The sequence below is a fragment of the Bacillus rossius genome, chromosome 10 (genome assembly GCF_032445375.1).
Source record: "Bacillus rossius redtenbacheri isolate Brsri chromosome 10, Brsri_v3, whole genome shotgun sequence".
In the NCBI taxonomy this organism is placed as follows: Eukaryota; Metazoa; Arthropoda; class Insecta; order Phasmatodea; family Bacillidae; genus Bacillus; species Bacillus rossius.
This window is the reverse complement of record NC_086337.1, coordinates 5,878,523-5,950,611: the sequence shown is the minus strand read 5'-3', so window position 1 is coordinate 5,950,611 and position 72,089 is coordinate 5,878,523. Positions and strand designations below refer to the sequence as shown.

Sequence of the window (72,089 nt, the reverse complement as noted above, 5' to 3'; positions counted from 1 at the left end):
TCAGTGAGGAGTCGTGCCTCGAGACGGTCACTGAGGAGTCTTGCCTAGAGACGGTCAGTCAGGAGTCGTGCCTCGAGACGGTCAGTCAGGAGTCGTGCCTCGAGACGGTCAGTGAGGAGTCGTGCCTCGAGACGGTCACTGAGGAGTCGTGCCTAGAGACGGTCAGTGAGGAGTCATGCCTCGAGACGGTCAGTGAGGAGTCGTGCCTCGAGACGGTCAGTCAGGAGTCGTGCTTCGAGACGGTCAGTGAGGAGTCGTGCCTCGAGACGGTCAGTGAGGAGTCGTGACTCGAGACGGTCAGTGAGGAGTCATGCCTCGAGACGGTCAGTCAGGAGTCGTGCCTCGAGACGGTCAGTCAGGAGTCGTGCCTCGAGACGGTCAGTGAGGAGTCATGCCTCGTGACGGTCAGTCAGGAGTCGTGCCTCGAGACGGTCACTGAGGAGTCGTGCCTCGAGACGGTCAGTCAGGAGTCGTGCCTCGAGACGGTCAGTGAGGAGTCGTGCCTCGAGATGGTCGCTGAGCTGTAAGCCAACCAGGAGTAAGTGCATCGCCACGCATTCATAGGGGCATCTAGGCGTCAGCTTCCTAAATATAGCTTGCTCTTTTATGTGGCGAGGAGTAGTAGCTTCTACAGTGCATATAATATCTCGCGGGACATTTAGTTTTTCATACAGTACCTCGTGGCGTAGTGTGTTAGTGTTGCGCCACCTTTCCGGGTGCCTCTGAACTACCGGACATAGTATGGTGCATGTTAGCCAGAGCGTCACGTGGAGTATCCAGTCAGGGGATAAATCCTCGCGTCGTCGCGCGCCAACCAGACTTTCGCAGGCGGGGTGGAGACAGCTCCATGTACAGGGCCTTGTATCAATAACTCGGGTTTTTTGTCGCGGACTAGTGGATATTAATTCTACGTCTTAGCTTGTCCTTCCCGGGCCACACTGGCCGAACCCCACTCTACCTAGTACAACTGAGCAACCGGGCGTCGAGCGACGAGGGAGGGCGAGCAGAGCGACGACATGTTTATAGGTTAAGGCCCTGAAGCTTTGTCCACAAACTGCGTGGCGTAAATAACGTGACTTAAATTACACAAGAAAAATAGTCTATCCTTAATCAGTGCATAAGTTAACACAGGTAGCCATTTTCTAGCCAATCACGTACAATTCACATAGGTACAGAAATTATTCTGGAAAAACAAAAATTTATCATCTGTTGTTTATTGTAAAGTACATGCAAGGTACAGGAGGACAGGAGGGGTGGAAATAAAGGCAGTGATGAGGGAAATGGGGAGAAAAACAAGGGAGGTAAGGGATGGGTACATGGTAAGGCTAATAGGGGAAAGGTGGAATGGAAAGAGTAATGGGGAAAGGGGGAATGGAAATGGGGCGGATCTCTTCAGCTATGTAAGGAGGGTTAAGGGAAAAAAGGGAATAGCGGTGCTCAAGGGTAAAGAGGGGCAGGAATGTACGGAGGACAAGGAGAAGGCAAATTTGCTACAGGAGCAGTACCTATTGGTATTTGTAAAGGGAGAGATATGGGAGGGACGGAAAGTAAAAAAAAAGTAAAAAGGAAGATTTTTTGATAAGGGAGGAAGAGGTGCGAAAAGAGGGCAGGTGTTTTTGAAGGGGAGGAAGGCATCCGGCCGGAGGGGATTGGAAACTCACCTTTGGTTGGGGGGAGGGGGTATTTTCATCTATTTTGAAAAAGCGTTTGACAGGCTTCCACCTAAGAGGGTGATGGAGAAGGTAGACATGATTGTATATGATGAGGTCTGGTCCAGCCGGCAATGCAATCGTGCTTTCTTGTGTATGAAAGCTTCGACACTTTCATCCCTGTGGATGTTTCAAGATGGTCACCAGTGTCAATGGATAGCACCACTGCCAGATAGTGATTAAGTGAGTACCAAATCGTAACACTATCATATTGTTGTCTTACGTTACAGTGCTATTTTATCGATTATTCAAAAAATAAACATTGTTTGCTTTTGTGTCCTGAACGGAAATGGCACCATTTTCCTGTTAACTTACTTCTCCGTTATTTTATTAGCACCGACTGTACTGAAGTGTGTGTGTTGCAACTAGTGCTTGGCATGCAAGATGAATTCAGCCTATCACTTGCTGATGCGGCACAGTGATACGATGGTGTTTGTTTATTTCAAAACTCAGCTAAGATTGAACGGAGAATAGTCCTGTTGAAAGTGAATGTCGAAACTGCCCGAGATCCTAGGAGAAGGCTTCGCGCAGGTACCAACATGCTTTGTGCGAAGGAGTAGGCCAAGCCGTGTTTTTTTTTTGTTTGTTCGCGCCATTTCAAGAAAGCTGTTATAGTTTAATACATAATTAATGCCGTACCCAACAATGTCTAACATTCCTTGATTGCATGGCACGATAATAAACAAGTACAGTTATAGTTCTAGTCGATTACAGCTCGGGGCGGCAATCGATCCCTCGGCGGTGTCGGCCGATCGTGGCATTGCACCAAGCTGCACTTGTGCCGCACTGAACCCGTTTACCAAATCACTCCGTGCACACACCATTGCGAGGCAGCGAGATACAATAACGGCATGTGCACCAAATGGTGTCGTCAAATTTTCGGTGAAATTTTTAAACACAGTATTAATCATTACAGATCTAGTCAGGAAAACATATCTGGGAATTGAAGATACCCGGATATATATATATATATATATATATATATATATATATATATATATATACATTCAGCTGTGTTATGTGCTGTTACATAACTGTCCCACACACAGGAAGTGTTTTGTTTTTATTATAAATAACATTTTTTAATTATTATTATTATTTGTTGACATTTTTATGTTTTGTTCTATTGTTGTGTATTTTGACGTATCTACGACTACCATACTCTATGGCGTAGCCCAAGTGACTTTGAAGCTCAATTAGCAAGACCTCTCTAGGGAGCAATTGACTTAAACGGCAAATTGAACTTTTTATACATAATTTGCATAACAAAACTTTCATTGTTGAAAAATCCAGTTTTAAATTTAAGACATTTTAGCATATTAAGTTGTATTGTTAAGTGTCTGTATTTTGTTTTGATGTGATAATAAAGTCAACAATCGGTGTGTCTCGGCCAATGAGAGGCCATGTTACTTAAGATAAGCGTCATTACTGAATTAACGGAAAGAAGTCTTGGAATAACGACGGCGTTGGCTAGATAGCCCGGGTTTCAATCCCCTAAAAAATCAGAAATATCTACGAGCTAAGTAGATCATCCTATTACTAGGATGTTTTAAATCGTCGTCTTAACATAAATTACATATTGTTTAATTAGGGCACTTCCTGTATGACGTGTAATTAGGAGTGAATTACCGTGAGTAAAATACCGACTCATGATGCTATCCTGAGTGAATTGTTTTCTACATACACGTAATTTAATATTGCCGACGAACATATAAACATTGAATTTTATGCTGAACACGTTAAAGACTTATTGAAATAAACATTTGTTAAAGCCAATTACATATCCTGATCTATACTTTAATTAGTTCTACACCCAGAGGTGAACTGAGACGGAGCTCTCACGATGCTCTACCGTAATTTACACATTGAATTCAGCCGCGGTACATGGAAATTAACTTAAATTACGAACATAATATATAAACATTATTATTTTATTTCACACTAATATACGATTCTAGATTGAGAGCAACAGACATAATTAATTTGAACTGTATGAACTTTTGTTGTGTCTTATCATGTGTGCAACATACCTCCAGTTATTTAAGAAAACATGATGGTATACCACTGGTCCAACCAATAAGCATATATATTTTATTTGATTAAAGATTATTTGTTTTAATCTTATGTTACCTTGTTGTTATTTTACAGTGTATATGTACGTTTTTCCTTAATGACCTTAATTTACATGTTGCCAATCTCATGCTAACCCTAGATTTGGAGTGTGAAAGTATTTTTTTTCTCTTATGTACCACACTACATAAGGGTGGCGCCCAGAAACATATTTAAATTTTACCAAAGAGTCTATACTCGACGGAGTAATTAATATCCAGAGAGAACTACTGTTAATAATATCTATTATTTAAGATATAATTATTTCTGACAACAGTTTAGTTCAGAGAATAAGTCAGAGAGTTTATGAACTATACACTGCACCTAGTAGTATCAGTATTTGTATTAATTATAATATTATTATTGCTGACTACACTTCGTATTAGCAAGCAACAAGGAAAGTGCTAGTATAGTTCAGTTATATTCATATACTGGCTGGCATTTCCAGGTGAATAAGTTATCACAGCTTACATTGTCCATCCGAAGGCCACCCCAAAGCCCGACCTGCAACCACCACCAGTATACGAACTTGCTAACGGAACGCACCCCTAGCCATGGACCACCCGAGTCAGGCGAGCCTTCGATGCCAAGGTAGAATCAATGGCCATGTCTAATTACTCAAACACCTCGACCCCAGTTCATAAACAATCAAACATAAATTAATAGTAGCTCCACTATTAATTAAAACTCCCGTCTAAGGAAAGAGCGACATAGGAGTGCCCGAGTCACTCTCGTGTGAACTTACATTAATACGTTTGTGAGTGCCCCCTTTGCAGCCTTCAGCCTTAATTAATTATAGTTTTGTGTTAACATAAATATTACCTCCCTGTTTTTTATGTTAGACTAGCCACTAGAGCAGTCAGTAAGTGACGAACAGTCTCTGGTGTGACTCTTAATATTTAAACTTAATTTACGAAAATTTGCTAACCATAATTCTTAAAGAGTATCTGCCAATCAGATTAATTAATAATAATTATTGTGTGAATTGAGAGCTGCTCTCAGATTCTTATTATTAAAATAATTTCCGAATAAAGGAACTTTAGCAACTTAGGCGCGAGAGAACGCTGAGGCCTTCCCTCGTGCCAAGGGCAAATGCTAGTACCGAGCGACTCGCAGACCGGGGCGTACGTGTGTTCGACAGGGAGCCATCATCCTTAGTCCACATCGAACAGTACTTCTGGTAAACATAGTCATTCAAACCAAATATCTTTTATTCGCTACGTTAAATCCCCTTGCGTCCCTGGTCCTTTTATGGTGTAGGGCCTAACCCAGCCGCTTAATTTTTAAACTCCCCGCAAGAGACATTAGGCGGAGTAGTCCACTTTACAGCACAGGCTGACTCCCGCTAACAGTGAACTTTCATTAACGTCGAGTGCATAGACACCGACGACAACCACGTGTGAACTTTGTTTCTAATTTAACTGCGGACCGCGATTCCCACCAGTGAATCCGGACACCGCCCAATTAACAATTTTCGGGAATGGCCGCCTCCAATCAACCTCCCCCTTAACCTCGACTGGTGTGAGGGTTTAACTAGTGACAGTGCGTCAGAGCACTCATATTGAACTAATTGTAACTTTGTAGGGTAATTCTGTGTGTGATGTGCAAGTGTAGTGTAAGTGTAATTTGCGACTGTAATAATTCATATAATTATATGGCCACTCCGCACCCCCCGTGCGCGACATGCCAACAACCATATAAATCTCGAGTTCGTGTCTATTATTGAATTCAGCATCCCTACATCAGCTAGAGCCCCCTCCAACCACGAACACCGCCGACGGACCTAGAGGGCTACGCAGGGGCATCGCACCCACAAGACCCACATTTGGTTAGCTGCTGAGCTAACCTGGCACCCTCCCGGAACATAATTTCATTAAGAGCCAATTTCCCACTAGGATACACGCCCGGTCTCAAACACGAGAACCCGGGCGACTGCATTTGGCGCCCACTGCATGGCGCGAAGAGAGGAAATCCATGATTTCTTCACGTTTATTTTCCGAAAATTATCACGTAAAAAGAAACATTTTTTCTCCCCATTTCTCCGTGCATTTACGTCCACACCAAGCCACAGTACGGACACGGGATGGCCATCTTGCGCAGGAAAAGAGGTTTAGGGTCAGACAGGCCAGCGTGACGAAGCGAGCAAACAAAGGGGCTCCAAAATCCAACACCCCTACCCCCCACCGAACACTCCGGCGCAGCGCGCGACACAGGCCAACTACGTCACCATCCGCACCCCTCCTTCGCACCAGCCATTCTCGGCCTCTGCTTTGTGCGGCTGTCCGGGCGCTCTCGGATTGCCGCTACCGCGCCTATCCGCAACCCCGCCTTCGCAGCGGCCATTCTCGGCCTCAGCTTTGTACGGCTGTCCGGGCACCTGTCCTGCCGCCGGCCGCAACCTCTCGTAAGCAGTAAACGCTAACCCGGAAAAAAACATAACAATATGCAGGCACCACCTACGGGCGTCGTGTGCGTGCACTGTCTACTGCCCAAAAATGTAGATCTGCTGATGGGATCACTGCCATGGTACAGGACGTGTCAGTGTACAGCCCACCTGAACGAGGCCCCCGACCACACCTGGGTCAGGCCATGGGACGAGACATCACCGGGAAAATATCATGTACCATTACCAGGGAAATGGGTACCACTCAAACAGAAACAACGAACAGTGCCACATTAGTAGACGTGCTACCAACTACGTGCAAGATGAGTACACACGCCAACCCGACCGCTACTTATGCCCGAAAACCAACACCACTCACCGGGCATGACACCTGCGCATACAGCCACAGCCCATGCTACTCAAGGAAACTAGTGCTACCAGAATTCAGCGGTGTGGGGCACAAGGATCCGAAGGAGTTCCTAGCACATTGCGAAGCGAGACTTACGAGGTCCGGTATACCGGCAGACGAGTGGTCGGGACGCGTCAATGAACAACTGAAGGCGACTGCCCGCCAGTGTTGGAGCCTCTGGGGATGGTTCGGCATGCCCTGGGAGGAATTCGAGACATCACTCAACCGCCGGTTCGACACTGACCAGGCGCTGGTCCAGTGCACCTCCCGATTTTACAGCTAACACAAACGCAATGCGAAACCGCCGAACACTTTGTAGCCCAGAAGATACAACTGTTCAAGCGAGTGGTGCCCACCGCCGAACCGAACGCCACCCTCACCACAGTGACGGCCCTAATGCGAAATGAACTGCAACCCTTCATGAGGTGTTATCGACCCGAATCGATAAAGGACTATGTACAACAGGCCATAGAAATTGAGCGTAACCTCCAAGGACTGTGGCGCCGTGCCACATATATATATGACACAGGGGTTTCCCCCCCTTTTCTTTATTAACCCGGCGCTTTTAGCCTAACGGTCCTGCTGCCCTGGGGCCCCCATGGGCGTGGATGCAGACCATGCTGCATATGCAACCAGGAAGGGTGTTAGAGCATTGGCTATACACAGGGGCTGAGGAACCCATTCCGGCATATGTACCACCACCGGCCCCCTACCCCACTCGGCTAACCAGAAAGTTGGATGCTCCCTTAAACCTCTGGAGTTGTCATCACTTCTGGCGCCTGCCCTGATCTCCCGCCTCATGCTGGGACTCCTCAAATCACCCAGTGAACCCGCGGTCTGGTGGAGGCCTAACCAACCTCTCCCGGCTATCCAGGCCGGTAACCAGAGCTGTCTCCGTCGCTCACTGCATCAGCATGTCTCAGTGCTAGGGAACCCCCGTGTTTGCCCCTAAAGCACACAGGGCACCACTGCCTAGTGCGAGGCCGACACCAATTGTGGTCCTGGGCAGACAAAGGAAACATCAGCAGGGACCTATTCCACAAACTGGACCACCCAGCGCCACTACCAATTTCGGTGATGTCTGGTCCTTCATCTCGAACCGATTGGGAGAGTGGAGGACCTAGAAGTTATCATGGTCTCTCCCCCGACCTGGAGCAATAGCACAGGATTACAGGCCGTGGCCCCGGGTACCCCCTCACAGTCCACTAAACACTCCCAGAAGCAGGATAGCCTTGATGCTATCGCGGCTTCTCCACCGACCTTTGAGCAAGCTCATCAGTTTACAGCCATTTCTGGCCTGGTCGCCACCTAGGAATGTCGACAGCTTACAGCACTCCGTTCCATGGGCATGAATTTCTTCAAGGTGAAATCTGCCTTTGGGATACATCACCATGGCTCGGTAGTCGAACCACCCATAAAGGTTTCAATCACTGTCTGCTGCTGCCCGCAGATACAGCCTTTTCACCATTTCTGGTTCCCAGCCAGACAATTGAAGATGCCTGAGACAGGGGTATTCCTGGCAGAGCCACCTTCAGTTAACAGGGTTTCCACTATGACTGGAGGTAGGGGCTACCCATCCCTACACAGTCACCACTTTCACCTTCATCAGCGGTGCCATGAAGAGGCAGGTCGTTGCCATAAGTGCAGGAGAGGCTAAATATTCGCATCCGCGCACCCTTTCCGTGGGCCTGTTCGATCATGTCTCGAATACTAGAACTGGCAACAGTTCCGACACCTCAAAAGAGCAATCCCCTTCCCCCGAAGGGGTCAGACTGTGGCACCGCGACTCAACGACTACAGGATGGGGGCATACAAGCCTCACGCTGGGGAAAAGGTCGCTAATAGTGCATAACCTCGGGACAGGCGGATACCCGCCACCCACATGGCGACGCGCCATCGAGGGCGCACCACCACACCACGAACGAGCGACGCCAGGACGGTACGAAGGGACACCACCACGAGGTGACCCCCAACTACCACAGTGTGGACTGGGGTTCCCTGCTGGCACACGCCATTGCCACAATGACTGCCCCTCTCACCAGCAAATGCCCCCACCCACCACCACGATGGGAAAATGTGACCCCAGGGATGTGGCGCTAAACACCATGCCCCTAAACACCACGATCCATCCTGCGCAAGATGCAGAGGAGACACCGCCCCAGTTGAACCAGCTTACCCGCCTTAGAGACGGCCTGTTTCGCATCCCAATGGAAGTCAATGGAAACCCAGCGGTGGCCCACGTGGACACAGGCGCGAGCCACATCTTCGTGACCCCTCACCTAGTACTGCCCGGCACGCTGCAGCCACGCCAGGCCGAGCTGAGGTTAGCAACCAGCACCCAACCAGGAGTGACGGTGGGACAAGCAGAGCTCAAGGTAAGCCTTTGTGACTTCACCACCACAGTGACTGACCTTGTTGTTGAGAACCTACACGAGGAGATCATGCTAGGCCAACAGTGGTTAGCGGAGCAGAAGGCGGTGATAGAAATGAAACCCACACGAGTCTACATTGGTACCCGAAAGCGCTCCACAGTGTATGCTATCAGGGCCACCCCTGAAGCACCTGCGGAGAGCTTACTCTTAGAGTAGTTATGCCACACAATGTCCTCCTTGAGTACCAGACAGCTATCAACCGCGTATCAGCAGAGAGGCGGGACGTATTCGCCGTAACCGACCACTTCAGGCGCACCACCGCCATGGAGCATCATATCCTGACAACACACAACAACCCTGTGCACGAGCCCCCACACCCCGACGAGACCAAGGAAGGAAACGACCAATGGCGGATAGCTTTCCACAATATAAAGGCAATATTTACGCTTTATTGAAAGTAAATATTTAATTTCATTCCTTTGATATTTATTTAGTTTCTTTATATTTCATTTCTGATGATTATTTGGACTCTATGAACAACCCAGACTGTAAATTTCTTTCGTTATCGTTTGTCTATGTAATACTCTATGTTTATTTTATTTTTAAATATTGTCAAAGTTAGCATAGCAGTAGTATTTTTAATTAACGATTAATTTATAGATGAACACGTCAGAAATGTCAGTAATTTTATGTTTGTTTTAAAAATAAACTAAAGAAAATCGTTTACTAGTGTAGAAAAAATATTCTTTTAGAACGAATTGAGACTTGATAAAGACTGCAGCTAAAACGCAACACATTTGGAACTGATTTATAATTTAATACATTTATTCAAGAATGGGAAATGACCGCTACTGCAAATATTAGCTGAGTTTGGAAGAATACAACGATTTTAATCTACGGAAGATTATACTCAAATATCAAGATTTTAAATAATTATTTCTAAGAAGAGAAATCGTAGTAAATCCGTATTCAAGAGACTGCCGAATTCATTTGATATTCTACGACTACTACGAAGATTGAATACCATTTATAACACGAAGAAAGAAGAATCCTGCCGAAATGAGAAGTCACAGTTCGAGCCCAGGAAGGATAAACGTCGCGCTGTCCAGCCCTGTCGCTGCACATATCCGGAAGGACGGAGGTGTTACGGCGCGTATTCCTGCCGCACGCTAGAGGACGGAGGAGCAACCATAGGGGTGCCTACAGGAGGGGGGGGGGACAGGTGGGCCATGGCCCCCCTTAATGTAATCACTCAGATTGGCATTTTCTCTAATGCGTTCGTTAATATTCGTATATTCCTGGCACTGTGACACTCAAACTGTGCAAGTATTGCCAGATAAATAAAAATGCTTGCCAGTTTGTTTAACGTACAATTGCCTGGATATCATTATATTTCTGTTCATTGGAAAACAACTTAAAATTATGATAGATATTTCCAAGATGTTGAGAGAAAGTTACCTTTACATCTTTGCGTGTTCGTAACCATAACTTTAGGTTAACTTGAATGTAATTAAATACAGTAGAATGTTTCTAAAAATTAATTTTTGTAATCAAAACGGTTCTCAATTTGTTGAGTCTATTAAATTTTGTAATTGATTGAAAAAAATAGGATGCTTTGCAGGTTTTTAATATTTGTGTTTGTGATTGTAATCATAACTTTGAGATAACGTTTGCGCTAACATAATTTCGTAGAATTTATTACCATGTAAATGAAAATATTTTGCAGGTTTGTTAAAATGTGTGTATTTTTTATAAGAACTTAATGTTAATTTGAACATAATTAAGTAGAATGTATAACCATGTAAATAAGAATATTTTGCAGGTTTGTTAAAATTTGTTTTGGTAATCAGTGCTTTGAGTTAACTTGAAAATACTTGAGTAGAATTTATCACCACATAAATCAAAATATTTTTTTATGTTTTTAAAATTTGATGGATTGAACATTTATTCATTGTAAAACACGGTCAGTTGAAAATTCAAGCTATTGTGGTTTAAAAAACATGTACCTTTTGAGTGTCGTCTGTGTCATCTATAATTTTGATTTAATTTTTTTTCTCGATAATGTATGTATTTCAAAGCAAAAAAAAAATATTTTAATAGGTTTGTTAAAGTTCTGTTTTCTGAATTGCTGTGCTTGCATTCACTAAAAAAAAGTTCATTTCAAGGTAGATCTGGACCAAGCTATTGGAAAATTCGAGGGAGGAAAATGTGTAAGTAGGTAGGTACCCTTTAAACATTGTCTATGCAAAAAAAAACATACCTATTTTGAAGATTGTAAAATTATACGGATATAAATATTAACTAGTAAACATATCTCGTTGATACTGCAAAAAATATAAACAAGTCAATGAGTGAATGTATTTAGCCTATTTAACATTCTAAATTCAGCTTCTGATTTAAAAATTTAGCAGGGCCCCCCCTAATGGAAATATCTGGGCACACCTATGGGAGCAACACAACTACCACAGTCCTTGACGTGTCACCGAGTCACCAAGAACCTACACATCTCGTGGGTATCCTGCATCAAGGTTTAGTCCCTTACCCCATCAGCCGAAGACTCGCTGTATAGAAGTCCCTGAAATAATTTCAGTTTAAGCGAAACGAACATTGTTTTGGCCTATTTAGTCTCTGTAAAGAAAACATTCTTAACTTGTTCATCTTTAGATTCAGAATCAAATTCCGGAATCGCGATCTCGATCATGATAGTATAATTCAGTACAGATGGAATTTGGTAATGTAATAATGTGTTATAATCTTTTACTGACAAGTACTGTTTGAAAGTACCCAGTGGTCCTTGCTCTACAGGACTGATGTTAGTTAAGAATTGATAACTTACTAATTTTACATTTCATTTTAATGTGTGACTTTAATTGTACGAAATATTTAAAATTACACTTAAATATTTAACATTTAATAATGAAAACACTCACCCAAGTGTTAATAGAATTGCTTGATGCTTGAAGTTGATAGTCATATCAAATTCCATCTGTAGTTTAGAATAAGTTAGTTTAAGGTAATATTCATGTAAAGTGTTGATTTGTATTTGTCAAAGTGTATTGTCACTGTCATAACACGCACTACACATAATTATAGACAGTACATTCGGATTTTGATTACACATTATTCCAAGGTCTAAAGTTTCGATATTATTATTTAACATACCTTCGAAACAACTTACCTTGACTTTTACACTCAAGTATCGTAACACAATTCTTGATACTGGGAGAGTTCGGCTAGAATTGAAGAAATTACTAAATAAATTATATAATTTCATTTTAGGCACTAGCTGGCTCCACAACGACGAGGCACGACGCCGACTGGAGGGTTTTTGGCGCGCGATACTAGCGACATCTACCAGCCAACTTGAGAACCAAGATGGCGGTGCCTCTGGCAACTAATTTTTGAATTTAGCGCAATGAGTGCAAAAATGTATATTCTATGAAGCTAGTTACATTACGATTTTACGAGTAAGGCCGTTTTCCTGTTAGCATAGATTGGCATACAGATTAGCATAGATTGGCATACGGATTAGCATAGATTGGCATGGATTAGCATAGATTAGCATAGATTAGCATACGGATTAACATGGATTAGCATACGGATTAGATGGATCCTGCGCCTGTCCCAGAACCGTCTATTTCCTACTACTCCTAGCATTACCTTAACCTCTGCCTCAACGATTCTTCAAAGATTCCATGCATTCGAAATTCTTTTGGTATTATGAGTGAGGTGTGCAATTTTTTTAGAGCTTCTCCTCATAGAACACATGTACTGAAAACCAAATTAAATTCTTCACCACTGAACCACACGGGCCTAATGAAGTACTGCGAAACACGCTGGGTAGAAAGGCACGAAGCAGTTTCCCTTTTTGTAAATGCTCTGCTTCATGTGATTGAAGCTCTAGAACACATCGCCGACGAAAACAAGGAAGGAAGTGCTAAAGCACAGATCCTTCACAAAAGTGTCTGTGACTTTAGCTTCATTATTAGTCTTAAAGTTTCCGAGAAAATGCTTTCACTGACTTGTTCACTCTCCCAATGTCTACAGAGCAAATCCATAGACCTGGGTACAGCTCTTAGCCAAGTTGAGTTAGTTGGCCTAAAATTAGCTGATATGCGCAGCAACAGCGATGAAGAATTTGAAAATATTTTAAAAGATTCTTTAGAGCTTGCAGATGTTCTTGGTGTGGTTCCAGCAATCCCAAGATGTGTAGGCAGGCAGAAACATCGTGAAAACTACTCAGCAAATTCACCAAAGGAGTACTTCAGGAGGATGTCTTTCATTCCTTATATTGAAGAAATGAGTTCATCTCTCAGTGAAAGATTCTTATCTCATAAGAATATTATTGTAGAATTGCAGTGCATCATACCAGTGAATGTTGTAAAATCTAGTTTCAGTGATGTAGAGACAGCGTTTAATTTCTATGCTGATGACCTTACAAACACCAGTAAAGTCATGCTCAAAGGTGAGTAGGATTTATGTAAAATGAAATGGAAAAACTCCAAAGATGAGCTACCGAAGGACGCAATCACTGCATTGAAGAAGTGCGAAGAAATGTTGTTTCCAAATGTACACATACTTCTGGAAATTCTGGCCTCTCTGCCTGTTACCACAGCATCAGTTGAAAGAAGCTTTTCAACTCTGAAGAGACTGAAACCTATCTCAGGAACAGCACTGGTGAAGACCGTCTAAATGGACTCGCACTAATATCCATACACCGCAGCATACCATTAAACGAAGATGCATTGATTGAGAAATTCGCAAATAAGAACAGAAGAATGCTGCTTGTTTAGATGGGTTAGTAAAAGAGTGGCCTTTAAAATTATTAAGAACGTGGTTATAAATTCTTAATAGCAGTTTTAAATTTTTGTTTGGTGTTTTCAACTTTGAAATGATTTTTTGACAGTTTGTAGATGACTTTTTTTTTTTAAAAGAAGTATTGAGTTTTCATAAAATCACTATGAACATATTCGAGAAAACATGTAAATTATAGAAGTTGTTCACTTTAGGTGTCTATACTGTATATACGTGTTTTGAGATTTAGTTATCATGGAAATATTAGCACTTAATTTATTTCTTTAGTTCCTCTTTTACTTTTTCAGATACCTAGTGTTTGATGTTTTAAAAGTTTAAATGGTTGTTATTGAAATGTTAGTATACACATGGCTGAGTTTTTTAAGTCTCATAAATGAATACGAGAAAATTAATAGAGTATATTTGTTCGTGCAATGTGTTTATACAGTATGTAGCTAATGTAATATTTGTATTTCGTGATCGACTGACCAAGGAAGCATTAGCCCTTGTTTAATGTAGATTTTTATTTAATGTATGTTTGTTATTATAAGATTATAAGTTTAGAAATTTTTACTTGAAATGCCAATGTACTATGTTATTTTTTAAAAGCAGTCCCGGGTATACTTTCTAAAGATACAATAAAAAAAAATGTATATTCAGTACAAACAGTGCAGATAAAATAGTATGAGAGTATTGAGATCAATGGATTGATTAAGATTTAAGAAAACATTAGCACTTGCTTAACATATATATTAGACTATTAGAGACGTAAGTCACGTAATAATTGTCGACAGACTAAGTTGAAAGAAATTATATTTTAGTTTTAGTGTTCCTGCTTGCAAGCCGTTTGTATAAGTACTTTGAAAGTCATTTAAATAATAGTGAAATTTTTCACACAAAATTTTTTTTACAACTATATTGTATTATCTGCTAATTATATATTCTGTATTGTGGCATGATAAACGCTTAAATAGCACCATTTTGCACCTTGAAATACTAATTTTCCGGGGCAGGATTCCCGGAACCCCCCCCCCCCCCCTTTTTTTTGGGGGACGGGTGAATGACGAAATGTGGGCCCCCCCCCCCCCCCCGAACAGAAATCCTAGCTACGCTACTGGTTAACAGTGAACTTTTGCTTAGGTCGAGTGCACAGGCAGCGACGACAACTACGAGTAAACTTTGTGTCTAGTTTAACTGCGGGCCGCGTTCCCACGAGTGAATCCGGACGCCACCCAGTTAACCATTTTCGGGATTGGCCGCCTCCAATCAACCTCCCCCTCAACCTCGACTGGCGTGAGGGCGTAACATAGTGACAGTGCGTCAGAGTACTCATATTAGACTAACTGTAACTTTGTAAAGTAATTCTTTGTGCGACGTGCAAGTGTAATTTGTGACTGTAATAATTCACCTAATTAAAGGGCCGCTCCACACACCCCATGCGCGACGTGTCAACGGACATCTAAATCTCGAGTTCGTGTCTGTTATTGAACTGAGCACCCCCACAACAGCTAAGGTCCTAGCGGGCTACGCAGGGGCAATGCACCCACAAGACCCACCATTGGTTAGCCGATGAGCTAGCCTGGGGCCCTCCCGGAACGTAATTTCAATAAGAGCCAATTTCCCGCTAGGATACATGCCCGGTCTCGAACACGAGAACTCGGACGACGGCATATACACGCCTGGTCTCGAACACGAGAAGCCGGACGATGGCACAGCCAAATAATCTTTGAAGGAAAAAAATCCTGTTGTTCCTTCGAGTTTGTCCTTTGATATAAAAGAGAATATTGTTACGATCGCGCTTGGCTGCAGTGCTCGGCATCGCCGCGCTCGTTCGGCCTGTCTGCGCCCCCCTTCCACCCGCATCCTCTCCCTGGTATCTCGTGTCATACTGTCTCGCGACATCCTGACCGTCGCAGCGCGCACCTGCCTCAGATCGAGCTACTTAAAAGAGGCCGCACTGCGGAATAAAAGGACTTAGACATGTTTATCGGCGCGTTTTGTGGGAACCCGATGCTTGTTGCGTTTATCGGCGTTCTTTGAGCAGCCGCCGCGTCCTTCGAGGACTCACGACGCGTTTCTGGGCATTTCGACGGCGAAGGTCGCGCGATATCTCGGAGACATTCCCGATTGTTCTGGACGGGAACCCAAGGGCTATATAAGGAGGTTGGGCTGACCTTCGAGAGGAGTTCAGTGAGGAGTTCTCCCGCAGCGGAGTTTCCGGGCGATAGTGCCGCGGGTGCGGCAGAGTGGAGAAGTCCCTGGACGAAGGTGCCAGGGCAGGGAGTGAGTGAGTTCAGTGGAGTCGGGAGTTTCCGGGTGATAGAGTCGCGGGCGCGGCGGAGTCCCGAGTGAAGTTGCGAGCGAGTCGTCGTGTGGGATCTCGGCGAAGGGTGTGACGGCGACGGAGTCCCGCGGCGGAGACCCACGAGGGGTGCTGCGGCGAGAGTTGCACCGGAAGTGCGGCCCAGCGAGGTGTGTGAAACGAGTGACTGGGGAATAGACATTTCTTTAAGTGTAGTAAATTATTTGCCATCTTAGAATATTAATTGTAAGTGACATAAGTAGTGGAAATAAATAAAACTGTGTGTGAAATAGAATCTATTAATTAGGCTATCCTTTACGAACCCCCGCGGAAAATCGTAACAATATAAACTAAATGCAGTCTCGTAAAATTTACGATATACTAAATGCAGTCTTGAAACAGTTTCAATTAAGTGTACATTTCAACAGTGATCTAACTCCAGCACTGAGAGACAACCAATAAGATTATATGATTAAATTCGGGAACTTGAATTAAGAACATTTAGGATTATAAAATAACTCAATTAACACAGTTAAGTAGGTGCGTTAGGTAGCACAGGTTTTCATTACTGTTATATATTTACAAATATATATTCTTATTGCCGGAGGAATGTTTGTTTATTTCTAAAGCATTAGAGTACATTTTTAATAACTTCATAACAGAAATTGTACTTGCATGCAAACTGTTTTTTTGTGTGTTATTTTACAAGGAAAATCCCTGAGACTCATTTGCCAACAGCATCACTTGTAAATCAGAAAATTACAAATGTTACAAAGCTCTGCCTTTAAGTTTTACAAGTGATAACGTTGTCAACCTAATTTTCCAAGGACTATCCTTGTAAAAATACAAATATCTTTTTGCAGTTCAGAGATCAATGGTAATGCTAAAAAATCTTCGCTGCGATGATCAATGAATGTGCAAAAAAAACTGTCTTCCAAGCACAATTATCACTATATGGAGAATTTTAGCAAGCTTAAAGCCCATTTGGCATCTACACTTAAAACAAGTGTCGGCAGTTCATATTCTTCTGAGCAAAAGACCAGTTTCCATTTTTCAGACAAGAAGATGTTGTCTATTACTTGGTTCCAGTACATGTCCTCGCAAATGTCATGGCCGGTGAGGATCATGTACTGAATAAATGGATGTTCGAACCAAGAGTTTATCAGGGTGATGTTCTTCCAGCTCAGAACATTGTCTGTTCCCGGAGCACAGCCGCGAGTTCTTGGCCTGCTCATGTCCAGGACGAGAAGACCTGGCAAGTTGTGGAAATGGCGGCCCGACAGAGAGTGGACACAGCTTCTTGCTAGGTTCAGAAAGGCAAGCGTTGCAGTGTTCTTGAATGCCTCTGTGCTGAACTCGTGTACATTTGTCTGAACTATATCCAAATACACAAGCGATGGCAAATAAATTAAATAGTCTACAATAATATTCTTCAGTGGGTTATAACTGAGATAAAATCTTTCCAAACTCTTCAAATTAAGTGCACTTGAGTTGCTTATTATAATATCATTATGGTCCAGTTTGATCATTTTCACAGATATGGGCAAAGAAGTGGCATCAAAAGTTTTGAGTCTGTTATTTGAAAGGATGAGAGTCTCCAGTGCTATTAGGTCTTGAAATGTGTCTTTTTCTATAAATTCTATGCGGTTTCTATGCAATGCTAAAAATTGTAAGCGTGCTAGATTTTTAAATAGACTCGCATTTATTACAACTAGTTCATTGTGGTTCAATTCTAAAGTTCTAAGATCTCTGGTGTTATTAAAAGTGCCATTATTAATTTGATGAATTGAATTATAAGAGGCTGTGATGCGCTTTAATAATCTATTATGTTTAAACATGGAATCATCCAACAATTCTAGAGCATTGTTTGACAATTTTATTACCTCAATGCTTTGTTTTCTCTGAGGTACTGATTCAATGTCAGTAATGTTTATATTTATTGCTTGGGTGTTACCTAATACAAACGAATTGTTGCATGATATCTTGTATTCGTTTAACCAATGTTTCTCACCTACAACTGTAATATTATTATCGTTTAAAAATAAAAACAACAAATTATAAAGCATTCTAAAAAATTTTGAATCCATTACCACTATTCTGTTGTGACTAATATCAAGAGATTCCAGCAAAAATGAGTTTTGAAACATTGCAGCAAAAATACAAGATATTTTGTTATGAGAAACATTGAGAAACTTCAGTTGTTGCATGTCAGAAAACATAGAGGTATGAAGAACCTTGATCGAGTTAACCGAAAGATCAATAAATATGACCTTTGTCAAGTTTCTAAATGTATCATGACCCAGAATTCGGATGCCATTATTTGGAAAAATAATACTTGCGATGCCACTAACACCTCTGAAGATGTTGTCAGTAAGAACAGGTAAATAATTACCTTCGAGAACAATAAATTTCAAATAATTTGAACATAAAATAGAGCTATTTAAACTTTCACTTAAATTAAATCCAACCAAATGCAATGAATAGAGCACACAATTTTTTTTTAGAACTTCCGTTTTTAATATATTCTTATGAACTAATTGTTTTGTGTTTTCACGCAAGTGCAGAAATGTAAGAGTGGAAAGTTTTTGAAAAGTAGCATCATGAAGATTGTCCAAGTTAGCAAAGTCAATTGAAATCATACTTAAAAGCAGTGTTCCTGCAAACACATTCGCATCGTAAGAAGATATACTGTTACCATGGAGCGTGAGCACTTTCAGCTTACTCAAGTGTTTGAAAACACCTGGTTTTAGACTGGCTAAATTATTATTATCGAGATAAAGAGCCGTTAAACTGGTCAAAGGATTAACAACTTTATCCGACAAATCGTTTAAGCAATTATGTGACAAATCCAAATATTCTACATCGTAAAATAACTTAAAGTACTCATCTTCGATATTATTGACAGAATTGTGCGAGAACAACATGCACTTAAAATTCGACTTTAATTCTGGCAGGACTGTAAAAGAATAATACGAACAGTCTTGTATGCTGGGACAAAAATTATTCGTCGTAAATTCAATAAATTTTTTTACTTGCACTAAGCTAAACGCATAGCATTCACATTCAAAACTACAAAATCCACGTGTATTATAGGAAGAACTTTCTTCCAAACATTGTGTATTATTATCATTGTCTGTAGAATCTATAATGCCCACTCTGTTCCTTTCCTCAATACTTATCGAAATACTCGTGTTTCTTAGCATTCGTGTATTTGTATTAAAATATTCAGTCATAGGTCCATCACAAATAACATTTACACGCTTGTTAGGGTTGAATACATCGTTCAGCAACTGTTTTGTATAAAACTCACAAACACCAGAGCCTACAACACTTAGCATTTTTAAAAGAGGTAGTTCTAACATTTCATTAATGAGTGTTAAGTTCTTCCAATTCAAGTTAGTTCCATCTAGGTTTATAATTGTAAAAAACCTTTCTTTTCTGAAAAATGACACTTCAAGATTAAGGCCGTAGTTGCCTGCAAACGAAATGTTTGCAAGCTCTAATGAATGAAACATTTTAGTAACAATATATTTTATGGTTTTTATATTATTATGGGAAAAATCCAGTGAATGAAAAAAAACTTCTTTTCTCATATTTTTTTCAGAATTGACAAAGCATGGATTTTTCGTTCCTATCTTGTCCAGACATATATCTGTATCCATGTCGAATTGTACTATATTATAATGACTTATAAATGAAACAGGTAGATAGCTCAGGTACAACCACTCGAGACGATTGAAAGAGAGATTAACTTGATACATTTTAATAAATTGTAAAAATGTATATTTTGATAGTTCCCTTATCAGGTTATGACTGAAGTCAACAATTCTCAGATTTTTATTATTTGTAAATAATGCTGGGCTTAAAAAAGTTATTTGATTGTGATTTGCGGTGAATAACCTCAAGTTCGGTAGTTGATACATGACTCCCTGTGCGATGCATTCCAATCGATTGTGGGCTACTAAGAAGTATTGCAAGTTGCTAAGGTTCTTGAAGAGCTCGGGATTAAGTCTTGATATCGAGTTATTGTTCAGGAACAGTGAGTCCAAGCTCAGGAGACCGTCAAAAGTCTCGGGTTGAATGTCAACGATGTGATTATTGGATATGTAAAGTACCCGTAAATACTGCAAGTTTTTGAAAACGTCTGGGTGAACGAACTTTATATTGTTTCCTGAAACGTCAATGTAAACCAAAAACCTGTTACTGCTGAAAATGATTGATGGGAGATCCTCGATTTTATTGTTTCCGAGATCAATAGTTGACAGAAACACCATACCTGAGAAAGAATAAAGGGAAATTAATTCAATAGTGTTATAAGAGAAATCTAGGTATGTCATGTTTGGAAACCGGCTACACCACAGAGAAGTGTTGTGGGTCAGGCCACAGTCGTTTGTTATAAGTTGGCCGGTTAATCTCGTGAGCTGATTGAAGCGGAAGCTCAACATAGTGATGTTCCTGGGAAGGTCTGGTGGTACTTCCTGTAGAGACAGCCTATCACACGTTGCGACGATGTCGTCACTCCCCCTGATCACATTGCAGCCAGGCCGTATCTGAGCAACAACTTGCTGCTGAAGAAATGCAAACGATAATATGGCGAGTAGCATTTCTAAGCCTGGAACAAAAGACACAAACACAAGTACAGCGTGGTTTTAAATGACAGCCACAGTTATAACAACCTCCTGTGGCAATAAAGCCCATTCCCAGTTCCCACTGGGGGAAAACACCCTCCCATTCAGCCTGCATGAGCCAAGCACACAACTGTCCCAATATGCAAACAACCTACAAGTGCCTTATTTAATTGCCTTAGTAATACGTCTGCAAAAATTTCAGTTAGAGTGTAACTGAATTAATCTAACCCCAATAATGTCCACATGGTCAGAGTGCAGTGTGAGACAAATGAGTTGGCCCCTAAGGTCACCGTGCTTAATGAATGCCCTTAATTCCCTTTACTTGCCTTGGGCCTGAATGAAATCTTACTGTCATCTGAGTGTGCCACCAAATGTCAAAATAGCATTATATTAATAAATTGAATAGTTACGGGAAGCAACATACAATAACCAGTCTGACTTATATTTTATAACTAATTACTTTAACTTCATTTAATTAAAGCACTTTTTAGCATCCAGCCACTTGATTTGCATTAAGATATTTTATACAAGGGATTTGTATTAGTTTTCACATAAATATTAACTATTTTTCTTTTGCATTTTGGTGTAAGGTGAGGCTGTATCCCCCCTCCCCTTTTTCCCTGAAATCACCACCCTGCAGTCTTCATCGGCTCCCGAACCAGTTCTGACGTACTGTTCCTTGGGGAGCCACCATTTGTATTCGACTGATATACTAACTCTAGTAACTATAACGTATCAACCCAAAACTTTTCTCCATTAAAGGCGCAGTCTGCCCGGGCATACACATAGTGCGCAGAACTTCAGGAAAAACAATACGATTTCAAAACTACTCAAGATATCCGAGAGGGGTATGTTTACGACAAGCATTTAAGAATTCGCTGAGGGCCGGAGAGTACTTTTGATTTCGGATTAAGTTATTAAAATGTAAATGGCTAAAAGGAGTGTTTTCATGGTAAATTTTAGGTGTAAAACAACCGGTACAGATTCCTGAAAGCACTGAAGGGACTTGCATTACACCTTTACCTTCATTTCTATGCCATATAATGTTAAGGTCACCGCTCAAATGTCACAGTTGAACTATGACGACGGGAAGACTGCGCGCTTGGCCAGAGCCTGGAAGTGATGCTACTGAAACAAATCAGTCGCGGAGTGGAAGAATACCAGGTAAAGTGTAGTGGATGGATGGACACTTAGTCAAGTAGATCGATTGCGAAATAACATTTATTATTTGCTAGAATCTGTGAATTTGTAGTAGAGTAGAATGTATGTAAACAATTTGATTTGTAAAAAATATGTTATTTTTCTTGACCTCTCACTTTAATGTTAAATTGATGTGATATGTAATTAAATTGGATTATTTTGTATCGTAAGGACGGGAATCGATAATTCTTTGATGAAGTTAGGAATTTTTCCCCGACTTTCTATAATTACACAATTATCAAGATGGCGGCCAAGATCACCAACAAGATGGCGTACGTCGTGACATTTGCCTATCTGGTAATACTTTACTCTAGCGGGTAAAAAACAAACTAATATTACAGCCGCACCCTCTAATAAACGAAAAGAATATGGCGGATCCAAGATGGCAGCCATTACATAAAACTGGTTGTCATTATATCTGCCATGATAAAAGTGGTGGGAGGTCAGTCTGTTGGTGGCCTCAGTGGAGGAGGCGAAAGGTGTATTATGTCATTTGCTATGTACTAGTAATTCTATGTTGTGCGATTTTTATTAAAATATTATTTTAAAAAATATATTTTTATTGTTTTCCTGATTTTCTAGATTAATTACGGATTTTCAAAAGAGAAGTGACATTGTAACTCATAAAAGACGTAACTTACGTTTCTAGAAGCCAAGATGGCGAGGTGTGATGTAAGAAGACTAGAAGAAATAAGACCACAACGAGTTATATGTTTGTTAAAATATTTGCACACTGGACACCACAGCTCTCAGTCCAAAAATACGGATTTTTTTGCCCATCAAATTTGAGTAAAACTGCACTTATTGCTTTTTTTGCGGAAGAACTGTACTACAGACATTTTGAAAATATCCCTCGTATCCAAACGCCAGAATTGGAAACGATGGACGCCGAACCTAGTACCAGTATCTCTACAGTATACAACGAACTTGACGAGTCGTTTCAAAGTCAATGGAACAGACAAACAAAAAATCAAAGAAAATGTATTACCCGAAATTGTTGCAAAAAAAATCGAGAGCAACGTAAAAAGGAGTTGCAGTTGTTTGAAGCCACCGGAAAACGCACCGAAAGTTTGGAACACCTTTACAAAGCTTTAAACACAATAAAACCGACATCTGTTGAAAACGAAAGTATGTTCTCCTTGTCCAGTGGCATTATAACCAACATTAAAAATTCATTGTCGGACATATCTGATTTTTTTAAAAGCCTATTTTATTAAATCAGAAAGAAGTATTATTGCTAGTCATTGTATTATTTATATGATTGATGTATTGATACTAGGTGATGATTATTAATGATTAATATGAGTATGATTACTAATTGTAAGTCTATTTTACATTTAAAAAATTTTACTACCTAAAAACTGGATTTGTGATAATAAGAATTAAACTTACGAATTGTTTAGACTAAAATTAATGTTACAAATGTTAAAGTTTTATTTTATGTTCAAAAAAATTTATGTTTACTAAAATTGTAGATTTTTTTTTTTTACTGATACATCTCGACAAAAATGGACTCGATTCTAATTTTATTCTGAAAAGTCTCGAAGTCCCGGGACGTCACGTCGTGATTTGTCGGGTGCCACGGGACTTTCATCATGGTTTGTCTCGTGTCCCGGGACTTTCATCATGGTTTGTCTCGTGTCCCGGGACTTTCATCATGGTTTGTCTCGTGTCCCGGGACTTTCATCATGGTTTGTCTCGTGTCCCGGGACTTTCATCATGGTTTGTCTCGTGTCCCGGGACTTTCATCATGGTTTGTCTCGTGTCCCGGGACTTTCATCATGGTTTGTCTCGTGTCCCGGGACTTTCATCATGGTTTGTCTCGTGTCCCGGGACTTTGATCATGGTTTGTCTCGTGTCCCGGGACTTTCATCATGGTTTGTCTCGTGTCCCGGGACTTTCATCATGGTTTGTCTCGTGACCTGGGACTTTGAGACTTCCCAAACACTAGTCATGGATTTGCACTTTTTTTTGTTCAATGTACGATTTTTAAAATTGCATTGTGCCTAAAATACTTCACTAGGATTATTATTATTTTTTTAATTGCTCAATGTGCAGTAGCGTAACTACCACAAACATCTAAGTGCCTAAAACCATTACTCGAAATTCGGGTTAGTGAATTTGTTTGAACTCGATAACACGACTGAAGAATGTAGAGGATTCTAGAATAACACTTTTTAGTAAAACAGTTTAAATGGGTAGTTGAAGTAGCCCAGATTTTCATGAAGGATGTGTATTTTCAAATAATACGGATTTTTTTATTGCTAACAAATTAGTGACATTTTTTAACAATTTCAAAAGAAAACTGAAAAAATGTTTGCTTATAGATTCAAAAGCACATTATTGCTGCCTATATATATATATATATATATATATATATATATATATATAGACGCCTTCTGCCTTCTGCCGAGGTGATGTAAGGGGTTTGGAGTTGCTTTTGGGTGCCAACTAGCAATAATAACTACGTGCTAGTGCGTAGCCGAGACTCTTGACTCAGGGCGTGACGTCGCCACGTGGCCGGCAGGCAGTAAGGGTCGTTCCGTCAGAGTTACCCCCGGCTGTTTTAGCCACCAGGGACGCTATGCTACGGGCGTTGTAACAAATACACGGAGGCTCAATTCAAAGTGGTTTATTGTCAGGCACGCTATACATGCACTGCGTCGTGCATGGCCCGCTTACTGGGAGCCGCGCTCTACAGGACACGTTTCTGATGGGCTGAAAACACGCAATTCCGGTAGAGATGGCAAGGGCGGAGGTCGAGAGGCTCCGCGGACGACCCGCGACTAGTCTCCTTGGAGGGCGGTGATTAACTGGCGATGGCTTGCCGTCCGCACGACTCCCCAGCCTCGCTCCCGCGAAAACGTGTCGTGTGCAAAAGTAATCCCGGGCCATGCACGCCGCCTGATCGCGCTAAAGTCCAGAATTACAATTAATATTTAAACATAGCAATTACTCAATTAATATTGTTTTTAAGAGCGCTGAAAGTTAATTTCAAAGTCCAGATAATCAGGTCACCTAACAGTACCCCCGTGGTCGACTTTCGCGCGGGCGACAGTCGATTAGGCGGGGCAGCTTATGTTCGAGGCGTTGCACCACCCTGCACCCAGGTGCGTTCACGTCGCACACGCTCGGGGCGAGGCGGCGATGCGCCATAGCGGTCTGTGCGGATTCGAGGAGCACTAATGGTTGGCGTGTATATATATATATATATATATATATATATATATATATATATATATATATACACACACACACACACACCCATACTTATTTTGCAAAGATTGGCCCTTAACACCATCAACAAAGATAACAATATAGCATTACCAGTATTTAAAAGTCGTGCTTAAAAATACATGTCCGTCTGAACTTAAAAAATTTCCCGGCGGTTCGGCTTATTCTGAGCAAACGATGATTTTCCATGTTTCAGACAAGAAGATGTCGTCTATCACTTGGTTCCAGTCCTTGCATATGTCATGGCCGGTGAGGATCAGGTGCTGAAGATATGGATGCTCGAACCAAGAGTTTATCAGGGTGATGTTCTTCCAGCTCAGAACATTGTCTGTTCCGGAGCACAGCCGTGAGTTCTTGGCCTGCTCATGTCCAGGACGAGAAGTCTTCGCAAGTTGTGGAAATGGCGGCCCGACAGAGAGTGGACACAGCTTGCTGTCAGATTAAGAATCGTCAGGGGTGTGGTGTTCTTGAATGCATCTGCGCTGAACTCGTGTACGTTTGTGTTCTGTAACTGCAAATTATTAAGCGATGGCAAAGACAATAATTCGTTTGCAACAGCATTTGTTAGTGGATTATTACCGAAAAAAATTGTTTCCAAAAATCTGTTTTCAAGAGGACGTGAGTTGTTTATTGTAATGTAATTATTTCTCAGTGCTATCGTTTTCAAAAACCGGGGAAAAGAAGTCAGGTCAAATGTTTTGAGTCTGTTGTGTGAAAGATAAAGATACTCCAATGATTTAAGGTTAGTGAATACACCGTGTTCTATATATTCTAGACGATTCCTATGCAATGCTAAAAATTGTAAGCGAGTTAGATTTTTGAATAGACTCTTACTTATTACAACTAGTTCATTGCTGTCCAATACTAAACTTTTGAAGCTCTCTGGTATTTTTAAAAGTATCATTGTGAATTTGACGAATTCGATTATAAGATGCTCTGATGCGCTTTAAGAATCGATTATTATTAAACATGGTATCGTCAATAATTTGAAAAGCATTATTTAACATACTTATTACCTCAATGTTTTGTTTTCTCTGGGTCATATACTCAGAATCAGTGACATTAATATTTAATTTCAGGATGGTACCTAATCTATCTATGTGTAGGCATGTTTTCTTGCATTCGTTCAACGAATATGTTCCACCTCCAATCGTAATGTTATTACTGTTTAAAAATAAAACCCTTAAATGATTAAGCATACTAAAAATGTTCGGGTCAATCCCCGCAATATCATTGTAGATAAGGTCGAGAATTCTTAGCATCGATAAGTTTTGAAACATTGCCGTAGAAACACAGGATATTTTATTATGAGCTAATTTGATGTGACTGAGTTGTTGCAGGCCTGAAGACACACATCTAGGAAGAACCTTAATCGAGTTATACGAAATATCCATTAATGTGACTTTTGTCAAGTTTCTAAAAGCATAATTTCTAAGACTGAATATCGTTATTGGACAACAAAATATTTACCAAGTCACCAAGACCTCTAAAGATGACGTCAGTAAGAACAGGTAAATAATTACCCTCAAGGTACAAGTGTTTCAAAGATTTTGAACACAAGACTAATCCATTAAAACTCCCGCTTAAATTAAATCCAACAGCACTCAATGATTGGACTGCATAAAGGTTTTTTAAAAATGTGGCAGTGACAATATTCTTTGGACCTGCTTTTACCGTGTTTTCACGCATGTTCAAGAACCTTAGATAAGAAAGGTTTTGAAAAGTAACATCATGAAGATTTTCCAAGTTAGCAAAGTCAATTGACATAAAGTTTAGACGCGACGCATGACTAAATGCATGAGCATTGTAAGAAGATATACTATTACCATGGTGAGTGAGCCTTTCAAGGTTTCTTCAGATGTTTAAAAAGGACCGGGTTTAGACTAGTAAGATTGTTATTATCGAGGTAGAAAACCTCTAAACTGATCAAAGGATTTAATACTTCATCCGGTAAGTCAATTAACAAATTAAAAGACAAATCCAAAATTCTTGTCTTATAAAATAACTTCAAGTATACTCATCTTCAATCCTTTTGATATTATTGTGCGATAACAAAATGCAAGAAAAATTCGATTCTATGACTGGTAGAGCGGTAAATGAATAATACGAACAGTCTAGCGTGTAGAAACATGAATGTTGTAACCGAAATACGTCTAGTTTTTACACGCTTTATATTAGCTTCAACTGTATGTTTGTTTGTAACCGACTCCTTTGGGTGCGATTTTGACCCACTTTAAACGGCCAGATTTCATTGAAACTTTGTAGATTTATCGAGGACCGATGACAATACACTAATTTGATAAGATTATTCCATTAATCAATTTGCAAAATAAGATTTCTGTCAATTTATATAATTGGTAAAATGAAACAAAGACATATATGTACACATAACCATTTCGCTCATGTGCGAACTCTTTTCTTTCAGTTTGTCTTTGGCTGGATATAAACAAAGCCTACTAAATATTGTGACATTTAATTAAATGAAAATTGAGAGTGGGTTATAATTATTGTGAACAATATTCTTTCTTGAAGAGAATATTATCTATATTTGTAAAAATATGAAGAAAAAAACTGAAATAAGGGCTTTAAATGTTGTTTCTTTCGTTAAATAGAGAAACACAATTACGTCTTTGTTTCATTTTTACCAGTTAACCAAGAGTTATTATAAAACAACATTTTATGCAAATATTTCACGAAACATGCAATCGATTGTGGTCCACATTAAAGTATTTCAAGTTGCTACGGTTCTTGAAGAGCTCGGGACTAAGTCTAGATATGGAGTTATTGTTCAGGAACAGGGAGCGCAAGCTCAGGAGGCCGTCAAACGTCTCGGGTTGAAAGTCAACGATGTGATTATTGGATATGTAGAGCGCCCGTAAATACTGAAGGTTTTTGAAGACTTCAGGGTTTATGAACTTGATATTGTTTCCTGAAACGTCAATATAAACCAAAAACCTGCTACTGCTGAATATGTGTGATGGGAGATCCTCGATTTTATTGTTTCCGAGATCAATTGTCGACAGAAAAACTATATCTGAGAAAGAATAAAGGGAAATTTTTTCAATAGTGTTATAAGAAAAATCTAGGTATGTCATGTTTGGAAACCGGCTACACCACAGAGAAGTGTTGTGGGTCAGGCCACAGTCGTTTGTTATAAGTTGGCCGGTTAATCTCGTGAGCTAATTGAAGCTGAGGCTCAACTTGGTGATGTTCCTGGGAAGGTCTGGTGGTACTTCCTGTAGGGACAGCCTATCACATGTAACGACGATGTCGTCATTCCCTCTGGTCACATTGCAGCCAGGCCGTATCTGAGCAAGAACGTGGGGCTGAAGAAATGCAAACGAGAATATGACGAGTAGAATTTCTAAACCTGGAAAAAATACAAACCAAAAACACAAATTTCAAATCGACATCTCAAGTGACAGCTAATAACATATAACTTATTTTTATTCATAAAATATAGCATCTATTTTCTGAGAAAATGAGACTTAAATCGAGAAAACTTGGAAAGTAAGCGATAAACCAGTGTGTAATGTCTTTAAGGATTATGTTTTCATTTAAGTTCCATGGTTGGTGATTATTCCTTTGATGCAACAATATTTAGAGTCTTACGTAAAACCTGTCATGTGAATTGACGTATTTCAAAGGTTTTTCATCGCACGAAGTGTCACAAAAAGACAACGGGACACCCAAGTGTTGGTTCCAAAACTCTCGGGTCCCAACCGGGCGCTACGGAAGGAGTCATGCCGACTAGTTGTTGCGAACAACCACCGCTCCGGTTCGGCGCCACATGCACTGAAGGAATGAGTAATTGAGTGATTGAGTGATTGAGTGAATGCCGAGCAGCATATCAACCTGCCTAGAAGGGGAGGACTTTCCAGCACCTCCTCTTGCCAGGTTATTGTCACACTGCACAGTGTCTACTGTATACTTTCTGCATACAATCACTCTTTTCAAACACGTTCCAAGGGACCTCTCTTAAAAGACCCACCCTGTCCTGTTTGTAACTTGGGCGTCCCACCAATCTAAACCTTAATTTGTCTAAAACCATGCGGCGGTAAAAAAAATTTTCATGGGCCCATTTCACCAACAGAATTTTGAAACTTTATCTAGTTAAGTTAATGTACCATGGCATTTTACATCAAACATTCACACCCAGATATTTATATGCCTTTTTTATATTTATAAAAAAATATTCGCATTTAAGTCATAATACACGCAGTTCACATTTACAGGTATGGCCAAGGTAACATTAACAGTCTACTCTTTTTTTTAATTGTGGCAACTAAAAAAAATATATAGCCAGTCATGGGACTGTTAACAAAAGTGAAAACTTAAAACTTTGTTGTTAAATGTGTAATATGTCATCATTTCTACGTCAAATGTATGTAAGATAATTATTTTGGTATTACCTATGTCAGTACAATGTCAGCTTGATATCATTGATCCTTACATAATTTTTTGGTCACAACGGATGTCAGTGGTGTGTCAAGATTATGTAAAAATTCTTTACCTAGCTGTGACTTACCACTGATGTCAGACCTAGGTCATGTATTCACGTGGTCAATTTAACTTCACTTGCTGCTACTACAGCATGTCGGTGATGCAAACTCACAAGATTTTTACCCATCCAAAAAAGAGTCCAACACGCACATGATACAGTCGAGTATACCTATAAAATGTATTAGTATATATATGCGTAGGTATACATGTACACAGGCCGCTGCGATTTGCCAGTCTGACGCAACACATCACTAGCATGTCGGTGACGCGAATCCATAAGTATTGCCCCTACCAAAAATCGCTCAACGCGGCTAAAGAAGTTTTCACTTTTAAAAAAATGCACTTATGTAATAGGTAGGGGGCCAGACAAAAATTACCCCCCCCCCCCCGAACATACTTTCCCCTCGCCGGACCAGCGAGGAGGGGAACAGTCATGAAGACAGTATGTTCCTGTTTGAGAAGCCACATCGCCTACGGCTACTAATGTAGCTCTAGGCCCACGTGTCAGTGTGTTAGTGTAATTACAGTAATGTGAGATTTTTTTTAAAAACACGTGTTCAAAATTTAATTAGTTCTCTATATACCTATATATTTATTTTTATTTACACACACATTTTCCTTTCCCCATCCGAATATATATACCTATATATATATATATATACCTATATATATATAAGTAGTATATAATAGTATTTCCTAGATCAGGATGCAGGATGTGGATTGTGATTGTCGGTCCGCCGTCTTGGATTTGTGTCGTCACGACGGCAAAAAATCCTCAAAATTCCTCAAAAATGACTCAAAATTTCCCGTTTTAAGAAAAAAATTCCCGTTTTCGAGGGAAAAATTCCCGTTTCGAGGGAAAATTTCCCGTTTTAGTCCTTAAAAATCCCAGCGGCTAGAAATGTCCTGATAGAGGCTTAAGCATCCTTAACTCAAGCCTCAGTTAAGCCTCTATCAGGATGTGACCTTGACCTTTGACCTTGACCCCGACGGCCATCTTGGATCCACCATCTTGGATGACGTCATTTCGTTTTCTCGAACATTCCGGCATTGTGTTATCCGCCATTTTGAATTATGACGTCACCGTTGCAATTTCCGTTACGGCCGCCATCTTTAAATTTATTATCCGATTTTAATGAAAAAAATTTAAAAATTATAAAAAAATTAAATAATAAAATTTTTAATAAAATATTTAAAAAACAAACATTTACGACACGGAGTTCGGAGTCCTCGGTTCGAACCAGGTGAGGGCAAAAAAAATAAAAATGGCGACCGATCCTTCCCACGAGGTGGCTGCAGGCATACTGACTCCCTCCACTTTTTTTTTCAAAGCATATATATATATCGTCAGGTAGTATGACGTCATGTCCGCCATCTTGTCCTCGTCTGCTGGAAGCCATCATCAGTGTATCGTCGGCGAGAGTGCGCTGACGCCATGTTAGTTTAATTCTTATCCGCTAGAGTGCAGTAATCATTTATTATTGCTGTGACACCCGACATATTGTCATTTGGCCGCCATCTTGAAAATCTATAATTATTTAGCTAGAAATTCGGGAAAAAATCCAAAATTCATTAAATAAATTTGTAATCTATATACTGATCGATTAGGTCTTCTAAGGTCCTTGGTACGATCTAGGACGATGCAAAAAAAATTAAATATAACATCAATTTACATAATAGTAACAGGTTCGAGGAATTAAACACCACAAGTTCTTTTACAAACATAATATTTATTACATAATTTCTATTCTACTACAGGATCATTTGCGAAAGCCAGCAATCTTATAATCATTTAGTTCCGCAGCGGTGTGAAATGACTAATTCTTAGCTCCAATCGGTTTATACTAGACAGAGTCCAGCCAGAACCTTTACAGACATAGTCCACCTCTTCTTGACAGAGTTTCTGGATACCGTTTTTAACAGTTTGCTTCACATCGTTAGAACTGTAAATTACTGCAGCCGATGTCTTGAATGCACACTTCTTCACTCTGTCATCGAACGGATATGGCTTTCCATATATACAGTCCAACCACAAGTTATATTTCAAAGGTCCGTTTGTTGCTACATCATCAGTAAGCTGATTGATTATGTACTCTCTGATATCATCAAGAAAATTACAAATGTCTTTCGACTCACCTAACGTATTTAAATAATAGTAGTCCTTCAATGTTCCACGAAATGCAGACTGCGCCAAGTAGAAGCCATTATCGTTCACTTGTAATGCGCCGAACACAGTCTTAGGTTTATTTTCCTGTTCAGACGTCATACCAATCGGTTGCTGCACATCGGTTTTCTTGCTTGTACGCTCACGAGCCTTCAACCTAAACCGAGGAGTCGAAATTTCTGCAGGTAGTTCAGCAGTAGGCACACGGACTTCACCTTTACAGTTTTTCGCATGTCGTCGCAAATTATCAATTCGAGTAAACCATTCATGACACTCATCACATCGAAACTTCATGCGAGATGGATTCTTCGTGCATTTGCTCCGCTCATGTCTTCGTGCATCATGAGCAAATGCGAACGACGTATCACAGTAGCTGCAAGGATACCGTGGTAATGAAGACGAACCTTTCAGACCCGATCCAGATACTGACGTTGCCGCAGTTGCACCATCTCCAGGCATACTCTTATGAACATCAATGCATCGTTGTTGCGCCGAAACCTTTACTTTCTGCCGAACAGCAGGACCTTTGCATGCCTTCATGTGCGTTTTCATATTATCTTTTCTGGCAAACTGCTTATGACATTTCTCACAAACAAACATTTTACGATATAGGTTCTTGGCACATTCTCTATTCTCATGTCGTCGAGCATTGCTGTTGTTTGAGAAAATCTTGTCGCAGTAACAGCACCGATATTCGTTAGTTGTTGTCCGATTCGGCATCCATTGAAGTCTCCATTGATGGCGAACCAGCGTTCGCCGAGTTTCCCTGTGCAGCCAGCACTAGCGGCATTAAAGTCTCTTCTGCTGGCGGTACCACGTCTGTTGAAGTCTCCTCCAGTGTTGACATCGACGTTGCCAACGGGATCTGCTCCACCATCGTCGACGCTGACGTCATGGTTCCCGCAGTCGATGGTGCAACCTCCATCGAGTTCGTCGTTAAAGTCGGTAAAGATGCCATCGAGTTCGCAAGAACAGGTAATTACGTGATTAATGCACCAGAAGAAACAAACTAGGTGATCCTTACACCGACAACGTAAAGGCAGCACATTTGGAAGCACCGACAACGTAAAGGCAGCACATTTGGAAGCACCGACAACGTAAAGGCAGCACATTTGGAAGCACCGACAACGAAAAGGCAGCACATTTGGAAGCACCGACAACGAAAAGGCAGCACATTTGGAAGCACCGACAACGAAAAGGCAGCACATTTGGAAGCACCGACAACGAAAAGGCAGCACATTTAGAAGCACCGACAACGAAAAGGCAGCACATTTGGAAGCACCGTCATTGAAAAGGCAGCACATTTGGAAGCACCGACTACGAAAAGGCAGCACATTTGGAAGAACCGACAACGTTAAGGCAGCACATTTGGAAGCACCGACTACGAAAAGGCAGCACATTTGGAAGCACCGTCATTGAAAAGGCAGCACATTTGGAAGCACCGACTACGAAAAGGCAGCACATTTGGAAGAACCGACAACGTTAAGGCAGCACATTTGGAAGCACCGACTACGAAAAGGCAGCACATTTGGAAGCACAGTCATCGAAAAGGCAGCACATTTGGAAGCACCGACAACGAAAAGGCAGCACATTTGGAAGCACCGACAACGAAAAGGCAGCACATTTGGAAGCACCGACAACGAAAAGGCAGCACATTTGGAAGCACCGACAACGAAAAGGCAGCACATTTGGAAGCACCGACAACGAAATGGCAGCACATTTGGAAGCACCGACTACGAAAAGGCAGCACATTTGGAAGCACCGACTACGAAAAGGCAGCACATTTGGAAGCACCGACAACGAAAAGGCAGCACATTTGGAAGCACCGACAATGTAAAGGCAGCACATTTGGAAGCACCGACAACGAAAAGGCAGCACATTTGGAAGCACCGACAACGAAAAGGCAGCACATTTGGAAGCACCGACAACGAAAAGGCAGCACATTTGGAAGCACCACCAACGAAAAGGCAGCACATTTTGGATGCATCATCGAATAAGGAAGCACATTTGGAAGCTCCATCAACTAAAAAAGGCAAAAAGGAAGCACAAGTTACGAGATCTAAGTCTTAGTAAGAAATCATAATACAAGAAATAAAAACATTACATTCTTATAATTTAAATTATTTATTTTAGGCTTTACATTATACAAATGCAAGTAAAACAAGTCAATATTGTATGTAGCCAGCATTCCTCAGTTCCTTGAGTATGAAGGATATTTCTTTGATGCACGAATAGTTTCCTGCACAAAGCGAACCATGTAGAAGTCTTAGCCGGTCATCCAATATGTTTGGATCTTTCCATGATGTGTAATCATTCTCTTCTACCACCATCTTCCTTGCACCTTTATAATAAATATTATGATCTCTGGTGTCTTCCGTTTTACCACCAACCTCAGGGTAACTTTCATGTTTGAGACGGTGATCATCACAAGCTTGATCAGATTTATTTAATATATCACGTCGTTTCCATCGTTTCGGTCTCAGGACACCGCCACATTCTTCGATCTTGGCAGCTTTAGGTGTTTCATCATAGTCTATGTCTTTGTCAACAGCCTCAGAGTCACTGTAACAATCACCGTAGAAGGAATCGTCTTCACCCAATTTACCATAATAATTCGATGTTGATGATGTTGAACTGTCTTCATCGTCTTCGTGCTTCCTTTTTAGGAGTCCATCATTTTTACAAAGTAGGAAAGATCTACTTGAATTCGGCTGGAATATATTCTCACTTTTCACGTAAAGGATTCTTCCATTGTCTTCATTCTTCCGTAAATCATCAACCTTCTTCAATTTAAGTTCTTTGTCGAGATCGGAAGAGCCAAGAAAATTATTGTCGTAATGCAGATCACTCTTCCTTAGGCTAGTAGATTCATCGTTGTCCTCTAGCTTGTACGCAGGCTTGGCGCTACAAGTTCTGCCATGTCTTTTTAGGCTCTCTCTCCGCGTAAACGACTTGATACATCGAACACAACTTATCATATTGCGCAGTGTATTTTTAACACAGTCATTCTTCTCGTGTTGTCTTTTATTCTTTCTCAAGATAAACTCTTTACTGCAAAACTTACACCTATGTTCTTTCGATACAGCGTCAGATCCCAAATCGGAATTCATATTAGTTACTGAGACTAATGCCAGATACCAATTGAGTGTTTTAAATTAGATTCAATACTTAAATAGAAATTTTTTCATATTTCATCAGCGAGAATTAATATATCTCATGCAAAAGTACTTTATGCATGTAGTTCTGCTTTTCAACAACAGATGTCGCCACATGTTGCTTGCAGGTAAATAATATTTAGTTATTTTATGCGGGATGCGGGATGCTCACTAACGATCGCAAAAGAAGGATGGCTTCGTTAGACTCCAAGGAAAAGGAAGTTCGTCTTGCATGTTGGTGCTCCACAGATGTCTCATGGCGTAATATTAATTTGACTGAGTAATGATATTTGTTAATTCCACCTGATAAAAATATTGCAAGTTTTGATTTAGTAGCAGAAATTATCGAATTAAATGTAACTCCAAATAAAATGACATGTCTCATTAGAACAAAAAAAATCCATGCAGAGAGCGGTTTCTCAGAATAGTCAGAAACACTTGAAGAAACCACAGGAATGATTGCAAGAACACGGGAAAAACCATCAAAATATTGTCAAGAATAATCAGGAGCACACTGAGAAAACCACCATAATATTAACAATAATAATCGGAAGCACACGGAGAAAACCATCATAATATTGGCCAGATTAATCGGAAGCACACAGAGAAAACCACATGTTTTCTTTGATATCATAAAATTACAAGAAAAAATATATAAAATAAAAATAAATTAATAAAAAAAAATAAAAAAAATGCATAAATTTCTGGCTTGTACAAGAACTCTATCTTTGCTCAACAATGATAAGTTTACAAGCTAGCAGAAACTGTTTATGCATTTTTTTATTTTTTTTAATTTATTTTTTTTTAATATATTTTTTCTTGTAATTTCATGATATCAAAGAAAACATGTGGTTTTCTCTGTGTGCTTCCGATTAATCTGGCCAATATTATGATGGTTTTCTCCGTGTGCTTCCGATTATTATTGTTAATATTATGGTGGTTTTCTCAGTGTGCTCCTGATTATTCTTGACAATATTTTGATGGTTTTTCCCGTGTTCTTGCAATCATTCCTGTGGTTTCTTCAAGTGTTTCTGACTATTCTGAGAAACCGCTCTCCGCATGGATTTTTTTTGTTCTAATGAGACATGTCATTTTATTTGGAGTTACATTTAATTCGATAATTTATGCTACTAAATCAAAACTTGCAATATTTTTATCAGGTGGAATTAACAAATATCATTACTCAGTCAAATTAATATTACGCCATGAGACATCTGTGGAGCACCAACATGCAAGACGAACTTCCTTTTCCTTGGAGTCTAACGAAGCCATCCTTCTTTTGCGATCGTTAGTGAGCATCCCGCATCCCGCATAAAATAACTAAATATTATTTACCTGCAAGCAACATGTGGCGACATCTGTTGTTGAAAAGCAGAACTACATGCATAAAGTACTTTTGCATGAGATATATTAATTCTCGCTGATGAAATATGAAAAAATTTCTATTTAAGTATTGAATCTAATTATAACACTCAATTGGTATCTGGCATTAGTCTCAGTAACTAATATGAATTCCGATTTGGGATCTGACGCTGTATCGAAAGAACATAGGTGTAAGTTTTGCAGTAAAGAGTTTATCTTGAGAAAGAATAAAAGACAACACGAGAAGAATGACTGTGTTAAAAATACACTGCGCAATATGATAAGTTGTGTTCGATGTATCAAGTCGTTTACGCGGAGAGAGAGCCTAAAAAGACATGGCAGAACTTGTAGCGCCAAGCCTGCGTACAAGCTAGAGGACAACGATGAATCTACTAGCCTAAGGAAGAGTGATCTGCATTACGACAATAATTTTCTTGGCTCTTCCGATCTCGACAAAGAACTTAAATTGAAGAAGGTTGATGATTTACGGAAGAATGAAGACAATGGAAGAATCCTTAACGTGAAAAGTGAGAATATATTCCAGCCGAATTCAAGTAGATCTTTCCTACTTTGTAAAAATGATGGACTCCTAAAAAGGAAGCATGAAGACGATGAAGACATTTCAACATCATCAACATCGAATTATTATGGTAAATTGGGTGAAGACGATTCCTTCTACGGTGATTGTTACAGTGACTCTGAGGCTGTTGACAAAGACATAGACTATGATGAAACACCTAAAGCTGCCAAGATCGAAGAATGTGGCGGTGTCCTGAGACCGAAACGATGGAAACGACGTGATATATTAAATAAATCTGATCAAGCTTGTGATGATCACCGTCTCAAACATGAAAGTTACCCTGAGGTTGGTGGTAAAACGGAAGACACCAGAGATCATAATATTTATTATAAAGGTGCAAGGAAGATGGTGGTAGAAGAGAATGATTACACATCATGGAAAGATCCAAACATATTGGATGACCGGCTAAGACTTCTACATGGTTCGCTTTGTGCAGGAAACTATTCGTGCATCAAAGAAATATCCTTCATACTCAAGGAACTGAGGAATGCTGGCTACATACAATATTGACTTGTTTTACTTGCATTTGTATAATGTAAAGCCTAAAATAAATAATTTAAATTATAAGAATGTAATGTTTTTATTTCTTGTATTATGATTTCTTACTAAGACTTAGATCTCGTAACTTGTGCTTCCTTTTTGCCTTTTTTAGTTGATGGAGCTTCCAAATGTGCTTCCTTATTCGATGATGCATCCAAAATGTGCTGCCTTTTCGTTGGTGGTGCTTCCAAATGTGCTGCCTTTTCGTTGTCGGTGCTTCCAAATGTGCTGCCTTTTCGTTGTCGGTCCTTCAAATGTGCTGCCTTTTCGTTGTCGGTGCTTCCAAATGTGCTGCCTTTACATTGTCGGTGCTTCCAAATGTGCTGCCTTTTCGTTGTCGGTGCTTCCAAATGTGCTGCCTTTTCGTAGTCGGTGCTTCCAAATGTGCTGCCTTTTCGTAGTCGGTGCTTCCAAATGTGCTGCCATTTCGTTGTCGGTGCTTCCAAATGTGCTGCCTTTTCGTTGTCGGTGCTTCCAAATGTGCTGCCTTTTCGTTGTCGGTGCTTCCAAATGTGCTGCCTTTTCGTTGTCGGTGCTTCCAAATGTGCTGCCTTTTCGTTGTCGGTGCTTCCAAATGTGCTGCCTTTTCGATGACGGTGCTTCCAAATGTGCTGCCTTTTCGTAGTCGGTGCTTCCAAATGTGCTGCCTTTACGTTGTCGGTTCTTCCAAATGTGCTGCCTTTTCGTAGTCGGTGCTTCCAAATGTGCTGCCTTTTCGATGACGGTGCTTCCAAATGTGCTGCCTTTTCGTAGTCGGTGCTTCCAAATGTGCTGCCTTTTCGTTGTCGGTGCTTCTAAATGTGCTGCCTTTTCGTTGTCGGTGCTTCCAAATGTGCTGCCTTTTCGTTGTCGGTGCTTCCAAATGTGCTGCCTTTTCGTTGTCGGTGCTTCCAAATGTGCTGCCTTTTCGTTGTCGGTGCTTCCAAATGTGCTGCCTTTACGTTGTCGGTGCTTCCAAATGTGCTGCCTTTACGTTGTCGGTGCTTCCAAATGTGCTGCCTTTACGTTGTCGGTGTAAGGATCACCTAGTTTGTTTCTTCTGGTGCATTAATCACGTAATTACCTGTTCTTGCGAACTCGATGGCATCTTTACCGACTTTAACGACGAACTCGATGGAGGTTGCACCATCGACTGCGGGAACCATGACGTCAGCGTCGACGATGGTGGAGCAGATCCCGTTGGCAACGTCGATGTCAACACTGGAGGAGACTTCAACAGACGTGGTACCGCCAGCAGAAGAGACTTTAATGCCGCTAGTGCTGGCTGCACAGGGAAACTCGGCGAACGCTGGTTCGCCATCAATGGAGACTTCAATGGATGCCGAATCGGACAACAACTAACGAACATCGGTGCTGTTACTGCGACAAGATTTTCTCAAACAACAGCAATGCTCGACGACATGAGAATAGAGAATGTGCCAAGAACCTATATCGTAAAATGTTTGTTTGTGAGAAATGCCATAAGCAGTTTGCCAGAAAAGATAATATGAAAACGCACATGAAGGCATGCAAAGGTCCTGCTGTTCGGCAGAAAGTAAAGGTTTCGGCGCAACAACGATGCATTGATGTTCATAAGAGTATGCCTGGAGATGGTGCAACTGCGGCAACGTCAGTATCTGGATCGGGTCTGAAAGGTTCGTCTTCATTACCACGGTATCCTTGCAGCTACTGTGATACGTCGTTCGCATTTGCTCATGATGCACGAAGACATGAGCGGAGCAAATGCACGAAGAATCCATCTCGCATGAAGTTTCGATGTGATGAGTGTCATGAATGGTTTACTCGAATTGATAATTTGCGACGACATGCGAAAAACTGTAAAGGTGAAGTCCGTGTGCCTACTGCTGAACTACCTGCAGAAATTTCGACTCCTCGGTTTAGGTTGAAGGCTCGTGAGCGTACAAGCAAGAAAACCGATGTGCAGCAACCGATTGGTATGACGTCTGAACAGGAAAATAAACCTAAGACTGTGTTCGGCGCATTACAAGTGAACGATAATGGCTTCTACTTGGCGCAGTCTGCATTTCGTGGAACATTGAAGGACTACTATTATTTAAATACGTTAGGTGAGTCGAGAGACATTTGTAATTTTCTTGATGATATCAGAGAGTACATAATCAATCAGCTTACTGATGATGTAGCAACAAACGGACCTTTGAAATATAACTTGTGGTTGGACTGTATATATGGAAAGCCATATCCGTTCGATGACAGAGTGAAGAAGTGTGCATTCAAGACATCGGCTGCAGTAATTTACAGTTCTAACGATGTGAAGCAAACTGTTAAAAACGGTATCCAGAAACTCTGTCAAGAAGAGGTGGACTATGTCTGTAAAGGTTCTGGCTGGACTCTGTCTAGTATAAACCGATTGGAGCTAAGAATTAGTCATTTCACACCGCTGCGGAACTAAATGATTATAAGATTGCTGGCTTTCGCAAATGATCCTGTAGTAGAATAGAAATTATGTAATAAATATTATGTTTGAAAAAGAACTTGTGGTGTTTAATTCCTCGAACCTGTTACTATTATGTAAATTGATGTTATATTTAATTTTTTTTGCATCGTCCTAGATCGTACCAAGGACCTTAGAAGACCTTATCGATCAGTATATAGATCACAAATTTATGTAATGAATTTTGGAATTTTTCCCGAATTTCTAGCTAAATAATTATAGATTTTCAAGATGGCGGCCAAATGACAATATGTCGGGTGTCACAGCAATAATAAATGATTACTGCACTCTAGCGGATAAGAATTAAACTAACATGGCGTCAGCGCACTCTCGCCGACGATACACTGATGATGGCTTCCAGCAGACGAGGACAAGATGGCGGACATGACGTCATACTACCTGACGATATATATATATATGCTTTGAAAAAAAAAAGTGGAGGGAGTCAGTATGCCTGCAGCCACCGCGGGGGAAGGATCGGTCGCCATTTTTATTTTTTTTGCCCTCACCTGGTTCGAACCGAGGACTCCGAACTCCGTGTCGTAAATGTTTGTTTTTTAAATATTTTATTAAAAATTTTATTATTTAATTTTTTTATAATTTTTAAATTTTTTTCATTAAAATCGGATAATAAATTTAAAGATGGCGGCCGTATCGGAAATTGCAACGGTGACGTCATAATTCAAAATGGCGGATAACACAATGCCGGAATGTTCGAGAAAACGAAATGATGTCATCCAAGATGGTGGATCCAAGATGGCCGTCGGGGTCAAGGTCAAAGGTCAAGGTCACATCCTGATAGAGGCTTAACTGAGGCTTGAGTTAAGGATGCTTAAGCCTCTATCAGGACATTTCTAGCCGCTGGGATTTTTAAGGACTAAAACGGGAAATTTTCCCTCGAAACGGGAATTTTTCCCTCGAAAACGGGAATTTTTTTCTTAAAACGGGAAATTTTGAGTCATTTTTGAGGAATTTTGAGGATTTTTTGCCGTCGTGACGACACAAATCCAAGATGGCGGACCGACAATCACAATCCACATCCTGCATCCTGATCTAGGAAATACTATTATATACTACTTATATATATATATATATATATATATATATACCTATATATATATTCCTGTGTGCGCCATCATGGTCCATGAAGAACAGCAAGAAGGAAAAGAACAAGAACATGGAGAGCGGCAGATGACTACACACCTCGTGGAAACAGCGATCAGGATGGTCTGGCCCTCGCAGCGACAGTGACAGAGCGAGGATTGTCTCCAAGGCTGCACGGACTGCTTGGGGCTAGCGCGCTGGGAGGGGGAAACCAGTGTTGCCAAATTGCCAGCTCAACGCAGTGGCCGAATGGAAAAAAAAAAAAAAAACTACGCCGTCGTAATAGTTCTGGCTATTGTACATAACGTCGATTCCGGAAATGTTTGACGTTTCTCCACCGCGTCGGTTAAAGCTCAAAGTCATATTTTACATCAAGGGAACATTTGGTACAATTTTTTTCACATTATTTTTCGATTAAGTTTACTCACACGGCCATTTTTTGTACATTTGCTATCTAATGTTTGCTTGATTAGCTTTTAAGACTTTTTTTTTTCAAAACTACCTTCACAAATTTTACTGAGGAAATATTGATAGATGTTTAAAAACAATGATGTTGATGAAATAATAAAAAAATAATTGGTTAAGAAAAATGGGACACAAAAATTTAATGGATACAGTATTAATGTGTGTTCAGCTTGTAGTCGAGCATTCAGCCTGTACTACAGTTGCTTCAGCCTGTAGCATAGTTGCTTCAGTCTGTAGTACAGTTACTTCAGCCTGTAGTATAGTTGCTTCAGTCTGCAGTACAACTGCTTCAGCCTGTAGTATAGTTACTTCAATCTGTAGTATAGTTGCTTCAGCCTGTAGTATAGTTGCTTCAGTCTGTAGTATAGTTGCTTCAGTCTGTAGTACAACTGCTTCAGTCTGCAGTACAACTGCTTCAGCCTGTAGTATAGTTGCTTCAGTCTGTAGTACAGTTGCTTCAGCCTTTAGTATAGTTGCTTCAGTCTGTAGTACAGCTGCTTCAGCCTGTAGTATAGTTACTTAAGTCTGTAGTACAGTTGCTTCAGCCTTTAGTATAGTTGCTTCAGTCTGTAGTATAGCTGCTTCAGCCTGTAGTACAACTGCTTCAGCCTGTAGTATAGTCGCTTCAGCCTGTAGTATAGTTGCTTCAGTCTGTAGTATAGCTGCTTCAGTCTGTACTACAACTGCTTCAGCCTGTAGTATAGTTGCTTCAGTCTGTAGTACAACTGCTTCAGCCTGTAGTATAGTTGCTTCAGTCTGTAGTACAACTGCTTCAGCCTGTAGTATAGTTGCTTCAGTCTGTAGTACAACTGCTTCAGCCTGTAGTATAGTTGCTTCAGTCTGTAGTATAGCTGCTTCAGTCTGTAGTACAACTGCTTCAGCCTGTAGTATAGTTGCTTCAGTCTGTAGTACAGTTTCTTCAGCCTGTAGTATAGTTGCTTCAGTCTGTAGTATAGCTGCTTCAGCTTGTACCTAGTTGAGCAACTTCAGCCTGTTGCCGAGTATTCGGATTCTTGGTGACTTCTCTAGATGTCTATTTTTTTATACAGTCAAAGTACAGTCACATAAATACGAGATGTCATTTATCTTAGTGGCTACGTGTTTTAAGTCACATGAATCAACTTTAATGTTCGAGTCATTTATGGCTGCAACCCGCTTCAAGCTTATATTGTCTCCCTATTACTTTTCGTTTTGTAATTCCAATATATTTTTTACACCGGTATTCATCTTGCTGGCATTATCATTTACTTACTCGCATATAGATAGTGTATATAAATCACATTAAATACATAATTTTAAACATATATAACCACTTGTGGAACCTACTCACTCACCGATACCAATTCTAATACATCCAGAAGAACAAGAACTTGAATTCTGTTCGACTTATAAACTCTGTCCATAATCGAAATTAATTCAAAAAGTTAAATTTTTAATTTTCAACCTATGGTCGAAAAAAAAAAATTTGCGTCGCATCTACAAAGTCGGTGCAAAACGTTTTTCGGAGGTCTGTCGTGGCAAAACGATAAAAAAAACTATGAAAATACTGAATGCACCACCATATCGGAGTTGGCTACGACTAAAATTTCGGTCCTGTAACTTATTTCTTACCTATATCGGTTATACCTCAAACAGGGCCAAATTTTTAGATAAAGGAAAAACGTTCGTGCTTTTTGAAGTCATACTTCTTTAGGCGCGTTATGAAAAAATGATGAGAGTGAAATTTTAAGATGCCCGCGCATAACTGTAACACAAAATTAACAGGTTGAAGCTGCCCGCTAAATCGCCCATTAAGTCTCGAAAAAAAGCTACCAACAAAATAGAAATAGAACCTCTATTAGTCGCGCATGTTGGCACGCTCGTCGCCTCTGATCACTGTTTTCATATTTATAATATTTATCCACATGTTTCTAGTTACTACATTCACAACACGTGTTTTAGTTTCATACAAGTGCGAATTATATATGTGCTAATAAATTATATTCAGTAGTGATTTAAATTTAATATTTTGATTAATATTATTTACTATTCGTAAATATTAGTAAAAAAAATTGTGCTTTTATACGTTTTAAAGTGCTCCAATATAATTGAGGTTAACTATCCGTATGTATTATTTATTGATATAAATTAAAATATTATTTAATATAATTAATACTAAATATTATTAAATTATTAATGTTAAATATTTATTATTGGTTATTTAATATTCACAAAATAAAGAAATAAATTTAATAAAACATTTAATCAAAAATTTGTGATAAAAATTAAAATAGAATATCAAATTAAAAAATTAATTTTTAATATTTATTATTAAATTGAATAAATAATAAATATTTATAAAAATTAATAAACAAATTCAATGACAACTTTTTGAAAAAAAAAATGAAAGTTGTATATTAAATTAAGAAAATGATAAATATTTTAAAAAAAGAATAAACTTAGTTTACTTTTTTGAATTTATTATTAAATTTATTTATTTTCTTTTAAAATATTAAATAATCAATAATAAATATTTGAAATTAAGAATCTCATGTTTAGTACAAATTATGTCATATTATATTAATATTCTCTCAATTTTATTTATTTAATTTTTCTAATTTTAACTGAACTTTATTGACTGTGTTGACTACCTTTTTCTAGCCCTTTTATTATTTTATAAGGCATGCTTATGTTGGATGTGGCAATGTGCTTGCCAAATTGATTACTATGTCTATTCAGAACATACAAAAAATTATCAATCTGTGCACAAATCTATACATAAAACTCCATGTGGCATTTTGAAGGCAAAGTTCTTTCACATGTATGTTTAGGGGCAATATCTAAAGCATATTTGAAGAACGAAGCACCCCCCCCCCCCCCCAGGTCATGTTTAGGAACGAATTTGAAAGCGAAACACCTAACGGTCCGCGAATTTTAATAGCGAAGTCTCAATGTCTAGACGTTTGGGAGCGAAATACTTCCGAGAGAATTTTGAGACTGAGTCCTCAATAGGGAGTTGCAACATAAGTATCGGAGCCAAGCTCCCTCGTGTGGTGTTTGGCAACGGGGAGGGGGGGGGGGGTGAAAGTTATGGATGAAGCCCTTATCTGAGAGTGTAGCCCTCCTAGGGGAAGTTCAGGGTCAAAAGTTGTTATAGTATCCTCTTTGGGAGCAAAGTACCCCAAGGAAGGGATATTTGAGGGCAAAGCCCATAAACGAGTGAACCTAGTTTTGCTATACAACGTACGTAGTTTTGTAATCTCTCGGTTTGTGGAAGAAACAAGTCGTCAGCGAGTTCACAAATCGCATTTTCACCTCCAGCCACAGATGGGCATCAGCCAGGCGGAGATGTCATCAATTATGCGGTGTTTGCTCCAGATATCTGAACTGCCGTCATCCTATACACTAAGAGATATTCTAACAAGCAGAACTAACTAGCTATGCATATTAAGGGTTTTCAAATGCAAGTATAAATTATTTCAAGAATTATGTTAAAAAAAGGCAATTTTAAAAAAATTCAACATATATTATACTCATGAAAAAATTAAAATGTTTAAAATGTACCTTCGCAATTAAAAAGGAAACTTTAATCTAAGATGTTAATAGCTTACTCAGATACAGTTTGTAGCAAAATCTGCTTAATAATTCTCGAGAAGTTTTCATATTCAACATTTTATGCTAAAGCTCGTCAAATGTCGTACAGTCGTGAATTGTAGGCCTACAGACAATTATTGTTGCCAACTGAAAAAAAAAAAGAAAAGTAGAATCCCTTTGAATTATTTGCTAGAAGCTTAAAGTGACGAGATCTCAAAAAAACTTTGCAGTTGCGAATCTAGAAGCTGGTGAAGAAATACCTTTTATGAGGGGGGAGGGGTGGGTAAGCCGTGATTATAAACTCAAAAATTTCCCCGGTTTTCCCTCGTGAAAACGTCATTTTATGCAGTAAAGGTTGGTGTCAGTAATGTTCCGTGACAATGCTCGCATTTCTCGGGCAGTGGGAGACATTTTATTACCTGCAACACCGCCTCCGGCGACGGCCGAGACTGAAGAGGCTACGGCACAGCGACACGCACTCACTTCGCCTAACGCCAACAATGCAACTGACGATAACATGGTTGCTACTGGGGGGGGGGGAGGGGGGGGGGGCGCCTCTTTCCACCGCAAAGGAAAACATCGACTTCCTGCTCGGCCGTTGCATCAGTTCTAAAATTTAAAAAAACTTCGTGTCCTTGGACGTAGCCAATGGCGAAGTCAGACACTTGTGTCTCGGTGTAAGCGCTAGTGCAAAGAGTATTTATGTGACAGATACTCCACTACGATTGTGGTAGCGCACTGGCAAAAGAATATTATGCGGCAGACATGCCTCTCATACATTTCAGTATCGTGTTTTCGCCTGTTGCTACCGCGCGCGACAGAAAGTTAGAGTGGTTAAAAAAATATGTTTTAAGAAGTTTTTTATTCTTGTGTGCTCCCGTGTTTGTGCTTGTTACGATCTCGCCCTGCAAAAAAAGGCTAACTCGGAAAGAAATGCGTTTTTAAATGTCTTTTTTTTATTTGTTTTAAGTTTTATCTAACTTCTGTTCAGTTAGATCATCCTAAATTTTATTTTAAAAGATTTTTATTTTAGACTTTTCTAGCCTACCTGTTTATTTCAGTGTGATTAATAAAAACTTATTGTTTGGGTAGTCACAAGTTTGTTAATTTTCTAGTTATGCATCATTTTTAATTAAGGAATCAAAAGCATGTAAAAAAAAATTGGTTGTCTGTAAAGTCGGTTTACGGACGATAGTTTAACGTGACAACGTCATAACAAAACTTTGATGAAATGATTGATTCAGAAGAAAATGAAATATCATATTCGGCCTGAGACTGAGCCGTAATAGGTTTTTGCAACCAAACCATTTAGGCATTAAAAAAATTATATTCTTTGAGGAAGAAATTTTTTTAAAATTTTTCTATCTTTTGTATGATAAAATCTACCTCTGCATACTTTTATGAATAAAAGTGAATCATTTTTATTAAATTATCACTATTTTGTATGACTACAAAGAAGGAGTGAAAATAAATCTACAATTTTATAAATTTACTTTTAGTTGCATTCATTAATTCATTACTTTTGAAGTGTCGTGCGCGCCGTATTTATTTTTACAAGTACAAAAAAAAAACAGCCGCCAGGATTTGATCCGTCAACGTATCGATTCGTAGTCAAATTCAAATTCAAATTCAAAAGATTTTTTATTTTGCATTGATACACATTTGCATTTACATGACAGTGTGGCATGCCAGCACCAGGTGCTCTTTTGCCAAAAATTACATTTATTATTTAAGGTTACACTTTATAAACACAACAATATTTACAGAGAATTACATAAGTTTTAAAGGTATGATGCAAAGGAAATTGGTAGTCAGCGATGCTAACCGCACAGCCACGAGGCCATATTGGAAATAATTGTTTCAGATGTTATAAATTAATAATATTCCACGCACGATATTTGTTTTAATTTATTTTAACTAGCATATTCTCTGTTGGACTCGAAATATTTACACGCACGTGGGCTCATAACTATAATACGGTGTGTGATTTAGTTGATCAAATAATAACTCATTACAAAAAATTACCAATGTCAAACTAAAGCGTGAAAATTATCATACCAGCAATGCTGGGCTGACGAGTGAAGTCGCCCGCCCCTGGGGGCGCTTGCGCACCTGGTTAATAATAACCCAGGAGTCCCCAAACTTTAAATGCGGGCCGCAAGGCCCAAGCACCCAACTCCAGCATGGTTGATTTTTCAGCCCCTCCAACTCTTCTTACCTGGACCCATCTTCCCTCTTGTCCAGTAGTTACCTGCTTGCTTAATGCATGATATTTGATCCCCGCATGAACCGGCCCAGGGTTTTCCCTGTGTCTATGCAGGTTTTACCTGTGTCACATTAGCTAGCTTTTAAGCTAGGCGACCAATGGGGCGTCAGTCATGGCGCCAATCGCAGCCATGGCTGGCCAGTAAACCCCAATAAGCACACGATGCACGCGCCCTTGTCCTGCATGGTTAAAAACCCGCATGGTAGAGTGTATAGGCTTCGGCCTGAGACACACCTAGGTCCTCCCCTAACCTTGACCCTCCCCTACACACTTAGAATTAACTTAGGCTAGGAAACAAACTCTTAGGGCCGGAGGGAGGAGGATTCTGCGCCCGGCTGCCGAGGAGAGAGGACGTCCCGAGGAGCAGCTCTGCGAGACCTTCAAGCCACAGCGTGTAGTGAAGAGTTCCAGCGAGCCACAAAGCTGTGCTTGCACTTACTAGTGCTGCACAGCCGCCGTTAGCTTGCCTGTGCGCTTTTAAGCGCGCAGGAGTAACAAGTTGAGCTGTTTTACTGACTTACATAGACTAACAGCGCCCAGCAACACTGATTACACCCGGGGTTAAGTCCCCCTTGGCCTAGCCGCTTGCGGTCAGTGGGTGATTCGGTGCGAAAGGCAGTGACTGACTGTGACAGTAGACCACCGCGATGGACACTTCGGAGATGACTCACACGCCCTCCGGCGACGCCACGAGCGACGGCCCATGGCAAGCGACCAAAACGTAACCACGATGCCATGACAGGCGTGGCCGGGGGGCCCTCACCCCCCATGCCCCCCACAACGCCCTCAGCGCCCGGCGCGCACGCAGCGCCCGCACAGCCACAGCAGGCAGCACCAAAACACAAGCAACAGATCAAGCCGCTCTTTGTCTTCCTGGACAAAGGGCACAACTACCCGACCCTTCACAGCGCCCTGAAGAACTCCCTTCAGGAGAAATGGTCGGTGTACAACCGAGGCCGCGACCAACTCCAGGTTCAAACGGCATCAATTACCGAGTACCACACCGCGATCAGGGCCCTCAAGGCGATCGGCGCCCAGTACTCCGTCCTTCTCCAGGACGAAATATCGAAAAAATTCGTGTTCCGCGGCGTACACCGAGAAACCCCGGCCGAGTTCCTGACAGAAGTCTTCACTGACATGCAGCTTCCAGTCCAGTCCTTCTGGTTCCTGGAAAACCGCCAAACCAGACAGAAATGCGACAAACTGGTCGCCGAGGTCCCTCAGACCTGCGACACAGACACGATCCTCGCGATTGACGAATTCGCGGGGATGCGGATACGAGTCGAGGACTACCGCCACCCCGCGGGTCCCTCACAGTGCAGCACCTGCCAGCGGTTCTCGCATGTTGGCAGAGGCTGCAGCGCCAAGCCAGTGTGCCGCTGGTGCAGCGGGCCCCACCGCGCTCCCGACTGCCCCCACGGAGGACACCGCGACCACGTGAGGTGCGCGAACTGCGGCGGGCCACACGCGGCCAACTACCGCGGCTGCTCGGTGTACAAGGCCGAGACTCGCCGACACCTCCCCCCACAGCAGAGGAAGGAGCGCGAGCGCCAGTCCAAGCTGGCCATGCGGGAAAACCGGCGAGCTGCGGCTGCCTCACAGGCGCAGCCCCAACACCCAGGCCCCTCTGGCCAGCATCCAGGCCCGTCAGGCCAACAGGGGCCTCCGAGGCCCAACCCATGGGGCCCGCCCAGGTACCCGGAGCCGCAGTACTTCGGCCAATACCTGGCTCCGGCAATGCAAAACCGGTATGCTCCACTTACACAGGAGCCTACCTACAATGAAGTCGAGTACCCGGCCATCGCGAATGCCTACCGACCGCGCAAACAATATCAGGGACAACCAAAGCCGCACTTCAAAAAGCACCACAGCGGCCACAAAAATGGCGGTGGTGCTTCCCACGCGAAGCACGCAGAGCGAGACAGGCAGCCGGCCACACCCGCGACACCTGCCCCCTCACCAAAACCGACTCCGCGAGCCAAGACAGAAGCTCCCCCGCCCCATCACCTGCCGAAACAATGGCAGTAGACACGGCCTCTGGCCCAGCGACCGAGCCCAAGGCTGCGCCACACAGCGCACCTGCACCTGCGCCAGACATGTCCCAGTTCCTCCAGGTCCTGGAACAGTCAGAGACCTATAAGCCCGATCCTATTCTGGCCGCGACCATCGTGCCCATGTGCCAACTCATGGCCATATGGTGCAACCCAGGCACAGAGCTCAAAGAAATAACTATAGTTTAAAAAACTAAAGAAACATGCTTTTAAAGATTATCAAACTAAAAAGTAAAAAATAATTTTAAAATTTAATTTATGACAATAGTATATAAGAAATACTAGTATAAATAAGAAAAAAGCTTGAGGCGCTTTGTGCCATATTTTTTGTATATTAAGCGCCCCATGCTTTTTTCTCATTTATACTAGTATTGCTTATATACTATTGTCATAAATTAAATTTTAAAATTATTTTTAACTTTTTGGTTTGATAATCTTTAAAAGCATGTTTCTTTAGTTTTTTAAACTATATTTATTTTTAACTTTTTAGTTTGATATTCTTTAAAAGCATGTTTTTTTAGTTTTTTAAACTATCTTTATATATATATTTCTTGTGTGCGTGTGTATGTCACTGAACTCCTCCTAGACGGCTGGACCGATTTTGATGAAATTTTTTGTGTGAGTTCACGGGGATTCGAGGATGGTTTAGATTCACAATTGGATATTTTATCTCGATTCTGAGTTAAGAAAAAACTAAAAAAACACGCTTTAAAAGCAAAAAAAACTAAGCATTGTTGATAATTAGCCTCCATGGCAACGGGCTTTTGCATTGTTGTTGCCTTCTGCGTAAACATGGGAAAGGTTTTTGGTAACGGCAGTGGCGTGCCCAAGAGGAGGAGTATGTATAATGAGAAGATACAAAATGTCCAGCGTAGAAATACTTACCACCATATGTACATTTGGGCAGGACAATGTCTGTCGGTTCCGCTAGAAAGATATATAGCGATATATATGTAGAAAGATATATAGAGATAGAGATATAAATAGAAAGATAGAGAGAGTTATCGAGATATACATAGAGAGATAGAGAATTAGAGAGATAAAGAGAGATGCTTAGTATACGTTTAAAAAATTGATTGAGGCATTGCAACGCATGCCGGGCATTATCTAGTATTTATGTATAATTATCATAGGGAAATGAGTTACTGACACTACCTATTACCATCTGAGATAACTATTTGGAGTTGCAACGTCACAAAGAAATGGTATAGTCTCTCCGAATCATTTACAGTTAGATGTATGGATATAATCTTAGAATTTACCGGGGAAAAAAAACACTTTTTTTTTTGGCGTGGCCGGGAGCAGAACCCACGGTCACTGAATCCGAAAGCTGACGTCACAGAAGTCGCGCGCCTTAGACCGCTCGGCTAACGAACGTAATGAAATTGGTGGGACATTTTACAGTGATGCGCCACTCACTCTTAGTCGAAAGAGTTACAGACGGACAGACAAACATACAGGTGAAGCTAATATAAAGCATGTAAAAATCAGAGCCACCATGGGCTTCGTCCAAGTAATCATTGCTAGCCATAATGGCAGCAAATAATCAGGGACACGACACACCACAATCGGCCAATCACACTAATTTACACAAAATCCTTTTCTGGAATGCAAATGGAATTAAAAATAAAATGAACGAATTTATTCATCACCTCGACAAATATAAAATAAATATTGCGGCAATAAATGAAACACACTTGCAACAATCCGTTCGGTTCACAATTTTAAATTACGTCACATACAGATGCGATAGGCAAAACAATACAGGAGGAGGCGTGGCCTTAGCGGTGCATAAGAGTATAAAACACTCAGAGTGCCAGCTTCCTCCCTTTCCAAATTTAGAAGCCGTAGGAATAAATCTGGTAATAAACAGGCAGCAAATTAAATTAATTTCTATTTACGCGCGACCAGGCAGATCACTAGAAGTAGCAGACCTAGATTTATTAATTGATGTAGGCCCTTCGTTTTTAGCTATCGGCGATATAAATGCGAAACATATAGAGTGGAACTGTAGGTACCAAACAGCGAATGGCAGGCTACTTTACATGCACCAATTAAATAGAAATTATCATGTCTATGCTCCTTCAGAGCCCACGCATGATTTTGGTAGACAAAACACTCGACCAGACATTTTAGATATCGCGCTTAATAAAAGAGTAAATACCGGATTTGAACTTGAAGTTGTACATGAAATGTCTTCCGATCACTTCCCGGTACACATTGTGTTTGATGACGCAAAAACAGAGTCAAACGCACGCTTCGTAAAATAAAAGATTATAAAAAAGCCGACTGGGGGTTTTTCAAAATTATCTCCGAAATAATCTACCGGACGCGGCCGAAATAAACATAACAGACAGTGAAAATCTAGAGGCAGCAATCACTGAATTAACAACAAAAATTCAAACCGGAGTAACCAGGTGCATTCCAGAAAAGGAGATTAGGTTAATGCATGACGAGCTGCCAGCACACATAGGCCAATTAATCACACAAAAAAGTCGACTGCGCCGCGAATACACACGACGTAGAACGGCCCAAACCAAGCGCCGAATAAATGAATTACGAATAGTAATCTCAGACGAAATTGCCCTTTGGCGAGCGAGCACATGGGACGCAAAAATATCTAGGCTCAAAATCCAGGACAATAGCGCCTGGGCTATGACCAGACGTCTCCTAAATAAAACAGATAAAATACCACCACTACAAACAGACACTGGTATTGCCTTCCAACCCCGGGATAAGGCAGAGGCCTTTGCGAACACACTTGAAACTGCGTTTCAGCCACACAATCAGCCGTGCGACAGGCAATTTACAGCCCACATATACAGGGAACTGCGCCTAAAACTACAACAACCTGTAGTGGCAGAACCAGTCCCTACACTCGCGCAAGAGGTCAAGCGAGTAATTAAACACATGCGACCTAGGAAAGCCCCGGGGAATGATAGTATACAGGCTATCGTCCTAAAACAACTTCCCGACGAAACACTCGAATACTTAGCTGCATGCATAAATGCAATGCTAACACTACACTACTTTCCGACATAATGGAAAGAGGCAAATGTTATAGTATTTCACAAGCCAGGGAAAGATAAATCCTTACCGCAAAATTACAGGCCAATTAGCTTACTAAATACACTCTCTAAAGTAGCAGAATGTATTTTATTAAACTGACTTAAAACACACATACGAGAAAACAACATTCTGCCCAATGAGCAATTTGGTTTCCGTAGTGCACACTCAACTGTACAACAGCTAGTCCGCCTAACGGAAGAAATAACTAGCGCATTTAATGTGCGGGACTATGTAGTAGCTACATTCCTGAACGTAGAAAAAGCCTTCGATCGAGTTTTTCACGCAGGCCTAATCTATAAAATGTATGAAACAGGCTTCCCTGACTGTTACATCAAGTTAATTACATCATAATTGGCCAACAGGACATTTAGAGTCACCACAGAAGGCTCTAAATCAGACACCAAACCTATTAATGCAGGCGTACCACAAGGCAGCATTTTAGGCCCGGTTCTATTCAATATATACGTGAGCGACATGCCAAAACCCGCACACCGCCTCGTAAAACTAGGCTGCTATGCGGACGACACAGTCCTATACAGCCGTTCACATAACCTACAATTAGCCATAAATAGACACCAAACTGCACTCAGCTCCATGCAAGACTGGTGCACAAAATGGCGCATTAAAATAAACACTACAAAGTCTGAAACTGTAATTTTCAAACGTAAAAATCAACCACCACATGATCGCAGACCTGACTTAATGCTGTTCGGCAATCAAATTCCCCACAAAGACATTGCGAAATATTTAGGTGTCCACATGGATCGCAAACTACTATACAGGATTCACATAGACTCGAAGAAGGGACAAGCACATGGCAGAATGTGTGCATTGTACCCAGTAATGAGTAGGCGCCTCGGAGGCACAGTTAAAAACGGACTGCTGCTCTATAATGCCCTCATCCGCCCAATAATTACATATGCAGCCCCTGTGTGGGCTATAGCAGCTAAATCACACCTTGTAAAATTACAGCGAATACAGAACAGATGCATTCGCATCGCTACAGATGCTCCCCGATACTGCCCAGTCGAGGCTCTCCATCGGGAAACGAACACAGAAACATTGAATGATTTTTACGTCCGAACCACGCAGACATTTTATGACAAATGTGCAACACATGAAAATCCACTTGTTTCATCACTAGGACAATATGATCCAGATGAAATAATTAAATTCAAAGGACCGAAAATGGTACTTGTGCACCGACCGCCGTAGTGCGCTGTGATTGGCCCTGGCAAAACAATCACAACCTCTGACCTAGATTCTCTCACCAAAAGCTCCCACACTTTCCTCGCACTCGGCGACCTGAACGCGAAACACCCATCCTGGAACTGCGTCGGAACCACCCAGAACGGCCGCACCCTATATAAGCATCAAGAAAAAAATCCCTATATGGTCTGCGCGCCATATCACCCTACCCACATCCCTGATGCCGCACACCAACAACCAGATATTCTTGACTTCACCATCTATCAAAATACCTCCTCCATCTATGAGCTAGAAGTCCTTAATGAACTCTACTCCGACCACCTCCCCATCCTAGTTCTCCTTGAAAATGCCCACTCTGCAGCTACACAATCCTCACCACAGCCTAACTACAACAAAGCCAACTGGGATAAACTCAATGCTCACCTAAATCACCACCTCAGGATTCAGGAACAGCCTAATACACCACGATCAGTAGACCAATCTGTAGAACACTTCACCTCCTCCCTACAGGCTGCCATTAAACACGCAATACCCAACATCAAACCAGCGACAAACACAGGCCAAGAGATGCCGCAGCACATCGCCGTGCTCATTAATGCCTGCAACCACGCACGCCGCCTATGGCAAAAACACCAGCTGAAAGCCTACAAAACAGAAACCAACAGGCTACAGAAGAAAAGAAAACAAGAAATCACAAAACATCGAAACAAGACCTGGGACACAAAAGTTCAAGAACTGTGTGCAGCATCCTGCAGCCTCTGTACCACAACGAAAGGCCTCATGCGAAAACCAATCGCAGTGCCCCCACTAAGGACAGGTGTACCCACCTCCCCAATAGCCTTTACACCACAGGCCAAAGCAGACCTCCTGGCAGCCACACTTGAGCAGGCATTTCGCCCAAACACTGCACCAACATCGCATAAACACACGGAAACAGTGCACCAGCGCCTGCAACAGTTACTATTGCGCCCCCTGCGGGACCAACCTGCCCCAGCCACGAACAGGGAAGTGGCCAAAGTAATTGGAAAACTGAAGTCGAAGAAAGCCCCTGGCACAGATAGTATACAGGCCATAGTACTGAAGAACCTGGGCCCCACAGCGATTGATGCACTTACACTATGCATAAACACACCTGGAGCTGGCCAACAACCTGGAAGCGTGCAAAAGTAATCCTGTTCCCGAAGCCTGGCAAGGACGCCACAGACCCGCAAAACTACCGCTCCATCAGTCTGCTGAGCACCATTTCTAAAGTGGCGGAGAAAATAATCATAGCGAGAATCAACACACACCTGGATCAACACAACACGCTGCCAGACGCACAGTTCGGCTTCAGATCGCGCCACTCCACAACACACCAACTGGTCAGGATCACAGAACATATTACTAAAGGATTCAACAAGAAACAGTACACTGCCGCAGTCTTCCTAGACATAGCGAAGGCTTTTGATCGTGTGTGGCACGAAGGCCTGCTTTACAAGCTCCACACCATCAACCTACCAGACTGCTACACACGCCTGCTGGCCTCCTACCTGAGAGACAGAACATTCTACACGAGTCTGCTAGGAGCCCAATCGGCAAGCAGACCTATACAAGCTGGGGTCCCACAAGGAAGCATCTTGGGCCCCACTCTTTTCAATATCTACGTGTGCGACTTACCTACACCCACACGAGCACACACAGCCTGCTACGCCGATGACACAATGGTCTTCGCTAGCTCTACCAGGCCCTACCTTGCAGTCCGAAAGGTTCAGGAGGCCCTTGACAAATTGGAAAAATGGCTCACCGACTGGAAGACAGCAGTCAACGTTTCCAAGACAGAAGCAATTATATTCTCTCGCCGACTTGTCCCGGACAATCTACAGCGACTGCAACTGTTCGACGAGAAAATTGCATACACAAAAAATGTTAAAAACCTAGGAATACACATGGACTCGAAGCTCACATGGAGCACAAGAACAAACACAAACAAAAAGATAGCAGCAGCCTATTCCCGGATGGCACAGCTCTACCCACTTCTGAACATGAACAGCTCACTTTCACACAAGAATGGCACACTGCTGTACACGACATGCATCAAGCCCATCCTCACATACGCAGCACCAGCCTGGGGACATGCAGCAAAAACCCACACTGCGAAACTACAAGTAGCACAGAACAAGGCGATCAGGCGCATTGCGCAAGTGCCTAGGTATGTTCCCACCGAGCCTCTACACAAAGAACTTCACATAGACACAATCAGCGACACCATGTACAAACAAGCAGCAAAATTCTACAAGAGTATCCAGGGCCACGAAAATCCACTCATCCACGCCCTAGGACAATACGACGAAACAACTCGCAAAAAATACAAGAGACCAAAATACATGATTGTGCCTAAGCCACCATAGAAGCACAACGAAGATACAACAACACTCGCGCCTCCAGACTACACAACTGAGCCGCGCCAATGTACTACATATACTCCAAAACCGCACGAAATAATTAATTAACTAATAAATTAATTAATAACTCAACCAACCAATCGCAGCAACACATCACCCCCCCCCCCCCCAAGCAGACTTTCGTCTGACTGACAAGGGGGATAACATCATCGCCCGTGAGGGCCGCGGGGCCCGAATGCCGCAACTTGGCATCGAACCCCGCGACCCTTTAGGAGTGCTAGGTCGCATACTGCCACCCATAACCTCCTGTCTTGACTGATGTGAATTATGTTTTGACTTTTTTAAATGACTTTCTGACTAAGCTGCGAAGCTGTGTTTTATTGCAAATAGCCTGTAATAATCTACTTTAATTTCGTGTGGTGACTCTACTTTAAACTCGTGTGTTGTCCAGCCCTCCCTTTAAGTTTAAAATTTAAATTCAAAGGGGGGAAGGGGGGTGAATATTTATTGAAGCTGAGCAGTTGGCCTTGGCTGCTCAGTTTGTTTTAATTTTTATTTTGTTAATTAAAACGTGTTGATTTATTTATTTATGCTTGTGGGCAATGGCTGGACTATTTTACTGTGTTAGCTAAGTGTGTTGTCTGTGTGGCGAGTTTCCTAAGACCGTGGGCTGCTGTCCCCCTCCCTTTAACGGGAGAAAGGGCTAGGCCGGCGGAGGGGACGAGTCCCCTCTGCCCACGGCTGGTCGGTGTGTATCCAACGCGGCTCAGCACCGCAGTTAACATTTCTGCCAACTGCAGCACTGCGCCGTGCGGAGTAGACTGCAGCTCAGTGCGGCCCCAGGCCCTGGGGAGCTGCGGTCTGGTGTGAGCTGGTTCAGCTGCGAGCTGGGCGCCCTTGATGGCTAGGCCGGCCTCCAGGAGTCGAGTGGCTTCTTCAGGTGTGGCAAAAGCCACACCCCGGCCCCTCCGCCACCCCTGAGGACGACAAAGTGCCAGGGCACTCTCTTCAGTTGCGGAGGCTGCTGGCGTCGATCTGCAGCAGGCTGTAGTCTTGGTTCCCGCGCAGCAGTGGCCGCCTCCCTCTTCTTGGCTGGGGCGGCCTGCGTCTCTGGGCGGGCTCTGGGCGTGTGCAGATGTTGTTGTTGTTGTGATGGTGCTGTGGCGTCAGTGCTGGTACCTTTCTCTGCCGTGAAAATGGCGGTTTGGGTGCCAGAGTGTTTCCACTTGGCTGGGGCGGAGGTCTGACACGAGTTGTGTTGGAGCCCTGCTGGTTTGTCCGTCTGTGTGCTGCAGTCCTGCAGCTCTGGAGTGGACTGGCTGGTCTGCGAAGTCTCGCTGGAGAGAGACGACTGGGTAGTGCTGTGGTTGCACTTCAGCCGGACCCTCTCTTCGCAAGCCACCACAGTGCTGTATGTCTCCCAGGGGATGTACTCGTCTTCTGGCTCCCCGGGGATGCGGACAGCCGCGAGAAGTTTCCCCATGCAGTACCTGGAGTCGTCAGCTTCGTAGAGTTTCTTCAAGTAGGCAGACTCTGTGGTGTATATCACTTCCGTGAAGCCTGGGGGCGTGGATTGAATGGTTACTTGAACATCGTGCTCAAGATCTTCATCTGGATGATCGATGTAGTCGGCGATCAGCTGTTGTACTTGTTTCGGCTCCATTCGCCGTCCCACGAGAGCCCGATGCAGAATGCCAGCGATCCGAAGTACTCTGGCATGTCACCCTCGTATCTCTTCGCAAGAAGGTCGACCGACAGGCGAGCTGCATCGTCCGTCGCTCAGCGACACACCTGTGCCGAAGTCTGCCTCTAGATTTGAGACGCGCTGCTCCGATTGCTTGTGGCCGCGGTGATTGCCTCTCTTCCTGCGGTTCGGCATCTTGGTACTAACGAAGAGAGAGAGCACACCACCGACCAGGCTGACTGCTAGTGCGCGAATTAACACGTCCCGTAAAACTAAAGACTACCACCGCGCGGATTGGAGGGGCTTCCAAAACCATTTAATACATGCCTTGCCTGATGCGACAGAACTTAATATCACAACAGGCAATGAATTGGAGGCAGCGATAGCTGACCTCACAACAAAAATACAGGACGGGATAACTGCGTGCATACCAGAAAAGGAGATTAGGTTAGAGCATGATGAGCTGCCAGCATACATCTCACAATTAATAGCACAAAAAAGGCGCCTACGTAGACGGTACACAAGACACAGGCAGGCCGAAACCAAGCGCCGAATAAACGAATTACAGACGGTAATAACTGAAGAAATAGACCTCTGGCGTGACCGCACATGGGAAAACAAAATTTCTAAACTTAAAATCCAGGACAATAGCGCCTGGACTATGACGAAACGCATACTCAATAAATCACAGAAAATTCCTCCCCTCCAAACTGACACAGGAATAGCTTTCAAACCAGCGGACAAGGCAGAAGCCTTTGTAAAAACACTGGAAACTGCATTCCAACCGCACAACCAGCCTTGCGATAGGCAATTCACTGCCCACATATACATGGAACTACGCACTAAATTACAACAACCAGTGATAGTGTAACCGGCTCCCACCTTCGCACAAGAAATTAAAAGGGTCATAAAGCGAATGAAACCCAGAAAAGCCTCCGGAAACGATAGCATCCAAGCTATCGTTTTAAAACAACTCCCGGACGAAACACTGGAATATTTAGCCGCGTGTATTAATGCAATATTAGTATTACAGCACTTCCCTACGCAATGGAAAGAGGCAAATGTCATAGTCTTTCATAAACCAGGGAAATACAAATCCCTCCCGCAAAATTACAGACCAATAAGTCTATTAAGTACGCTGTCAAAAGTAGCCGAACATATTATATTACACAGGTTAAATATACACATAGGCCTACGTGAACACAACATTCTGCCCAACGAGCAGTTTGGTTTTCGCGCAGCGCACTCTACAATACAGAGGAAATAACAAGCGCATACAATGTCGAGGATTATGTAATTGCTACATTCCTAGATGCTGAAAAATCATTCGACAGAGTCTTTCACGCAGGCTTAATATACAAATTGTACGGAACAGGCTTCCCTGATTGTTATGTAAAATTATTAGCATCATACTGACGCCACTCCCGCTGCCTGTTTTAGTTTTTTAATTAAATATTAGCGTTGGAAAGGATCTCAGGGGTTTTAACGGGGGTTCGGCCTCGTGGCTGCAGGCAGGAGCGCGTCGTGGTTCGGAACCTACCTGGGCTGTTCAGGCCACCCAGGACGCCTTGTAAATGACTGGTAAACGAGTTACAGGACACTGCACTTTATTCACTATTGATACACTTATTCGTCCCGATACTGGCCGCGTCCGTTGTCGGACCGCTGTGACACGTGTATCTCTGAACGTACGGCGCGCGCGACCAAGATAGATTGCAAAGTAATATCGACAAGCTGAAACGGTGGATTCTCGTCCCTATGAAAGGTTTGACAGATAGTCACGGAACTGGTGTTGCCACAACTTAGGCGGGCATGTAAATACGTAGAGAAGTTCCTATGTTCAGGATTGATTGCAGTCTAGCCTGCGACGAAATATTAATGTCTCTAAAATTACGTGGATACGCCAGCTGGAGACATACACGCGAAAGTCTCTTGGAAATGAAAGTATTTAGTTAAAACTCACGTTACAAATTACACGTTTAGAATGATGATAATTAAAAGGCGACAGTTAGTCCGTAGCATTCAACACTCGTTACAAAAAGCCTACGGTAATAACGATTAACTGGCTATGAAGCCGAAAACTGCGTAACACTATACGCTGTCCTTAAACTGGACATGATATTACGTAGAACATGAGAAAATTCCCTGTCGGGATAAAACTTAATAAGTTACAAGTCGCACGAAATATCGTGCGACTGGGGTGGGGTCGGCGCCGAGCTAGTTAAAGGATTTAAAAAGACTTACACTATTGCTGATATGGAGATGAAGCGCGAAAGTTGATGGCCCGACGTTCGCGGAGCGTCCGACCCCTTCGAGCTCCCGACAGTAACTGAGCGCGAGACCGCCCTGCGGCCTCGCGCCTAACCACGTGGAACGCGGGAAAACCGACCCGGCCAGTTTTGGACTTAAAGACAAGTTACACAATATATGCTTATAAGACAATTAGACATAATTTCCCTTACATGAATCCTCTTTTAAATTGTTATTAATTTAGTTGTTTTAATTTGACAAAATAATTATATAATTAATTAGGCGCATTGCCACACCCGGCCGGGCGCTGACGTCGCTTTGGTGTTCGTCGCGGCGCACTTTCACACACTCGGCGGACATCACGCTCGGGCGTGTTCGGCGCACTTAAGAGTAAGTGTTGTTGTGACATAACGGCCTGTGCGAACCAGAGGGAGCACCGGCGGTCGGTGTCAATACCTGGCCAATAGAACATTTAGAGTCACCGCGGAAGGCACTAAATCTACACATAAGCACATAAATGCTGGTGTACCACAAGGCAGCATTTTAGGCCCTGTCTTATTTAATGTGTATGTAAGCGACATACCCAAGCCAGAGCACCGCCTCGTGAAGTTATGCTGCTATGCAGACGACATGGTTCTGTACAGCAGATCACATAATCTACGCCTAGCTACGACTAGACTGCAAACCGCGCTAGATACAATGCAACTGTGGTGCACAAAATGGCGCACTAAAATTAACACCACCAAGTCTGAGGTAGTAGTATTTACACGAAAAAAATCTGCCGCAACCAAACAATAGGCCACAGCTCACCTTATTTGGCGAAAATACACCGCCCAAGGACGCAGCTAAATACCTAGGAGTCATTATGTTCTGCAAACTACTATGGAGAAACCATATAGAAGTCAAGCGCGGCCAAGCCTATGGACGAATGAGCTCACTCTACCCAATAATGAGTAGGCGCCTGGGGGGCACTATGTACAATGGCTTGGCCCTGTATACTGCCCTCATTAGACCCATAATTACATATGCATCCCCAGTGTGGGCCACAGCACCCAAAACACATCTACTAAAATTGCACCGAATACAAAACAGATGCATTCGCATCGCCACAGACGCCCCCAGATACAGCCCAGTAGAGGCTCTCCATAGGGAAACGGACATGGAGACATTACACGACTTCTATCTCCGAACTACACAAACATTTTATGATAAATGTGCAACAAACCAAAACCCACTTGTTTCATCCCTTGTACAATATGAACCAGTTGAAATAATTAAGTTAAACGGGCTCAGTATCAGTGCTTAATGAAGCACCCCCCCAGCAGACTCTCGTCTGACTGATAAAGGGATAACATCATCGCCAGTGAGGGCCGCGGGGCCCGAATGCCGCAACTTGGCATCGAACTCCGCGACCCTTTAGGAGTACCAGGTGGCGTCCTGCCACCCCTAACCTCCTGTTTTGACCTATGTGAGTTCAGTTTTGACTTTTTGTGAATGACTTTCTAAATAAGCTGCGAAGCTGTGTTTTGATGCAAATGGCCTGGTGTAATCTACTTTAATTTCGTGTGGTGACTCTACTTTAAACTCGTGTGTTGTCCAGCCCTCCCTTTAAGTTTAAAATTTAAAATTCAAAGGGGGGGGAGGGGGGTGAATATTAATTTAAGCTGAGCAGTTGGCCTTGGCTGCTCAGCTTGTTTTGATTTTAGTTTGAAAAAACGTGTTGATTTATTTATTTGCGTGTGGGCAAAGGCTGGACTGATTTACTGTGTTAGCTAGTGTGTTGTGTGTGTGGCGAGGTTCCTAAACCGTGGGCTGCTGACCCCCTCCCTTTAACGGGAAGAGGGGCTAGGCCGGCGGAGGGGACGAGTCCCCTCTGCCCACGGCTGTCTCGGTGTGTACCTAGCGCGGCTCAGAACCGCAGTTAACATCTCTGCCAACTGCAGCACTGCGCCGCGCGGAGTAGACTGCAGCTCGGTGCAGCCCCAGGCCCTGGGGAGCTGCGGTCTGGTGTGAGCTGGTTCAGCTGCGAGCTGGGCGCCCTTGGTGGCTAGGCCGGCCTCCAGGAGTCGAGTGGCTTCTTCAGGTGTTGCAACAGCCACTCGGTGAAGGCAGGTGGGGCGCCCTGTTGCCTTGCTGCGTATGCGCCAGCACTTGGTCGGCTTGTGGCCGGCCTCGTATAGTGCAGACTCCACTTCTTCGGTCGGCACCCCAGCCCCTCCGCCGCCCCGAAGGACGACAAAGTGCCAGGGCACTCTCTTCAGTTGCGGAGGCTGCTGGCGATGTTCTGCAGCAGGTTGTAGTCTTGTTTCCCGCGCAGCAGTGGCGGCCGCCTCCCTCTTCTTGGCTGGGGCGGCCGGCGTCACTGGGCGGTCTCTAGGCGTGTGCAGCTGGTGTTGTTGTGGGGCTGGTGCTGTGATTGCAGTGCTGGTACCTTTCTCTGCCGTAAAAACGGCGGTTTGGGTGCCAGAGTGTTTCCACTTGGCTGGGGCGGGCGTCTGACACGCAATGTGTCGTGTTCCCGTGTGCTGATCAGTCTGGGTGCTGCTGTGACACCAACTTGGGGCCGGTGGGGCTGTCGAGGACTGCGTCCAGCCATCCCTCGTCTGCCGTGGTGCTTCATGTAGTGGCGGTGGGTTCCCTGGGGACCGCAGCCGAGTGTCCGCCTCAACTGCCAGCATCTTCTCGTAGATAGCCCACGAGACATACTGTACAGGACGCGAGCAAATACGGACTGCCATCTCTTCGATTTCCATCACGCTCTGTTCTTCTTGTATGAAGCTCAGGATGCTGCGCATCTGCTGCGAGGTCCGCACCCAAAATCTCGCCCTGGTCTTGTCCTCCAGGCAGGGCAAGTAGCGGGAACCGCACAGATTGTTCAGCTCCAAGAACCGCTCCTTTATGTCCACTGGAAAGGCTCCTGTGGTGTGTAATTCCGCAGCAAACACTGAGCCCTCGTAGCTCTTGGTGATTCCGCTCTCGTAGCGAGCCTCGAAGCTAAGTCGCTTAGGCTTGGGCATGGCTCTGAGGATCGCAGGACTGGTCCGCATCCGTCAGAGACTAGGGCAGGAATCGATTTTAATTAAGTTAAACGACCGAAAATGATACTCGCGCACAGACCACCGTAGTGCCCTGTCATTGGCCGGACCCTACGGCCAATCACAGCGCGCCTACGCGGCCACCCGGCCTCGCTCGCCACTGCTTACGTTTTTTTTCCTAACCTAACTAATTACTAAGTGTATTTGGGAGGGGTCTGGGTAGGGAAGACTCTAAGTGCGTCTCAGGCCGAAGCCTATACGCTCTAAGCATGCAGGTTATGAACCATGCAGGAGAGGAAGCATGCATCATGTGCTAGGAGGGGATTGGCCAGCCATGGCAACGTTTTAGCCATGACTAATTCCCCTCACTGACTATTCTAAGTTAAAACTAGATAAGTTGGGCCCAGGTAAAACCTGCATATATAGTCGCCACACGTTAAGTTCGTACTTTTGGGAAGAACTGTTGAAAAATGGAACTAAGAATTGTGCCATTGCACATTTGTAGTAATGTGCATGCTCACTTTATCTATTTTATAGTTATTGTTTTTATTTTATTTTGTATAGCAAACTGGGAGCCATAATTTTTTTTATTCTTGAATTTGTGAATCATCTTGTAACCAACAATTTCAGCATAATTTATATTTATAAAAGCACAAGTTTCTGTGTTAAAAATTGTTTTATTAGTTTTACAACAAAATAATTTTACTTCTGTCCATAATGAATGTTGATTTGGGAAATCGCACTATAGTGTAACTCTATTTGTTTTAATGTGCAGTATTTCATGTCTCAACTCTATGGTCTTCTTCAGTTGCACAAAATAATACGTCTTTCTTTTTGAAGCATGTCGGCCATGATGTAACTGTTCCTTAGCTTCGGCCGTTTCTTAATCTCTTGACATCAATGTCTTAATTAATTCTCCGTACACCGCAAGTGGTGAGTAAAATCGCATATTCCTTCAAGAATATGTGGAAATGATATTTTGTTCAATTATCTTATTTTGTAAAACATTTATGTACAGTGTGTGTGCGGAAGGCGTGGGTGGCCATGGGCGCGATTACTTCGTGACACACAACTTCTTCGTCACCTGAGTCATGGTGCTCCTCAGTGCCTGATGCAGCTCGTCTAATCAGGAAAGATCTTCTTTGTTACTTTCTGCATGCAGAAGAGCAACCATGAGCCACCACATACCAAAAGATAAAATTTTAACCTAACATTTTCGGCATTGTTTTGGACTAATAATTAATTTTATTTTTACTTAACCTATGTAATTTTTAACCTATGTAATTCTTAACATCAAAATCAATGTGTTTAACTTAATTATCTGAAGGGGCCCCTTATCTTAACATTCATTTTTACTATAAGTATGACTGTATACTCATCAACTGATATTAAACTTGTTATTGTTATTATTTAAAGTAAAAGAATTTAAAGAAAAGAAAATATAAGGAACAGAGAAACGATATTGCTGTATTCATTTAACTAAAACCACTGTTTGTATTAATTTTGACTATTATATATATTTAACTATTTTATCCTGTAATATGGCCTACCCAGTCGGCTCAAGGTTCTCATGATTTTCTACACGCCTAACAAGGCACCATTGAGCCCGTTCCCCATGCTTTCACTGCTGGCCTCTGTGCCTCCTTGGTATTTGGTCAGGTTGAGGTGAAGAGGGCGGCAGAGCTTGGTAGCAGAGCATGGTTCTGGTGTTTTGTTGGTCGTGTTCACGTGTGTAGATGTTTGTCTTGCATGTGTCCACCCTCGGATGTGCATGGCTTGGTTGTGGCAATAGTTATTTGCTGTTGTTTTTATTGTGGTAGTTTTGTTATTTGTTATTTTCATTATGTCCTCTTCAATCATCCCTGAGTTCCTCATAAAGGATGAATTGATCTTTGAGTGTCAATTGCGTGGCATTTCATGTGAAAACGCCACAGTGGCACATTTGCGTAAAACATTGCGTTTGGCTCTTCAGAACAGCACTCCAGTTAATCATGACCTTTTGATAACAGTGAACCCTAATGAGGAGTATAAAACCTGCACGAGTAAGATACTAGTTTTACAGGAGTTGGTTACAAACTTAGATGATGAGAATTTTGCCGTAACGCTCCCTCGTGTCAGAAATCGTTTGAATCACTTGAGTACACGCATTAAGTGTTTGCTTGATGTTCACACATCTAAACTGTCTGAGTTACAAGTTGCCTCACTTGAAAATATGATGGAGGAGATTCAGAATTTAGTTGAGACTGTTGGTAACGCTGAATCTCAGTTCTCGTTAGTGCGTGATGTAACACCTATCACATCCTTGACAAATATTTGTGAACAGTTGAGCAGGGTGACATTGCCCACTTCCACTGTCCCGAATCCACTTATTTCGTCAGTTCCTGGTCCGTCCAAGGTAGACTTTGATCCTGTCGGCAGCGTTTGTAGCCCTATGTCCATTCCTAACCTAACTAACCCAGCCTATACCACATCCACTCAGTCCACGAGTCGGAACCCTCATGTTGTATTTAGTACATCAGCAAGCTCGACACATAATCCTACTCTCACTAGAAATTTTGCGCTGCCAAGTGTGTTTGGTAAACTTACTCATCCTCTCGAAACAATGTTGAAAGACTTCCCGGCCACTGATGGGTTGCACATACCTAAATTTTTAAATTTCCTTAAGATTATTGTTAAATTGCGACAAAGTAACACCATCCATGAGTCGCAGATCTTGGAAACTATTTATCCTTTCACTTTTGGGTCTTTAGCCAAAAGGACTCAGCAGGCAATTGCCCAGAACCTTTCCTTCGATGCCTACCATGAGAATATCCTTAGTTTTTTTATTCCCTTCAGGTTGCTTACACAATTGCAATTAAATAATTTCAATCGGTTACAGAAACCTGATGAACCACTTTCTGTGTATGTAAATGAGGTTAAGGAGGCCGCTGCCATTTTGCGACTTGGTGTAACTGAACAAGAGATTGTTAACACCATCCTAGAGGGGCTTTCCCCTGATGAGAGATCTCGGTTAGTCTTTCTCAGCAAACCCTCCACATTTTCCGAGCTCGACAGAATGTGTATCCATTCGCAAAATGTTAGGTTTGCGGATCATCACCGTAACCTACAGTTTGCCCACCCCACATTTAAGACTCAAAACTATGGTTTTCACAGTTCATGTAATACCACACAGGTTAATCCTAACTTTAGGAAGAGTAGTGTTTACAACCAAACAAAAACTAAGCCAGACAATCAAGCACAAGGTCAATTTTGTAATTATTGCAAAAGAAATAACCATGTCATCAGAGACTGCAAGGTTCTGCAACAAAAAAACGCCAGAAGCAGGGATGTAAGGTGAGCGACTTACCCTGCAAGCAAGATCGGAAGCCTAATTCACAGTATAATGCTCACGTTCTTCAGCAGATTAACTCAGCTCTTTGTTTTCAAACATATTTTGGAGTACGAAAACACTTTCCAGATCAAGTTTGTAAGGTTAACTCCCCTAATATTGTGGGAATAAATTCCGTGCCAGTACCTCGTATTGTGGTATCGTTTGGTTCCTTTGATACTCCTGCTTTAGTTGATTCGGGTTCTACACGTTCTATCATTTCCTATGAGTTGTTCACCAAATTAAAGGAAGCTAAGGGCATAAAATCAATTGTAAAAGGCGATTTCAAGTGCTATTCTGCTTCTAATGATATTTTAACCATAGATTGTTGCGCCACTATTAAATTAAAAATAGCAAATTTCACTTGGGTTTTCCCTTGCTTGGTATGTAAAAATATAGGTTTGGATTGTATTCTCGGAGCAGACTTTATGATGAAAACCGGACTTATACTTGATGTGCAAGAAAAGTGTATTTTCTTTAAGTTCCTACCTAAACTCAAAATTCGGTTTGCTGACAGTAACCAGCACCTTGATAACCTTGCTGAAATCAATGTACACAACTCTAGTAAAATTGAAAGTGATACTTTGAGCCATCTGTCTGATGAACAGCGTATTGCTATCAGAAAACTATGTGAATCATTTTCTAAAGTTCTAACCTCCGAATTAGGTCTTACCAACCTCTTGGAATATGAGATTAAGCTAAAAGATAGCAGCTATGTTAAAAATCAACCTTACAGATTGGCACCCATTCAGATGAATCTTTTGCGAAACGAAGTACAGCAACTTTTGGATAAAGGCGTTATTGAGCAGTCTACCTCTCAGTATGCGAGTCCTGCATTTCTAGTTCCTAAATCTAATGGTAAGCAACGAATGGTGATCGATTTCCGTCGTGTAAATCAAAAGATTGAGATTGAATCAGTTCCTTTGCCCGATCTACATTCAGCTTTTCATTGGTTTGCTAGAGCTAAGTACTTTACCACCATTGATTTAAATTCAGCATATCATCAAATCCCTCTCAAAAAAGAATCTAAGCACATCACTAGTTTTTGTGTACCCTGGAATTTATACCAGTTTACGCGAGTTCCTTTTGGGCTTGCTACTGGAGCTCAAGTCCTCACACGATTATTGGATCAAATTTTTCATGACATTAAATTTAAATTTGTATACAATTATTTGGATGATCTTGTTATATATTCTGAGAATTTTGAGGAACATCTTCAACACTTGAGAGAAGTTTTCTCTCGTCTTGAGAAAGCAGGCTTAACCGTTAACCCACAAAAGATTAAAATTGCTGTCCCAGAGATTTCATTCCTTGGTCATAAAATTTCTTCTCAAGGTATTTCCATCGATCCAGAACGTACAAAATCCATTAGAGAGTTTCCTCCACCCCGCGATGTTAAAGGTATAGCTAGATTTATCGGTATGGTCCAGTTTTTTGGAAAATTTATTCCTAATTTGGCCGAGAAGGCCGTTCCTTTGAATCAACTCCGTAAAAAGAATGTGAAATTTGAATGGGGAGAAAAACAACAAAAAGCTTTTGAAACACTAAAGAATGATATAATGAGTCCACCAGTACTCCGTATGGCAGATTTTTCGAGACCTTTCATTTTGCAAACTGATGCTTCAGGTTCAGCAATAGGGGCGGATTTAGCACAAGAGTTTGATGGTGCCCGCCATCCGATAGCTTTTGCATCCCGGACTCTGACCAATCAAGAGAAGGTAGCATCTATTTATGAATTGGAATGTCTCGCTGTTGTTTTTGGTATAGATAAGTTCAGGCCTTCCTTAGAACATACAGAATTCCTTTTGGAAACGGATAATCAAGCTCTATCATGGCTCTTGGCGCACCCACGACAATTAGGCAAAATCGGTCGTTGGGTCATGAAAATCTCATCTCTAAAATTCAAGGTTCAGCATATAAGAGGAACACAGAATGTAATTGCTGATACGCTTTCACGTGTGTTTGATTGTTCACAGCCTAGTAAGGAGGAAGCCACTTGTAATGTTTTGGTCACTGATTTCCCTTTAGCCTTCAAGACTATTCAGGCTCATCAGGAGGAAGATGAGGAATTGCAGAAAATTGTCCAAAATTTGAGTTCAGGCATCCAACAAAAACCATATTTTCTGTCCAAAGGTATCTTGTTTTCCAAAACTCGAAACAATCAGAAACGTATTGTTCTTCCCAAAATATTGAAACCCCTGGTATTCGAATATTTTCATTCCTCGCCTATTGGTGCTCATCTCGGTATATATAAAACTATTGAGGCTATTAAAAGGCATTTTGTTTGGAAAGGCATGTATGCTGAGGTGGCTGATAGAGTCAAACAATGTCATCTTTGTGCACTTAGTAAACCTGCTCAGAATACCCATTTAGGTTTTTTGTCTTCTGAAATATCCGACAAACCTATGCAAAAATTATTTGTTGATTTCGTAGGCCCTTTTCCAAGGAGTAAAGATGGAAATAGTATCTTATTAGTTTGTGTGGATGCATTTTCCAAATTTGTTTGGTTGATTCCTTTAAGAAAAGCTGATGCGCCATCCACGATTCGGGTCCTTCAAACCTACATATTCCAAAGTTTTGGGGTTCCTTCATCAATAGTTTCGGATAATGGATCACAATTTACTTCCAAATTATTCAAAATTATGTGCTTCACACATGGTATACGTCATATCACGTTGTCACCATACTATCCTCCACCTTCGCATGCGGAAAGGTTCAATCGTAACCTCCGTTCGGCCTTAATTGCCTTCCATGTGAAAGATCAAGTTAGTTGGGACAAAAATCTGCGTTGGCTTCAGATGGCTTTTAATTATTCACGTCATGAGTCACATAAATCTTCGCCTTTCAATTTGATGTTCACCTATGCTCCGAACAATCCCTTGTCTAATCTTTGGTCCTTGGATGACCTGTTACCTAAGGATTCTAAAAACATTAAAGTAATTTGGGCAGCTGCCCTTAAAAACCTTAAGCACTCACATGAAAGAAGTCGTATTAAATATGATAAGAATCGAGTCAAAAATCCTTTTCGACGAGGTGACCTCGTCTTATGCAAGTCACATCCTACCAGTAAAGCAGTGGATAAGAGGATGGCGAAACTGTCTTTTCGCTGGTCAGGCCCTTATCACATCCAACGCTTTTTAACCCCAGTGACAGCTGCCCTAGCTGATCCTGACACGGGTTCTTATGTGACCAGAGCTCACATTTCACACTTAAAAAGGTATCACTCTCCACCTCCAGTTTGAATTGTCCAATGTTGGGAACTGCAGGTCCTTTCGTTTGGTCTTCACTGCAGGTGTTTACTTTTGTCCGATCCTTGACTTAGTTTGATCGTGGCTTGATCACCCACTGATCCTAGTCTTGAGGATTCAGAATTTATTTAACTTTTTTCAGAATAGGCCTATTCTTTATGCATATTACATAAACAAAAAAACCATGGTAGTAATTTAAGTTTTAATAACATCTATTATTTTATCTTTGTTTAGGGTATGTTTTTATGGGGTATGCTCTAGTTTAGATCACATGATGTGTGGGTAATATCTGAATAATGTTGGGTATTATTAATAATTAGAAATCTTAAAATGTTGTTTTATTTTATATTTCACTATCCAAAGGTGTTTTCCTGTGTTCTTGTTTTAGTGTCGCTGTGAATCTCCCGTCTCCTGTATTTCCTTGTGGTCGTGTGCCATGTTCGGGGTCTTGTGCCTCCTTGTTTGTGCCTACTCCTTCGCTCTTGGAAGAGTTACGGTAAATCATTTGAATTCTGGTATTCTCTTCGAAAAACAAGATTCGCTCATCTTTTCGGACAATGTTTATTCCATTGTGCTTGACTTCAATTTAGTTCAACTTGAAAATGAAAGTAAACAAGTGGATGTTTTTCTGAACAAAGTTATTTCACTGAATAGTGGTCATCACGATGACGAAGCTTGGAATCAGAATTTTGCATTTGTGGTCAAACAACTACAAGAAAACTTTATTGCATACAAAACTGAGACTATGGCTTTAACTTCACTTCTGCCCCATCGCCCTAGAAGGCAAAAACGTGGTTGGTTTAATTTTGGTGGTTCTATATTGAAGACAGTTTTCGGTACCCTAGATAGTGATGATTTGACTGTCTTAGAGAAAAGACTGAAAGTGGTTAACGAGAATCAAGATGACATTTCTAACAGTATGTTACATCATATGATTGTGGTCAAGAATTTAGAAGACAGAGTCATAAACAACACTATTCTCATTAAAAATTTGGCGTTACAGTATCTAAATAGCCATAATGAATTTTACAAAGCATTAAACAGCTCCATCCATGAAGTCTGGGACAAAATCACATTAATAAGTTGGAGAATTGATCTAAATACCCTTTTGTTTAGGGTTAGTGAGACATTATCTAGTGCTCGGCTGGAAATTTCCGATCTAAGACAAGCTATTGAAAACAGTGTTCATGGACAACTAAGTTCCACTCTTCTAACACCCACGGTGTTTATTGATCTTTTGTTTAAAATTCAACAGTATATTGCCCTACCCTTGCATATGTTGGCTACAATTTCGCATGATAATCTCTACATATTTTATGGTTTGAGTAAAGTCCAAGCCATCGTCTATAATGGTTCATTAAATGTCATTGTTAACGTGCCTCTAGCAAACAAGGATAGCAGTTTTGAGGCTTATAACATTTTCGCCTTCCCATTTTTCTCTTCTGAGTTCAAACATTATCTTTTACTCAACGTGCACGACACTTTGTTGGTTAGTCCAGACAGAAAAATATTTGCTCCTGTGTTTTCTTCTTCTCTCTCGGGTTGTAAAAAATACGGTGTAACCTTATGTTCCCCGACCTTTCCGTTTTTTGATGCTCATGTCAGTAATTGTGAGTTTAACCTTTTTCTTGGTAAACCCACTTATGATATTTGTGATAAAAGCTTTGTTTCACTGGATTTACCTTTCCTTCAAAAAACCAATACACTTTGGTTATTCGCTAGTAATCATTCATTGGATGTTACCTTACTGTGTCGATCAACTGCGGAGTCATTTCCACCTTTAACTATTTCTTTAATTGGTAGTGGATATATAAATAATGTTTCCCATTGTGACATTGTAAGCCCATTTTTCAAAACTTTCGGGTCAGTAATTTCTACTTTACATTTCAATCTAACTTTACCTTCTATTCACATACCAAAATTTAATTTTAACCTCAGCAAGCCGTCCTTTGCATCACTTCCTAATTTAACCATCAATGCTTCTCTTATTAAGGATATTAATGGTATGTTAAAGTCCCGTCCTAACGGTGCTCCTTTTTACGATGTAGTTAATCTCTTTCGTCCGAAGCAACAACACGTTGAGTCCTACTCTCACTTTAACCTTGCTGCCATATCCATATCCTCCCTGGTCTTAATTTGTATCCTCATTTTGAGCGTTATCCTGTTCTTGAAGTTGCGCTCCATCTCGACCACCCCCCCAAATCCTTCACCTCCTATCCCTTCCGGGACAATGTTGTTTCCCTTAGCCTCGTCGTCTAATGTGGAATAGTAATTTTTTTTGATATATATAGCTAAGTGTTTATGTGGGTATTGTTGTAATTGGGATGTTATTTTAGTTTTGGGACTTATTAACTGTTGCCACTCACCGGCTGTTGCCCTTTGAGGGGAGGAGTGTGTGCCATTGCACATTTGTAGTAATGCGCATGCTCACTTTATCTATTTTATAGTTATTGTTTTTATTTTATTTTGTATAGCAAACTGGGAGCCATAA

At 41.7% G+C, this 72,089-nt stretch overlaps 1 protein-coding gene across 1 annotated transcript; it reads right to left on the bottom strand.

The window, feature by feature from the left end:
- Positions 1-16,676: 16,676 nt before the first annotated feature.
- On the bottom strand, positions 16,677-45,571 carry LOC134535743 (protein slit-like). The gene is made up of 2 exons (XM_063374975.1): positions 45,458-45,571; positions 16,677-20,690 (listed from the first exon to the last, which is right to left on the bottom strand). The coding sequence occupies exons 1-2, from the start codon at positions 45,555-45,557 to the stop codon at positions 17,029-17,031; spliced, it is 3,762 nt and encodes a 1,253-aa protein (XP_063231045.1). The 5' UTR covers positions 45,558-45,571; the 3' UTR covers positions 16,677-17,028.
- Between the last annotated feature and the right edge of the window lie 26,518 nt (positions 45,572-72,089).

What these genes read in the sequence shown, in the direction of transcription:
- LOC134535743 (XM_063374975.1), bottom strand. Translation starts at nt 45,557, where the DNA reads ATGTTATCGTCAGTTGCATTGTTGGCGTTAGGCGAAGTGAGTGCGTGT. An exon ending in CGCCGGAGGCGGTGTTGCAG is followed by an intron (nt 20,691 to 45,457) that starts GTAATAAAATGT and finishes CTTTTGTTCCAG; the next exon opens with GCTTAGAAATGCTACTCGCC.